The sequence below is a fragment of the Zingiber officinale genome, unplaced genomic scaffold (assembly GCF_018446385.1).
Source record: "Zingiber officinale cultivar Zhangliang unplaced genomic scaffold, Zo_v1.1 ctg68, whole genome shotgun sequence".
Classification (NCBI taxonomy): Eukaryota; Viridiplantae; Streptophyta; class Magnoliopsida; order Zingiberales; family Zingiberaceae; genus Zingiber; species Zingiber officinale.
In genome coordinates, this window is record NW_024589964.1 from 81,736 (window position 1) to 153,824 (window position 72,089).

Genomic DNA, 72,089 nt, shown 5'->3' on the forward strand with positions numbered 1-72,089 from the left:
AGCCAGCCTTCACTCTCTTATCTTAGTTGCTTCTTTGTCCATCTCTTCTTTCCCATATCCGGTAAGCCATCATTCTTCCATCCATCTAGGCTTCTTCACCTCAACTTAACGGTACGTAGTCTGATCTTTCCCGCTTCAAGGGAGTGGGTACAGTCCAAGTGTTCTCTCCTGCTTCTACTTCTACTGTTGGGAAAGGAGTCCACATCTTTTAAAAGAAGCAGCACGTGATTTATATTTCTTTCAAGCGCTTTAATTCATTTACACCCGATAACAACTGACCGGACTCAACGTAAAGCTCACTTAAGCTAACATTCGCACCCGGAACATCTTCAACTCTAAAACCTACTGGAATTCTCGGAGTTAGACCTTAAGGATAGGAGCCAGGAGCAGCTTCAGAATAAGGGACGACTGACAAGGGTAGGGCCCCTGAAACCAAAAAAACATCAGCAGAATTTTCTTGCCTTTCCAATCAAAAAAGTAGTCTTTTCTTTCGTAATTTGAGTTTTGAACTCTACCCATTCACGTAATACTAGAATTTGCTTGGGCCGAATGCAACAATATTTGAGGGATCGAAATTCCCATTAGGGGTAGATCTTTCGTAGTTTTGAATGCCATGAACTCGTATAATTAAGTTGCTGATTGCAGACGCAAGGATGGCTCGTTTGGGTATCCCCACTCGTTTGGGTAGGGCCGTCAATATTTCTAGATCTTTCTACGTGTGTTTTTTGAATCACTATAGTGAATGGCCCACGACGTAGGTATGCAACTACTATAATAAAATAAGTAGTTGTAAATGGAAGGAGGGCCCCCCTTATAATATTTAGCCACTATACTATATTCTATTTGAGTATAGAATTCAATATCAATATTCAATATTAAGTTAATATTTGAATATTGAATTTAGTAATTTATTAGAAGTCAGTTCTAAATAATTTATTAGAAGATAAGAGACTACTCAAGTATTATAGTAAGTAGATAGAGGGGCCATTTATACTACTTTGTAGTTCTATCCGACATTCAGAGATTCGCATTTGATAGTATTTAAGTAGCGGTTGAGTTGGAGTGAATGGCACAATTAATGTTAGCTGCAGTGTTTGGTTGTCCTGACCCGGTAGAGTCCATATAAGTAGGCTCCGCGGATTTCATTTCCGCTACACCTTGATCCGACCATAGGGAAAAGAATTTTGAGATGTTGTTTAATACGCCGGTAGCAGCTCCTGTTCAAGTAAGAGGGGAAAAGCCGCTCAGTAGTTGAATCAAGCTTAGGTGCATACTATTAACTTCTATTTCAAGCTGGTACCCTTTATTTCAAGCAGGTGCCCGGGGTACTGGTAGGGCCCGGAACGAGTCAAGTCTGTCAGCAAGTCAGTCGGTTCAAGTCTTTCAGCACGAGCAAGTCAGTCGGTAGGGACAGAATTCAACCAAACTGCCGGAAAGCACATATTTAATTGTGTTGCTGGTCCCAGTTCTTAAGAGGGATTGACTTTGGGCAAATACGCAAAAAGAAGAATAAAGAAGAAAACCATTAAGCTTCAGAATCCGAACTCAGTGTTTTCTCTAAATGGCGTTGCGCTCCGAACAGCTGCCGAGAATTCCAAGAAGGCAAAATACGCAACAGGGACGGGAATCAAATCCCCCTCTAATGTAGTATAAGTATAAGCTCCTCCTTTTGTCTGAGTCCCCAGATGAATGTTGAGTCCCGTAAGAGTCCAGAGACAGTTGGCGTAGCGTAAGGTACGAGCGACAGCGACGTCTAGACGAGCAGTTCCCGTAGCTTAGTGAGTCTAATTTGTTCCGGTTGCAATGTGAGTTGATTCTGTCCTTTCGAATGTTAGCTGTCAGTGAGCTGTCCACTCCATTTCATTCATCCCTCTCTTTTCCTGTAGTTAGTGGTGCCTGGGGAGAAAAGGGAAGGGCAGCGGCAGTTAGGGCACCAGTGGAACCAGAACACCTGGTCGGGCAGCTTAAGATTGAATCTTTTCCCGAGAAAGCCTACTTATATATGATATGTTTGAAGTGCCTTACGAGGCTTATAAAAGAGTAGTTCACGGAAGCTATATGCATCTTCTGACTTGGTAACAGTCCCTATCTACCTCTTGCTCTTCATCTTGGACTGACGGGAGGAATTAGGGAAGGGGAGCGTACATTCAAGGAGAATAAGAGCAGCTACAGAAGGTCATTCCTTCTCATCCCAATACTGCTGATGGGTTTTTAGGCTCAGTCGGCCCCATCCCTTTCGCTATAGTTGAAGAGATCTCCTGAACTCGTTCCGGGCCCTTACCTTTAAAAGAAGTATGCAACTCCATATACCAATTAATGCAACTGAGCCGGGCCACTCAGCGTAACTCAAATCAGGAAAAGGTTTTATATAAGTATGATTCATTCCTCTCGTTCCTCTTTGAAGAGTTAGGAGTTATTGAGTTCCTTTCCTTATGTGCCTGGGGAGCCTCCTAAATAACTGGAATGGGCTGAGAAGAGTCTTTTGTAACTTATTGCGAGTTACTCGCAATACTACTATATGAGTAGTGGATTATCTTCTTTCTAAGGAAGCAGACATAAGAGTGATAGGTGAAAGTTCATTTAAATATGCCATTCACGAGGCAGACGAAAGCAGTCTCCTACCTCTACCGGGAATCATGTCATTAATAAGCGCCCGTGGTGTAGCTCCTTATATCTGTAGCTTCTAAGTCCTTCTTGTCTGATTCTTGTCTGAGGTATGCACAAGATACTAATTATTTCAAGCTGGTGCCGGGGGTTCAGCTGCCCGTGCCCTTTGCAGCCCTTGCGCTTCCGAGTTCTTCAGAGTTCATGGTGCGGTTAGATTCCTTCTGTGATCAGGCGGCGGCACCCTCCTGGCGTAGCTCCAGTTTCAAGAGTGTTGTAGTAGCTTTTCTTGCCTACGGGCAGATCTTTCTACGTTTTGAATATTCACGCAATACTGTAATCTGCTGCGGTACGAGCGACAGCGACGTCGACGGGAGAGATCGAGTTTTTGTAAAGAGTAGGCCCATTCTTTCGATAAAAACTCACACCATTAACGTTATCTGCCCTCTCCTGAGTCAGTCGAGCCTATCGGTTCTACAATCGACCAAAAAAAGTAAATGATGGTATGGCGCTGCCTCAACTATATCTTTCCGTCGGCCCAGACAGTGAAGAAAATAGGTGCTAGCCCTTCTCTTCCGGTTTCCCTGTCAGCGTTTCTGCTTTCATTAAGGATGAAGATCTGACAGCAGATACAAAGAAATTGCACTTAAAAAGGTCTTTCTTTCGCGGGGGCCGCAGCCCCACTCAAGGCGAATCACTCTTGTAGGTGCCTTTTCTCATCCAAAGATTCAAGCAAGCAAGACGGAAGATGAAGAGATACCTGTCGCGGGAGGGGCAGGGGCGAAGAGCTGAACGAAGGGAAGGATTATCATATAACGTGAGACGATAGTCGACTGGCGAAGAGCTGAACGAAAGGGAAGGGGAAGATCTTTCTACGTTTTTCATCACTATCAAAATCAAAGAAATTGTATAAAGACGATTATATTTACGACTCAAGATTGCTGACGTTTTTTAGAGGGAGCCATTTTAGCAATACTGTAATCCGCTGAGGGCCGACTGAGTTGGGCAGATCTTTCTAGGTTCAATTCTTTTGAGGGAGGACGGGAAAAGACAGCAGCAACAGACTCATACGTGCGTATTTAAGACAGGATGCTCTAGTAGTAGCATCTCTTGTAGTAGCATCTCTCGTCTCGTCTTGCCAGGCGATCCGAACCGACGGAAGTTGTCGATCAAGGTGCGGAGCGAAGCGAAGCTCATGCCATGGAAAGAGGAGAGATCCCCAACGGAAGGAACTCAAAAAATCTTGTTATAATTCAGATCCCTTCTCGCATTCAAGAAAGGTCAGTGGCCCTAGCCTAGCGAATGCCATGATTGTAAGTAAGGAAGAGGTCTCTCTTGATGGTCAAAGAAAGCGCCCCCGCGAACGAGACTCTTATTCGGGATAGCTCGCCCGGGGAGTTTCTTGAATCTTCCGTTTTAGGTTCAGTGCAAGGTTATTCGTATGCTATCGTGAGAAAAGAGGGAAAGACGATTCTCTCCTTGAAGAAGCATGAACTGAACCTCTCCCGTGCCCTAGTCATATCATAGGTCAAATGAATGAGAGGTAAGGGCCAGTGTGTTACAAGTCAGAGTTGCCCTTACTCTAAGAACTCAGTCTCGCTCACGTGAACTCTTGTAATTCTGATATTCCGGAAATTCCATTAAGAGATTGAGTTCAGAGATGGCTAGGAAAGAACTTATAGGAAGCGGGGGCTCTCCCCTAAGCCCTGCCTGCCAGCCAGCCACCAATGGGAGCATAACAAGAAGAAGCTTCAACTCACTTGGACAAGGGCTAGGAGTTCGACATCCCCTCCCATTGGGGACCTGGCACCTAAAGAGGAGGAAAGGGACCAAGGGCCAGACCCACAAGGAGAGGACTTATTGGACTTCTTTTCTTGCTTTTTGTACCACGAGTTCAAAAGATTGGACCATATTAGTAGTATCAGAGCTAGTTCTTGTGCGCCCAGCCCTCCTTCCCCTACTAGGCTTTGAGTAAGCCCAGTTCTCGACTGTCTACTTATACAATTCTGTGCAAAAGCAACCATAGCATAGCTCTCCCGCATGCTCTTTCTTTCACCAGATAGCCCCTCATTTTCTGCAGTTTGGGATACCGTAGCATGAAAGAGCTTAAAGGAGTCTTTGATCCATTCCCCACTGGAACAGAAGAAGAAGTAGAGGGCTCATGCTCATATTCAGTAGAGGGCGAAGAATAAGATATAAATGGTTCTCGCCTTGTGGTAGCGGAATAAAACGTTTCTAGATCTAGCTTAGCTCGGCTCCTAACCTTGTGTTGAGGCAGTGCTGCTTCTAGCAAGATGAGAGCTCCTACATTTGATAGTGAAGCTTCTCCTTCCCGTACAAGAGCCCTTTTCCCTTTAGTCTACTTCTACTTTCTATAAAAGAAAGAATCGGAGGCTCACAGCTGCGGAAGGAAGGCTGAGTCGTGGATGCCATTTTCTATCTATTTAGGCAGATAGGTCCCTAAGGCCTCTTTCTTAGCACACACCCTCTAGAAAAGTTCAATTCATTTCTTTTCATCTGTCATCTTCTAATCTTTTCAATTCAATGTAACGAGAAAGATTGTTCAAAAGAAGATCGCCAGACAAAGGGGAGCAGGGGAGTGAAGTTCATTCCTTAAATCGGCTCCGGGAACCATGGCGCAGAGGAAAAGAAGAGACATAAGATAGGGCTCACTGCATACTAGGAGTCTCCCACCCATCCACGAGGGACTACTCACTTGCTATGCCCATCTCTCTTTCCATTCTTATATTCAACTAGAACTGGCCGGTAGCGAATCTTCCTTCCATGCCTTGAGAGTGCTACTTCTCATTCCCAGCTGCTATTGATTATGAGCCTCATAGGTAGAGGGGGAGAGCAGACACTCGTGGGAGACCGGCTCACATTGCTAAGGAGGAGAGGGACCATCAAAAGTGTTTTGTTCAGACTCTGCTCGTGAACTCCTAAGGGTGATAGCTCAGAGCTTAGGTCAGAGTGGAATTTAAAAGAAAAAAAAACGTTTTATTAAAAAATTCTCTTTGATTCCACAGTAGTGAGAGAAGCATGATTCTAGCTTCTCTTCCTCTTCAATACCATTCAAGTAGTCGACTTCAAGATGAGCACTCGGGAAGAGAAGAGAGTGAGCCAGTCATCATCCTAGGCCGAAAGAGCTGCTATTTCAAGTGTCAAAGCAAGGGTTGCCCTAATTCTTGATTCCGGAAGAGCGACTGGAGATCCCTCTCTTACATTTCACAAGGGAAAGCGGAGGAATGCTAAAATCCAAGAAAATCTTCCTAATCTCATCCGGGCAGCGGTCAGATCCATCTATTCTATAAAGAGAGGCCCTCAGTTAAAGATTGGGGAAAGACAGAAAAGAGTCCGGACTGGACTACTTGAATCGCATACTTGATTGAGGGTTCTGATCCTGCTGCTCTAAATGCCATACGCGGAACTGAGCGAATTCAGTTCTATTATTAAATCAAATCCTTAGTTCCTTAGGGTTACTGAAGAAGAACCAGACCATGATGACTGATTGCGCACCAAGGAGTAGCCCTTTCAATAAGCATGAACCCCACTACGCGGTGCGAAGCGAGACTCGACCCGAGTGTTTAGTCTGAGTCTTCCCCTCTCGTCCGCTTTCCCTACACCTGCTTCCATAAAGTCTTAAACTCTGCTAAGTGGGACACAGAAAGAAGACATGAGTGCTACCCCGCTTCAATCATGAGAAGAGCGCCTAGCCACCTGCCCGGATCACAGGCAAGTCCAGTGGTTGAAAGTTCTATTCTCACCAAAAGCTTATACTGAGTAAGGTCACTCCCTGGATCTTGACCGACCACATCCATTATAAACGTAGCTTTGAGCCGGCTCCCATGCGGTAGACGGAGACCCATTGAAAAAAGAAAGAAAGAGAATGCCCGGATCCTTGTCAAGTTGGTGACCTCTCTCTTCTTGAATAAGAAAGAGACTCCCGACCGCTACCAGCTCGCTAGCCCCTTGTACGGATATTTTACAAGAACGTGCGGCTAAATGAACCCGACCTACTAGTTCTTTCATTTAGGGAGAAGTGACTCGAGCTCAAGTGCTGCATGTAAGTGAATGGACGCAGCTAATGGCATTCAGACCAGTGATCCGAGGAAAGGTAGCGGCATTCTAGTGCCTAGCTAAGACTCCCATTCGCCTTTCTGCCCTCCATTGCGCTCCTCTGCTCCTATTGGCGGACTGAGTTCCCGGCTCCCAGGGTTTCATCTTTCATTTCTTATAGGATCAGCTGAGAAGCTCTTGTTCAAAGATCTGATCTGACAAAACTACGAAAGATCTTCAGAAGCGGAGTAAGCTAGACGAAGGCGAATCCCAGCTCTTGTTGCAAGGGTTCGTGTTCTCTTCCCAGGAAAGGGAGAGCAGGGCGAGTCAGACCTCTGGCTTAATGGACAGGCCAAAAAGAGGGGAAGGGGAAGAGGAGGAGAAAGGACTCGAAAAAGAGATTCTTTTCTGGAAAGAAGCTGCACCGGCTCCTTATCTCTGTCTGGGACCTTTGCGAAGGAGAATAGAAAGATTCTTCCTGGGAAGGGGGGGCGACCTAACAAAGTCCAACGGACCGGGAAGGAGACTGAAGCTAGCCCCATAAGAGCATCATACTAAATGAGTTTGATTTCTCTCTCGGGTAAGAATCCAATCCGCACACATTGCTTGCCGGTCATAAGTCACTACGGGCTCTGCTACCTTGTCATTCCTACAGTTAAGATTCATTTTAGAATCCTCGGCTCCGCTACGTTCACCTGGGACTCTGCCCTTATGCGTAAGAAGAATAGGTGTCTAGGAGAGAATGGAAAGTGGATAGTGCCCTGCCCTTAAATTGACATAATTCCCGCTTGCCTAGCCAGGCCAGCTTCAGCTTCAATCCCCCATCCCATCTCGCGGATTAGGTTCAATGGGGTGTGGGGACCGTTCAATGAAAAGTGTCTCGCCGTCCTCACCCATTTCTCTGACTTGCCCCCTCCGCCCCTTCCCTTCGTTCAGCTCTCCGCCCCTTCCCTTCGTTCAGCTCTCCGCCCCTTCCCTTCGTTCAGCTCTCCGCCCCTTCCCTTCGTTCAGCTCTCCGCCCCTTCCCTTCGTTCAGCTCTCCGCCCCTTCCCTTCGTTCAGCTCTCCGCCCCTTCCCTTCGTTCAGCTCTCCGCCCCTTATCTGCCGCTTGAGCTTACATGTCTTGGTCCATTCATTACTCTTCCCCTGGTCGCTTGGCACTCTTGACATAGAGGTCTGAGAAAGGCGCGGTTAAATATCACTCAAGAGAAGGAAAGGGATCTCGCTTCTTGCCCTATATCAGCGGGCTAGAGTATGTTAGCGCTCTAACACGTTCCAATAAGATCCGTAGGTACAGAGCGAGAGGGGTGCCATAGCGGAGGCAAGGGAATGTGAATTAGACAGAAGAGATGGCAAGAGGCAGCACGACTCAAAAGCTCTATGGGCTATGCACATCGTGAGGAGCGGTGAAATGGTCAAGGTAGATATGCCCTTATCTAAGTAAGAGGTTGGTTCTGCCTGCTACTGACTTAGAAGATTGTAGTTCTAGGATTTCTTCTCATAGGGAAGAGTCTGCTAAAGAGGCTAAGCGGCTTTCTCATTGGTTGAAGAGGAAAGTCGGTTTAGAGCAGCCTTTTCTCATTTTTGGCGCAGTTTGCGGTAGCGAACTTCCTTTCAAAAGCATGCCTACCTAATCCTCCTCTACTCCATTTCTCTTTCTTTATCAATCAAGGAGCTCATGGCAAAGCAAAGTGTGAAGATCAATGGTCAGATCTGAATTCTTGTCAGGAGTGTCTAGCAGCGGGGGAGAAGAAGGATAAGCAGCTCGCAGACAAGTCCGGTCTAGAATCAATCTAACCACGGATAAGCACGGTAGCCTCATCTAGCGAGGTGCGGCACGGTAGTCTAATCTAACCACGGTGCAATCTCATCAGCCTCTGGTCCAATTGGAGAAGTTCTAATCTCAGCGCGTTCTAATCGTTCTAATCTAGCTACGGTCTAATCTCGCTACGGTCCAAGAAATAGTAGCCACGGTTTCATTCTTTCTGCTTGGATGCCTCAGAGCCAGAGCGCCTTCATTGTGTTATAGGCTGAGCTAAGCACGTTGTACTCGTTGTACTCTTCACGGTCGCACGGTCATGGATTGGCTAAGCACGGTGCGGTGGGCGACGCAGCTAAATCAAAGGTGGGCTCTTCAATAGCGGTGGGCTCGCTTCACTTTATACGGCTAGGCTCACAGCGGTGGTAGCTAATAGTCGAGTTCGTTAGCTGCTTTCCTTTTCTTCTTCTATAAAGCCTCTCTTTTCTGGCTTCCTGGGGAGAACTTTCCATCTTCTCTGGATCGGAGCTATGATCGGAGCTATGAAGTCGCCTACTGACTAGATATCGCTACGAATGCAATCAAGCCTACTCTTCCCTCCTTATGAAGCTCTCCGGTTCTTTGCTCTCTGGTTCTATGTTCTTTTCTTTGTTTTTCGATCTGGTTCTCTGTTCAAATCTGTGTTAGATTCGTTTGTGTTAAGCATCTAGTTCTGTGAGAGTTTCTTGTTTGATCATTGATCGTTTGAACAGCGTCGTTTAAACCGAACTTGGACGAGTCGAGCGCTAAGCTCCGTGACTCATAGCGCCAAGCCCCTGGTACCCGCTCTTACTCGATCACTAATCAAATCCCATTCTCTCTAAACTATACCACAGAACACATTCTATCTATCCAGACAAAACAAACACTGAAAAAGAAACTGAGAAGAGAGACAAGATCACTATTGAATTATAGCTCTTATCTTTTATCTTATATAGCTGAACTCTCTTCCGGACGATTTTGCGCTCTTAGAAGCCGCTTGACTCTTGATTGCAGAGATCTAACGTTTGCAGTTTGCTTCGATTTCGCACTTGCTGATTTGTCTAAGGATTGCTTCGATGGTCTAGCGGCTTTCGGATCGCAGAGATTACGCATAGCTTACTCTGCCGCGCATAGCTCTTATCTTCTCTTCTTCTCTTTTTGCCCCTATAGCTCTCTTCCCAGGTAGAGGAGTAGAACTACGTCCCCACACCCACTGATTCTCCGAGGTGCGATAGCGAAAGCGACTGATCGGATTGCAGAGCTCTGCCCACGCCCACCTTGACTCTGCCGCTCAACTCGTCCCTCACCGAGTCTGGTCTTTCCTGCCCAAGAAGAGGGAATTGAACCTCACTCTTCTATTGATGGTAGAAGAAGGACAGAGAGAAAGAATGGCTCAGAAGCGGGGTTCCGTAATGGGTAAACTCATCAGGCTCATGACCTGAAGACAAGACTGCGGGTTCGATTCCGGTCCGAAAGCCCACCGCTTGACGAAGAACTATTATAAGCACTTCTGACTCCCAGGGAAGCAGATAGAATGAGGACCTCCACCTCCTCCTCAAAGAGCTTGATGAATGAAAGGTGCGACTGAGAAGGCCCCAGTAGTGGTGCTCTTATGCCACGTCTATTCGGATAAAGACTTGACTTTATATTAATAGAATAAGAAGGTCACTATAACTACCGTTCTGAGAAGAAAGATGCTAGGGGAGCGACTGGAGCCGGTCCAATAGAAGCTCGGCCGGGGAGTTCTAGTCAAATGCATGCCAATCTGACCTTAGCATGCCAATGATCATTCTAGTCTTAGGAGAGTTGAGGAAAGACGAGTCGGTGACGAGGCTAAGGAATGTGGAGAAAAGAAAAGCAGCTATGCCGGAGAAGCTCTCCCAGTATAGGGAGAAGCTCAAGCTCTGTCACGCGCCTATAACCTGGAGAGGGAGACAACCTCTTGTTCAACTAGAGAGGAAGAGAAGTGGGGAACGGAGCGAATTTCATTCCATTCCTGAAATTCCATTCTATAATTAGAGTAGTAGCGCTCGCGAGGGGCTGCAAGCAATGACCTCTCTGAATGGCATGCGAGTGAGCTGACCAGAATGATGATTCTCCTCGCACCGCTACGTGGGCCTATTCTATGGCTATCCTATTCGCTCCGCACCTGCACCTCGCTCTCTGCACCTCTCATTTGCCCTTAGCCGAGTCTTCTTTCTGATCTTTCTGATGAGTGGGCGAGCATAGCTTCGTAGGCGCATCACAGAGCATAGTGGGCATAGGTTTTGTTTTGCATGACTGAGCTTCGTAGCGTCGGAGCAGAGGCACACTATTATAGTAAGTAGGCTCTTCCGTCCTATTAGAGTCGGCGATTATAATATATGGTTTTTGGGCGAGCGTAACTTCAAGAATCGTCTGTCTACCCCAATAAATCGAAAGGGTCGGCCCGGGAAAGCTCAGTCGAATCAGCGAAGGTTCGGGCATGCAACTATTCATCTGAGGACCGCCTATTCTATTCATATCAGTGTCAGTGAGTGACCCCATCTCTAGCCTACTGAAGCACTATAGAATGCAAACTAATCTAACTCGGACGATCCGAATGCAAGCACCCGACGTTTGAGGATCAGTTAGAAGAGTGAGAAGATAGACCTCGGTGCTCCGCGAACGAGAAAGAACCGCCTACCCTCATTTCGAGCTTCCGGGCTTGCTTTGAAGCCGCTTCTCTTTGCAATCACTAACTGAAAGAGATGAGTTCAAGAAGAGTTCAAGTCATGCCTGGAAGAGATTCGTTCGTAGGCTTTCCTTTACTTAAATGAATGCCAATGACCGATTCATTATAATAGAAGTGGAGTTGCGGGCGGACCTAAGCCTAGCCATTAAAACTCACTCGCTTCAGAAGTTCCCATTCATTTTCTTCTTAGTGATATTTCTTTTTCAAATTCATGTTGCTGTTGTCAATTCAATTAATCAAATAGTAGCACGATGAAAGAGGAGCGAAGGAGCAAGTGAAACGTCGCAAAGAGTGAATGGACCGGACCGGGCCGAAGCTCACTATTCTTTTCATGCCCACCTTAGAGCGGGGCAAATAAGAGCTAAGAAGTTGAGCGCAGCGAAATCTTTGCAATCCCCGACCGCCATGGATTTGAGTGACGCGCTAAGACAAGACCCGTGACTATGGGGGCGTAGCTTATCACTTTCTCTCCGGGCAGAAAGGTGCTACGCGGGCTCTGCTTCCTTTTCGAATTAAGGAAGGAGTCTCTCTATTAGAAAGCAAAGAGTTCATGTCGAAAGAGTCAATGTCCCTCAGACCCAAGCGGAGTCTTATTTGGGGGTCGTGCTTTGGGGTCGCCAGACTGAGTCTACAGTTGCGTCGAGTTTGGGGATCAGACCCATCTGCCGCACCGGATGCTGTGCTAAGGCTCCGACCGCACGTACTGGCCATAATAGCTGGAGTGCGCGCAGGCAAGGCAGGATTTGATAACACTCATGACGCGGAGGGCAGGCCCGGAGTGAGAGTGAGGTTGTAGCTGCCTATTAGTTATATCACAAGAGGTGTATATGAAGTCTCAGGCTTAGAAGAAGGAGATGGAGCCATGGAAGTCCACTCGTACGTGAAACTCGCCCGCCTTTTCTTCATTTCTATATAATGTCTAAACCTCCCTATGAGGAAGGAAGGCACCTAAGTAGAGTAGGCACCTCTATAGCCAAGAGTAGGAATATGTCCCGTCTGCAGAAGAATGATGTCAGCTCGGAGTCTGATGCACTCGAAGCTAGGTCTGAGCCAAGAAACTCTCCTTAAGTGGCGAGATTCCTTATTAGTGAGGTGCGTACGATTCTAATGATTATAACGTATCACTGGCCCTACATTAGAAAGAAGAATAAGTTGAAGTAGCGCAGGGTGATAGCCAATGAAGTCTCGAACACTGCAATATGTACGCTACTTGGGCACAGATCAGATGTCAACTCGTTGGGCTGGGGATGTAGTCCTTTCTCCTCGGGAGCTAGAGGAAGGTTCAATTCTTCCCTTTTATCCCACAGGAGACCCTTCATTCGTAGTAGCTGTAGGACTTGAATGTGAATCCTCTACATAAAGGGGAGGGAAAGTGGGAAGAAGAGGAGCTGGAGTGAGGTCAAAGTCAAGTAGTACGGGCGAAGGTAGAATCGGAGTGGGAGGTTCCTGAGCTCCTTTTTTCTGGATGGTGAGCTCCAAATAAGTAAGTGCTTTTTGTGGATTCCTTTTCATCAAGAGCTGGCCAATACTTAACTTAACCTAGCGCTAGGAACCAGTTATTGCAGGTGCAGCTTCGGGTGGAGGGTGAAGAAGAAGCTAGTGCCCGCTCAAGGGCTTCTAGGAGCTACTTACAGAGGGAAGGCTAGGAGAGAAAGTTGAACCAAAGAAGGGTAAGTGCAGGAGGCAACCTTTTAAGCATTCGGTGCGCGGACTTGATACTCTGTGGAAAGGCAGAGAAATTTCTTGAATCCAGGCTAGGCTGAACCCGAAGTCAAGGTTGAAGTGAGGCAGAGGGAAAACCTAAACCCACTGACATTCAATCGACCGTATTGAATTTCTTCGCCAAGCCATCTGATGACTTTCACTTTCACTTTTTTTTTAAGAAAAGAAAAAGCTATTCATCGACGAGCAGAACTTAGGAGAGACAGTGGAGAGTGCCTATAATATTCAACGCTTACGATTGTAATTACTCAATTCTAACTTGAATCTCTGACCTTGCAATTACTACCAAGAAAGATGGAGACTGCTACGAGAAAGAAACTATCAAGCGTTACTCTCATTATCCCTCTTCCACTCTCCTCACCCTTGCTCGGTCGCTCTTCTCCCCATGGCTTGCTTCTGCCTAACTGAATCTCTCGCTAACAGACTTGAATGAAAGGGAGAATGGAATGGGCCCGGCCGGCTCATAGGCATACATTAAAGAAGGGGCGACCAACTCACACTCTTCGGTAACAGACCTAGGAACTGACTGACCAAGAAGCAAGGTTAGGTGCAGACTCAATAATAGGGGAAAGCAAAGATTCCCATTCGGATAAAGAAAGCGGATAAAGCGGGCACGGAAATGAGTTGAACGAAGCCAAGTCTTCTCCATATGCTAGATTGGCTCTGAGTCAAAGGTAGCAGAGAAGGTGGACTATACCCCATGCACCTTCTTTGCTTATAATAGAAGTCTCAGTCTCCGTTGACTTCCCTCTTGCCCGGCTCACTGGAAGATAGCTAGTTTCTCTCACTTATTGAGAGGCTTGCTAATCTTAACTTGATCGCCTGAGGGAAAGACTTGAATTGCAATTGCTGTCCATCAGAGCTTGGTTCGCCCATCTGTGATCCACTGACTTTCACTCCAGCTCAGGATTTTTTGACACGAACTCATAGGAAGGGGCTGGCAAACTGAATTGCAGCTACTAGTCCATTCTTAGCCAGAGACTCCTGAAGGGCATATGATCCGCTATCTTGCGATCTAGATGTATGTGTGCGCGGGATCGGTTCCACCAACAGAACTCGGAAAAGAACTGAATAGGAGGAGGACGCGTCACGAGCTCGCACCTTCCGTTCGCAGGCACTTTGATTGAAAGCAGGGGAGAAGCTCAGTCTGAGTCTTGCTAGTAGAGCAGAGCCTCTCGTCATCAGTACATTCACTCACCATGAAAAAAGGACTACGCACGCGCTGCTTTTGCTTGGTTCTGGTTTTTGAGTTCACTTCTTGCTCCAGCATCATTCAATGGTCATGAGCACCGCCGGCCTATCTTCGCGCTTGCCTATTAAATAAAGGTATGGTTTGGCTGGTCTGGTATGCGGGAACTATGCGCTCCTTGGTGATGATATCGTCATGGGGGAGGTAGACTAAACTAAATCCTGGGAAAGAGTCAAAAAAAGGGAATGCTTGAAAGCACTAGAAGTCAGTAGTTCAAGGAACCGAGGAGTGAACTCGGAAGTCAGACCTACTTCTATGAATGGGATTTGATCTTAAGGAGAAGGCTATGAATCAGTGCTCACTCGTCCGCTAAACTTGATTGAGCCCGAGTCCGAGTGTCCTTCGCAGTCCTTCTTTCCTAACCCGCTCAGTCTGCTCTCTTGAAACTAGAGCGCCTCCTCGACCCAGTTGTTAAGTTCTCTCGCCGCACCGGAACCCGAAGCCCCTCTTAGTGTAAGTATCAGAGGTAGACTTAAAGGTCTTTAGCCGGTCTTCTATACTCTCTCTTTGAGACCGAATCTTTCTCATTCACTTCCAGGCCCAAGGCGAAAAAGAAAGAGACCAGGCTCAGGGCAAAAGGCATAATAGATCGACTCCTCCTACCTTTTCTAGTATTTCCCCTGCAGTTGAAGCTCTTCTCTTAAGGTTTAGTAAGGGCATTCTCTTTCTGAAAGAACTTCGAGTGAAGAAGAGTGATTCTAGTGCGCTGCTCTAAGAGTTGATGGAAGTAGAGTTCTTTTTTGATTGTTGATAGAGCTCGTGCATCTTCTTATGACGAGTCTTCCCTCCTTGCCGCAGACCTTACTCGGGAATGAACGCCTTGTGAACCGGGTTCAGACTACGATGAGTATACCTCGACAGGAAGACCCTCTTCCCGTGGGACTGAGTCACTCTGGTCTTCATGACTTCTTTCCACCGATAGCCCCTCCTTTAGGCTCGCTCTCTTTATTCCGCTCGCTCGGTCTTCGCCCTCCGGTCCTGGTGTGGCGGCCTAAATTCTAGCAAAAAAAACCCAACGAGCGTAGGCACAAAGAAGCGAGAAGAAAGAAGACCAACTTCTATTGATTGAATCCCATCCCCCACACGCTATGTGTGGATAGAATACGCCCGACTTGAGCAGTTGCTAAGAGAATGTATAAAGATCAACACCGATCATATGACACAAAAAGCTTCGCTACATTAACGGGCGGAGGGATCGAATTCCCATTTTCCAGGTTCTTATATATATGTGACTTCGTACCAGGGATCTCACTCTCACTCTTTTCTTTGGTGACATGAAGCAGTGGCATTCGGCCTTGCCATTGAGTAAGCGCTTGAAGTCAGCTCTTTTCATTGACCGGTCTAAGCTAGGCTGCAAGATAGGCTAGAGTCAGAGTTCAAACCACTTCTTTCTATTAATCAAATAAGGTCAGGCATTGACTAATTAGTAAGTCAGCTCGAAGGAAGTCCAAGCGGAATAAAGAAGGACACCCCTATTCCGGGCCGTACCTACGTTATGGTATGAGCTCACATCGTTCGCACCTTCTTCCTGTCTGTCTGATTCCCTTTCCTCCCCATCAGCAGTATTTTGTTGTGGACTTGACTCCTTCCTCCAGAAGGGGAATCCGAGAACCGAGCTAAGGGAAGAGGAAAGCGCAATAATCCGACTCGCGGAGCTCGAAACTCTCGATTCAAGGAGGCATAAAGTGCAGCTTGGAGATCTCTCAACAAAGAATGGCCAGTGCACAAACGGGTCAGACGGAAGAAGGTACACTAATAAAGAGTGGTACGCCTCCTATTCCGACGGACCAGGGGAAAGTGAGAGCCTAAATGGGGCCCTACGTGTCATCGAAAAAGTGTACTCAAATGGAGCATACCTGCTCATCACCATGGACGACGAACAAATCATTCCTCCTACACTCGATTCCTGAAAAAGAACTACCCTTTCAGAAAAACGCTCCCTGATACGAGCCTAAACTATCCCCCGTAAGACTCCTGTCCCGACAACAAAGGAAAGAAAGATTCATACCCGCTTAGGACCTGTCCGCGAAAACACATATTCCGACACTGACCGAGGAGGCGCAAAGCTGGTCGAGCCACTGGAATGGAATGAGAGAATATATTGAATGAGAGAACGAAGTTCAGTGTCCCTTCGTACGGGAGACAATCAACATGTAATTCGAACAACACATGTGAAATCAATAGATCAGCTAGCTTCTTTGTTTACCAAGGGGGTTCAAAGGTGAGTTATAGATGTAACGGGAACATAGCATATATATATGCTCCAGCTTGAGGGGGAGTTTGAAAGGGTATAATTCTCAATGTGTTTGTGTTATTATATAAAGAAAGAGTTGAAAACGGAGATTCCTTATCCGCATAGGCGACTCAAAGGCATAGGCTGCGAGAGAGGTAGTGTCCCAGTCTTCAGAGCTCGTTCAAGGACTATGACCAGGAGTGCCAATCGGTAGGACCAAGAGTGGGGAAAAAGGGTACCGAGTTTAGTGTCATAAAACCCTCTCTCGTTCGGTGCTCGGCTCGTACAAGCGAAGCGGCCAAAACCCATCAGCAGTCTTTTTCCGGTCACGACTGTCCCGGAGCGTAGCGATAGCCATGGTGTTTGGAGCTCTATAGTTTTTCTAGGGTATAGCTTTCGGTCGTTTCGGTCGGTCAGGTACGGCAGGGATGCACTTGTTTGGTTGGTCGTGCGGTCCCGGAACGAGCCAACCCACCAGCTACGGTGTATTCTCGTTCCATCACTGCCTTAGGTCCGCTGTACTGGAAGCCGTTTTTGCGGCACTGTGTTTCTTTCCAACAGGTGGTCCACGCGTTAGCGTATCATTCTGTCTGCCCCCGGTGGGTCTGTTTAATGGAGGTTCGTTGGACAGTCCAGGCTTTGTTGTATGTGGTCCAAGCATATCTCCCGGCCGAGCGTACCAATAGCCCGGTCGCAATTCGTAGCTAGCGAATGTCAATCCGTCAGTGTATGGGGGATTGAGGAGTCTTAGTACAGCATTTCTGTGATTACGATACTTGTCATTTCGGTACGATTTCTTCTTCTTAATTAATCGGAATTGCTGTTGTTGATGTTCGGTACCTGTTGTGTGTTTTAGTGTCTTGTAGCTCGTGTTGTGGCTGTCTGTGTTGGAGTTATGTCCGTTTGTCCGGTGTAGCTCTTGTCCTGGTGTTTCCGGTGTAGCTCTTGTCCGGTTGTCCTGGTGTTTCCGTTGTAGCTCTGTAGCTCTTGTCCGGTTGTGCTTGTGTTGCTCTTGTCCGTTCCGTTGTAGCTCGTGATGGGTATAGATGGGTGCATAAAACTAATGACATTCAAAACTTGATTCCCCGAACGAGTACAAAGAAACAACTCTCTAAATTCAAAACTAATTCAAATCTCTCGTCAGTGAACTTCTTCTTCTATTAGTAGTCTAGTGGATCAAGAAAGCTCCGCCAAAAGGTGTTTTATTAAATCCGGTCACCGCTAGTTCAAGATTGGTCTCTGACAGAAGAAGTCGAGTCAAGGTAAAGTTAGAAAGTGAACGAAGTAAGGATAGACATTCTCGGATATAGAAAGTGTTCAATGCTTATTAGGAGATCAGGGGAGGAAAGAACATATAAGATAGATCGATTTTAGTCCACCCAAGCGAAGGCTAAGGGGAGTGAGTCAAAGCAGTAGGACGTTCTCGGTTCAGTGTGCCAGTACCAATTCCTTTCTTTTCTGTTATAGGGAGGATTGATGTGTTACATAATAACAGTGAAGTTCTTCTTCTTTTCTACTTTACTTGAAGTACAGAGAAGAAGAACTTCCGAATAGCACATTCTCTTAGGAGTCCCGCTCGCCGGCGAAGCAAGAGTCAATCCACTTTTAAGGCAGATCACTTCTTTTAACGGGAAAAACCACTTCTAATCCAGCAGGTGCATGAAAGCGGACTTCTTCCCTTTTTATGAGTGACTGACTTGGCAGACAAGACATAAGGGCGTTTTGGAGTCTGAAAGAAGGAGCGGGGACTCAACTTCAACTGAATTCAGTATCTAAGATATAGGAAATTGGATTTCTCGTATATTGACTATCTAATCAGCGGAACGCGGCTTAAAACGATGATTTAAGGGCCCTTTCTCGATTTATACAGACGAAGATGGGCTTCTCGCCCCGGAAGAACTCAAATCAAAGTCCCAAACCACTCTAAAGAAAAAAAATCCCAAGTCAAGCGCTAGAAGAAAGGAAATGAGAGAACCGTCAGCAGCCGCATCAGCAGTTGAGGGAAGCCAGGTTGAAGTAGAAGATCTTTTACAGCCGGCTTCTTCCGGCAATTAGTGGAGGAAGCAGTCAGGCCAAGCTCCAAGCTACGGACTTCCTGTTCTATTTGTATTGGAAGAGAGATGATCTTCCTTCTTTAATGGAATCGGGGAAGTCCTATGACACCTCTATTCCAGCAAACAAACTCACATAAGGTATGGCTGTGTCCGATGATTCAGGGAATGAGCTAGCAGCAGCTTAACTGACAGATGAAGGAGCGGCTAACAAAGCGGGATCAGCCTTCTATATTGTACGATGCTAGTCAGTCCGTCTTCTCGGCTCATTTCCGAGTCAGTCAATGAAGATGAGCTTCATGCCGCTTGAACGAAAGAGGAAGCAGCGATAGCAACTCGCCCTGAGGGAGATCAACCAGCAATGAGATTTACTGGCACGGAGCCTGATTCACTCGCCCCCGGAATGTCTTCTTTTCGCCCATTTAGTCTTCCCCCGGTTCTAGGAGCAGCAGAGCAGCGATTGACGGCGAGAGATAGGATTCATTCAGATAAGTGCATCCCTTCGAATGGAAGACGGGAAAGAGTCGGAATATTTTAGAAAGGAATCCAAGTCTTGATCATCTTATCTGTATAGATTCATAGTCTCGTCAAAAGACAGAAATGAAGCCAAAGGCAAATGAGTTTGAGTTGAAAGACTCCGCCGGTTATGACTACGCCAATTCAACGGCAAGGGGATTAGCCAGTTCCACGGTCGGGAAGAACCTGAGATCAGATCATGGAATGGATGAGGGAGTCCGGTAAAAGCAAGTCTGAGTTTTCACCCGATCTCTTCTATTGTCTATTGTAAGTTCCATCTAAGTAAGGTGCCAATGTCTCTGGAACTGAAGAAAGCTGAGCGGGGTCATCACTCTTTTATACTATACGAGAAAAAACGATCTTTCTTTGTCACATACCGAAGATGAGAATGAGAGTGCCAAGCAACTATTGAAGTTTAAGGCAAGTCAGGGTCTCCTCAGGAGCTTGACCTAGGCGTAGCAGCGCCAAGCCAATCGATAAGAGAGAGAGAAGCGGTCAGGCCAAGCTACTTCCTTTCGCTTTAGACTTTGATATATATATATATATATATATTAGGGTGGAACAGCGCCTACTATACTTGAGTTAAAAGCCCCAGTACTCTCACTCAAAGAAAGAGGCCAGCTGGGAGAACGAGTACTTATTCCCCAAACCCTGAAGCTTAGGAAAGAGCAACTAGAGCACTTGGGGAACAAGCGGGTGAAGAGCTAAAGGGATAGCCCCATTCAAGGGTTCTCGAGCATTGATTCAATTTCCGATCTTTCTTTTACGACCGGTCCGGTTGAAGAAAGCAATGAGAGACCACTCTCAATTAATAGAATTGAGGGAAACCCCGGGAAGAAAGGGTCGACTCAGTTGACATTATCTGACTACGAAGACCGCAAGCAGACAGAGGAGTGAGACTATCATCATTGGTTAACGTTAACCAGTCCCAAGAGAATAAAAAGGATAAGCCTTCGCGCCCCACACGGGAAGGACGAGCTACTTTCTTTCGACTTCCTGATGTCTCGCCCAGGTCAAAGACTGAATCAAGCTACAGGTGACGGGTGAATATCAGAGGTTAAAGATATGAGAGAATTAAGAATACCTACCAGAAAGACTCATCGAATCCAAGTACCAGAAAAGAAAAGATTTTTCTTACTCGACCAAACATCAGGAGAAGCAAATACAAGGGGGTACACTAATAAGTAAGATTGATGAAGTAGCAATTAATGCAAAAGAGAGAAAATTCACTCATAACAGAAGCCTAGAGGACAGTTCTTCGTGGGGGGATGAGCGATTGGACCGCCTACGGGACAGATGCGACCCTTACCAGTTGACAGATGACAGACAGAAGAGCGGGAAGTCGCTCTATTTAAATAGAGGAATCAATTCTATTTCGTCCTTTGTTCCACATACCAACCTGGTACTCATTCCAAAAGTGTTCTTTCTTTCGGAAGTGGTTTTTCCATTGATCCTTGTAATTATGTCTACAAGAGAGTTTATAAAGTCGTCCTAGTCAACAGAATGAGGTTTTTCCCGCCATTCCTCTCATAACTCGAACAACTTCTTTAATTTCACATGTTTTAATTCCTCGAGATCAAATACATCAGGAATTGGATAATCTCTTATTTACTGCATCCCCAGCGATTCTGGATGTCCTGTTGAACAGAAAGACGGAATGAAATCAGAGATTCTGGCAGAAGATGCCATTCCCTAAATTAGTCTAATCATCGGCTTGGCTTTACACCCTTTCCTTTTGGCTTGTCGAAATCCCGTTGATCAATTAATCTCATTTTCAGTTAAAGCCTCAATAGGCTTTGTGGTCCATTACTAGTGTTCCCCTCCTGGACAAAGGGCAAATTACTGCTATTTGGCAAGCTTCTTCAAGTCTCATCTAGGGCTCTCAAGGAGCACCACCTGCTTATGGTTATCTCAAAAAAACTAATTTCTCCGTAAGTGGGCTCTACTTATACACCTTTCAAGGGCCTCTTTTTCCATCTATTTTAAATCCTGTCTTGTGTACCCTTGTACCGTCTTGTTAAGATAATGAGACCTTCTACGCGCCTCACCTCCCCTCTCACAAGGAAAAAACTTCTTCTCGTTGGTCATATCATGCAATTCCCCCTCTCTACCAACCTATCTATAGATTTTGAGTAAGACATGCGAATTGGACTTCGTTCCTGGCGATTAGTGAAATGGGGTTCTCACTAAAATCAGATTCCCCTTGGCCCTTGGTGTACTTAAAAAGAGAAAGAAAGAGAATTGATTGATTGATGCTTTCTTAATCCTAGCACTATGAGATGAGATTGATCCCCTCTTTCTTTGTAAAGTGCCATTCTTTTCTCAGCCTGGTCCTATCTTATGAGATAGTATCGTCATCAGCGCAGCCTTTCTTTATGCCTTGCTAAAGAAAGATCAAATAAAAGAAGGTTAATTACGTACGAAAAAAGGTCCACTTCTTCTTCCCCGGATCCAATTTGCGAGAGCTAATCCTTCCCTGGTGGTGCTGACTGGTTTCAACATAGAGGGCGAGGTCAACATTTGCCGTTTGCGTCGCTCCTAGGGAAATTCTCTTCATTTGTTTTCCAGGTAAGGTCAAATAAAATATATTTCCAGTCTTGTAATGAAGGAAGGTGCTTCAAATTAGTCTTTCTAGTTGCAATATTCCCGTCAATGAAGGCTCATGAGAAATGAAAAAACGGTTTATGCTCTTCCTGACCAGGGAAAGATATCCGTTTGATCACATCCTCGTATACAATTTGATCAGATGGGTCAGCCCAAAACCAATAGCAATCGCGCACCTAAACAACAACATAGAAAGAATGGGTTTTATCCGTCTGGGGCAAATCCCCTTTTCGGTAGGTCGAATAGGCTCACTCAGCCTGGGAACAATCTCTTTCAGTAAGAGAAATTTCTTTAACACCTTTGAAGTCAAGCTTATTGTCAGGCTCGACGCCCTGTCTGATCTTCCAAGAAAACATGGTTCATTCTCTATTCACATAGAAATTCTGTTTGAAATAGAAAGTTCTACCCTCATCTTCTTTTAGAAGACTACCTCAAGCCCTCAGTGGAATGATTTAGCTATGTTGATCCTTAAGAAAAGGGAGTATATGACTCTTTCAAAGGTACCCCAAAATCCAGTCTCGATGAAAGGGATGGGGGCCGTCCACTCCCCTTCCCATGGGGAAGCTCATCCTTCAGTTAATGCTTCGCCCATGGCCTCATCTTCCCATTTTTTGAGTCTTTAGTCACCGGGAAGACTACTTCTGAATTCTAGAAAACGAACAAGTAATGGAAGAAAGATCCCTCCGCCTTTATTAGCTTTCAATGTATCTCTCTATCTCCCGCCAGATCTGACTTCGCGGGTTTCCCACACAGTCCAAGACGGTTTTTTATATGGAAAAATCGTTGTTGATTAGACTCGAAGCGGTGCATGTCGGAGAAGTAGACATCAATACCTCTTCGTATAGATCTTTTTATAAGATCTATTCTATCCCCTATTGTTGTCCAACACGAAGATGTGAATGTATCCAATCTTATGACACGAAAGGCAGAATATCACATTTATCTTAAACAAGATATCCTTCTTTTAGGTGGTGTGATGTTAAAGGCACAAGGGATCTATTGGAGAAAGTTTCATTTAGATATGGTGGAAACAATGACATTGTCATCGCTAGCTATGAAGATTTTTCGTCAGAACTTCTGAATTGAGGATCCATATTCAAAATCGTAACGAAGACACTTTCATAAGGCGTGGCTACTATGGCGGACATTCTGATGTCTACAAGCCTTATGGCGTGGACCTATACTACTACGATGTCAACTCTCTCTATCCTTTTATAATTAAAGAATTCGATATGCCAGGTGGTGTCCCAGTCTGGAGAAAGAACCTGGAAGAGGTGGATTTGGAAACATTGTTCGGTTTTTTTGAAGCCTATGTCGTATGTCCGACTAAAATTGATCGCCCATTCTTGCCATACAAACAAAAGAAAATCCTTGTCTACCCGACGGGTAAATGGATAGGAGTCTTCTTTAGCGAGGAGTTCAAATATGCGGGTTAGAAAATGACACCTCTCCGGGGTTACCAGTATGAGAGGATGAGCAGTCCTTTCAAATCCTTTATATTAGTCCTTTATGATAGCCGACAAGAAGCTAGGAGTTCTGGTGATGAAGCTATGGCCTATGTTTTCAAGATAATAATGAATTCGCTCTATGGGCGATTCGGAATGAATCCAGAGAGTACGGTTACTGTGGTGTGCAGTGAATCAAAAGAAATATAATATTTGAGGAAGGAATTCGCTGAAAAGCTTTCAGAGGATTACTATTTAGTTTCTTATACTACGAATAGAAGCTGTGTTAACGACGAAGACTGGATTCCACCTAGGTTCACTGCTGTTCAACTCTCAGCTGCAATTACTGCTTACGCTCGTATCTTTATGTTTCAATTTCTTTCCAGATCTGACTGCTTGTATACAGATACGGACTCCATTGTCATTAGAAAACCTCTTCCGGTTTCATCCACTGAAATAGGAAAGTTTAAACTCGTGAGTCAAGTCCGTAAAGGAATATTCATGGCTCCGAAAAGCTATGACTTAGAGCTGGAAGACGATACCCATCTTTTAAAGCACAAGGGACCAGCCAAAGATTTGGTCACTTCTGATTGGTTTGTTAGTCAATTAAAAAATCTATCTCAAACAAAAGTGATTCAGACTGAAGCAAACTTCAGAATTGATTGGGGAAAGATGGATGTCTTAAAAAAGAACATGTCTATCACTCTTGGGCCCCAAACGAGTACCAAAAGGCAAAAAATCTTTAACAAGAAGAATGTTTGGGTGGATACAAGGCCAATCGAAGTCATTGACTTGGGGACAAAAGATGCTACTATGATCTTCAAGAAAGAATTGATCAAAGTGAATGATGAGAAAGCCAATGAGGAGATCAAATCCTCCTCAGAGGTAGGGACCACGACTCTGAACAAGAGCAAGAGAGTGAAAAATAAGGATCAAAAGGTGGGGGAGAAGAAGCAAGGAAAGGCTCACCCCCACACATCTGCAGACCGAAACCGGATTCATAGGTGATCAATTGGTGCGAGGTTCTTAACTGATTTGGGTGCAATTACGAGCCAGGCTATAGCCTTTCCCGTACGAGAACTCTGCTATTCTTATATTAGATCAGATCTGGAACGTATTTATCCCGGCTTGAAAGAAGCCCCCACTTTCTTCTGTCTCCTGATGGGCTGGGAGCCTTGTCCTATTATGAATTCTTGAGCTAATTCCGGTACTCATTTTGATCCTCCTCTTCTTTGAGGAAAGCATCACGATAAGCATATGTTTAACACCACGATCAGTACTACATCGTAGCCTACTAACATCGTAGCCTACTACCATAGCACCAGACGAGAGAGAGAGGGGATGGGATTCACCCACCGGTCCGCGATCACTGCCTCTGCTAGGATGGATGTACCATTTACTGGCTCGGCTAGGCCCTTTCCAGACAAGAGTGCTACTACAATACAAGAGATAACTGCTACTACATACACGGACTCAGACTCCTGGTCAGCCACTATCTAAAGAAGAGATTGATCCGGGTGTAATATAATATAAATTGATCCGGTAAGGGAAGCGGAATCGTGATAAGGGCTTATACGGAATTTCGTGATAAGGGCTTATACATCGTACCAATAGACTGACTTATCCATAGACTGGAGACTAGACTGACTTCCATGTATTGTGCGAGTCTTAGAGTTCATGGTTATAGTGAATATGGACTTCAAGTAAAGACCCGTCGAAAGAGTCCCTTCCTTAAGTGCGAACGATTGTGCTTCACTTGAAGACAAAAGAGCACTCAATTCATTTGGGACTCGTAAGTGGCTGAAAAGCCATATTATCGAAAGGCACGAAAAAAGAGCCCTATTTTATACCAATACCCTGAGAGAAGTGTTACCAATACCCGACCCTGAGAGAAGTGTTACCAATACCCGTGTATTTTGCCACTTTCCAAGTCCATTTCAAGAGTGAAGAGCGAAGTTCGCGGATTTGCTTTCGTTGGGAAGTCTTATGAACTCGTAGGCGCTTCCTTTTTCCCTCTTTCCACTCAGAATCTCTTAAGGAATTCACTAGCTCCGCGTATGCGTAAAAGAGACTCCTTCTTTTCTCCCTCACTACCTTCGAACTCTTCACTGCCTATGTCCCTTCACTGCCTATGTCCCTTCACTGCCTTTGTCCCTCTTGATAAGCTTTTGGTGTCCGGGTAAGGATGATGTCCCGATCGATCTGCTCTTGAGGAATCGAACCCTTCATTAGAGTGGACCCCGACTAGAGGGAGGTACGTCAAGAGATAGAGTAGGGAGGTACGTCAAGAGATAGAGTTTCAAGGTAGGCACGAAGGGATAGAAAGGGTAAGGATGCTGCTATTGTGTGATTCTGACCCGCGTCATAGTTCTTTCTCTCCTTATCACAGAAGGAACTTGTCTTATAGGAACTTGTCTTCTAGTTATAGAAGGATTCTTTAATCCTAAAAACCATCTCTTTACCAATTGCTCTTACACCTAAGCTTTACCAATTGCTCTTACACCTAAGAAGGAAGGAGGAGAGCTAGGGAAGCTCGCAAAGGCAGTCACTGCACTCTTAACTAAGAAGGAGGGATAGGATTGAACTGAAGGAATGAACTCTGCTTCCGAAGGAAGAGCTGCTCTCTCTCTTTTTCTCTCCCGAGTGCGATTCCGATAGAGCTTTCTAGGCAGGCATCTTACCTTTCTCCGGATGATTCAAAAGTGCCTGCTCGAGCCTATGTCAAATACCCATCTTCTGAGCCTATGTCAAATACCCATCTTCTGTGAACCTGTTGATATGTTATCAGTGCCTACCGAGTCAATGAGAATGATCCCTCTTTCCATTCAATGTAATCTAAGAGAATTCGGGGAAAACCATTCAATGTAATCTAAGAGAATGAAATCTGTAAGGGAGGGCCGGCGACGGGCAAGAGTGAATTTATGGAAAGGGCACCATTCTGGGTATGCAAGTCGGGGCGATGAAGGACTGTATCGGAAGTGTGAGAGACTGGGCGATGAAGGAAGTGTGAGACTCTGACCCTCCCGAGATCGTGAGAGTGGAATTGGAGCAGAGTTCAGGACAATAAGAAAAGATCCTGCAGAAGGCATCCCTTTCCGGCCCTCATGGCACCTTCCGGAGTCTTCCCTTCCGACTGAGTGAATAGGCATAAAGAACTACCGAAGCGGCAGTTGAAAGTACCATTAGAGTCCGGTCCGGCAGTTGAAAGTACCATTAGAGTCCGGTCCGTAGAAGCCCTTTGCGAATGTCAGCTGTCAGTGAGCTTTCCACGTCGCTATCGCAAGGTCTACTATTACTTGTACACCATTGTAGACCTGATGCGGAACCATTGACTCTTTACATTGAGTCTTCCCTTCCAGAAAACTACTTGTAATTGACTCACGTCGCTGTCGCTCGTACCTTCCGATCTGCTCTTCGCTACGCCCCTTTCATTCTGGTTGCTAGACGAGTCTCATCTTGACTTCTTGATTATATAAGAACACTCTTTTCCTGGGATAGGGATAGAAGGTTAAGAAGCGGCGAGCAGGTTCAGCAGCGGTCCGAGCAGATTCTGACTTCGGCGGGTCCGACTCCTTACACTTTGATAGCTGAGTAGCTCGACTGAAGGAGAGGAACGGTAGAGTAAATGACTATAGTCAAAGTAGACCATGTTAGACCAGTTGCTGTGATAACGGTAGATCTTGAGGAATGCCAATCACGACTACTTACTGCGTAGCATTTACGACCTCTTGGCGTAGCATTTACGACCTCTTGCTGTGATAACGGTAGATTAGGGGTAGGGCTTTTTGAATGCCATACTCTTGCTCGCGGTAGTTTCGTAGCCATGAACTACTCTTGCTATAGAACAAACTACAAAGAAAGCTTCACGGGAATTATAAGAGACTGAGCCCTCAGCTGAATTCGAGTTACTGTCAAAGTCCCAAAGAGTCTGAGTTGTCATCGGGTTTCATCTGTCGGTAGGCACTAGAAAGATGCGCTGGTTCCCTTTATTGCTTATTGAAAGCTCCCGTCTCTTTTTTCTCCACTTACTATTACAAGGAGATAAGAAGGAAAGAGTCAATGCTACATGCTACATACTTAATTAAAGACCTGATCTACTTTACCGTAGTCGGGCCCAAAGCCATTTACTCACGTCGCTGTCGCAGCAACCGGTCGTCATCCGGTCTACAATGGTACCATTTACTCTTTCCATTGGTACCTATCTTTCGTCAGCAACGAGTTCAGTCGTGTTGCAGTCTATCGGTTGCTTTCCTCTTTCCCTTTCTCTCTGTCTAATCCAGCATTTAAGCTAAGCTGACCTTTGAGTACTTTGAGATTATGAACACATTCTTTCTTTTTTCTCTGGCAATTCTGTTCTATCTGGGGAGGCGAACTGATCAACGAGAAAGAGGCCCTACTCAAACTGCACTCATGCCTCTCCTGCATCAAGTTGACCGCCCCCCTTACGTAGTGATTCTATCAATCATGTACGTAGGTAGGACGGTATATCATGAAAAGACAAAAAGCCATTTGCACGAGGCGCACTGCGCTCCCCCTTGCCCAGATCTTCGCTTTTTCTAAGTCAAGTAATGGTGACCCGCCGAAGACTGGAGCCTCGTAACATGTTGACGAAGACCTCCTTTCTTAGGGTTCGGTCAGTAGAGAGGACGACTTTGCCTCCCTTCATAGCCCCACTCTCTAGCCGACTGATCCCGTTGATCACATATAAGTGGGAGGGAACGAGAGGTGAACGATCAGAGATTTCCTATAATAACCACGATGAAGCTGGTCCCTCTTTTAGTAGACTCAAAATAGTAGACTCCTTATTCAGGAAGAAATGAATGCCGGGCTCTCCTTATTCATTCTATGCTATGGGGCACTGCTAACCCCCAAGAAAGATCTTCATGCTGATCACTTCTTTGACGGCATCACCCTTCCCTTCGTTTCTTCTCAGCTCTTCGCCCCACAGCAACAGTCGTAAATGGCTCAACGGCCATTTACTCTTACCTTATCAATATTAGTCGAGCATATCTGTCTCTACAATCCCCCTTCCCTTCGTTCAGCTCTTCGCCCCTCGCCCTTCGGGCGAGCTCAATCGGTTGATTCCCAAAAGTAATGATGGTATTGCGCTGCCTCTATTCCCCGTCGGCCCACAGCAACAGTCGTAAATGGCTTTAGGCCATTTACTCTTACCTTATCAGTCGAGCATATCTGTCTCTACAATCGACCTATCGGTCGCTGCCTCTATTCCCCTTGTGTCGCCCCTCTCGCATACGCTCGAGCTCTATCTGTCGATACCCTTCCCTTCGTTCAGCTCTTTCGCCCCTTCCCTTCTAGTCCTCCTTTGAGTCTAGGTAAAATTGGATGAATCTGTCAAGTCAAGGTCAACGTACGTAGCAGCGGTGCATCGAAGGCCGCCCGTGATACAGGAGGTCACAGAAGAGTTAAAGGATGTCATGCCTCCTGAGCTACTCATTCCTCCAATCCGGGAACCATTAAAGAAGAGGAGCGGACCAGAAAAACAATCCCGACACTAAGCTAAGGGGAAGGTCTCAGAATCCGGGGAAAGGTATAGTTACGTGTGAGAACTTCTATACGAGAATGTATTAACATACCAAAAGGGACCGGAATGTCTGTCATCAATTGAACTCCATACTGACCAGAGACCAATCTGTGCTCTCGCCTAGCTCTGAACGAGGAGAAGAGAATGCATTAACTCTCTCCATACTGACCAGAGATGTGCTCTCGCCTAGCTCTGAACGAGGAGAAGCGGTTCACGTATGAAAGAAAGGTACACGTACGACTCAATTACAAGAGTCAGTCAATGGTGACCTTTGACTCTTGTAATTTACTCTTTCCAAGATCTTTCGTAGTTTTGAATGTCTAGTCGTAAATGGAATCCGTATAAATGGCCCCAAAGGAAAGACCATTGTATACTTGTGCTCCACATTTGAATTGAGAAACTGAGTGAATTCAGTCAAATACCCTTTGTTCTCGGATGCTAGCCTGGCAGATACTCTTTGATGCTCCGTACTCCGTATACGCTTCCTTTTCCTCGTATGATAGCAGCGTACTGACAAATCTCGGATGGGGGGTCTGTCTTCCTCAGTACCTAAGTGGATATCCGAACATTCATCAACAGTGGCCTAGCCTCCATGTTCTAGTTCGCGGTGCAACCCATTTGATAACAAGTGTCTATCACACCCTTCCTCTCCCTCTCCCTAACTCTGATGTAGAATGTCCATGTGGTCGAGCCCTCCTTATCTTCATATTTCGTCTCTCTCTCAACCGCAACTCTCACTTATCTGAATGGACTTGCACTTGCATACCGTAGTTGTGAATGGCATTGCATACCGATAAAGAATAACCGTACTTTCTTGCCAGTCGGTCCTCAACAAGATGATCAAGTCTGATCTACAATGACCTGTGCTTCGTGCTTTTCTCCCTACTCTTTGTTCTCTCCTTGCTTTCTGAACCTCCATTTTCGGCAAAGGGATTGATCGTTGTTCTTATCTTATTATAAGATGAGAAGATCGTGATTTGATCCCTTTCCCTGATCGGAAAGTGTTCAATTGGAACATGAAAACGTGACGTCTTAGTTACTCTTCGATAGGGGGTGGAGGAGGAGATTCTCGAACGTATCCAATTCTTTCGAAAGAATGGAAGGAGGAGCCGTATGAGGCCTCATTTACGGTTCTGTAGAGTGAGAGGTGACTTCTCTGTCGACTTATCCCCCAAGAAAGCAAACTCTGCCTTGCCAGAGTACGATGATTTGAAATCACTGCTCTTATACCTTTTTACAATAACATTCAGTAGTCTTAGTAAGAGGGACCATCCGGGGATTTTCATTCCTCGGCTGGGGAGAAGGATGACTTCCCTCCAGGCACTGAGAGCGCAAAGCAGTGTACTCTTAGCTGCTTGCCAAGAGCACCTTGGGTGGTTGATGATAGAAATATCACCTCAAGACAACTCGAAACTGACGACCGGCCTTAAAAGGGTCGAGATCTGAAGAAGATCTGGCTAGTAAGCAGACGCCGTCCCCGACAAGTTCCGGTGGGTCAAGGAGAGGTCTTGTCCCGAGTAAAGGGATATTTGAGGGTATCTGAGTGTAGCATCTCTTTCCAAAATATTATGTTAGGATTAAGATGACTACGCTTTTCAAAGGATTTCTTGAATATCTGCCTCAGGCTTCATGGCGCCGCGTGTTTGAACATGCGGGATCATTAAGGGGATTTCAGATTAAGATCTTCTTAATGGTTACTGGTAATCTATCTACAGAGGGAGCTCTTTGCTCTTTGATCTTTGCACGAAAAGTTATGGCACTTGTCCGGAAATCGGGTCTGCTTTTTGCAGCACTCTATTTAAAACAGTGTAGTGTTCATCTCCAACATATGGAGGAGGTGAGCGAGCCCGCCCACCGGTATATGTGTCATTGAGCCGAGCAGGGATACCAACGATTATCCCATCTCACCACCGGCATATTATAGCTGGGAGAGGAGAGAGGGCAGATCGGTTGGTCCGTCTATCTTGATCGTGGTTTAGTATCTGTCGAATTCTGAGGCTTGCTAAGCCAATTGGCAAAAGCACTTTGAGTTCGGTTGTGACTGACCCAACCAATATAGATGGGATAAAGCAGGTGTTAGGTTTTATAAAAAGTGCATTTTCAACCTTACAACCACTTGACCTTCCTTGGATCAGGGGAGTTCCCTTGAATAAAGGGTTCTCCTGGGTTCCGACTTGGAAGTCCACACCTAATGATGATCGAGAGTTTTCCGGACCAAAGGCTGTACCGTCCATATTTACAGCAATGAAATATGAGGTGGCATCTTTTGCAAGGGATCTTCGATTGATTCATTCAAAGGAGGGCGTCTTTTCCCCGGGTATTCTATGGGTTAAGAGGGTCTTATGGCCCTTAGATAACTCCTGGAATACTCGGATGGTAAATAAGGATCTGAGGTTCTACGAGACTCAAGTAGGGCCGATCTTTGATGAGCTGGCAACAGCCTTTGAAGGGTATCCTCTGAGACCAGGTCGGTTGGCTTGCTCCTTAGAGGGAGCCGGGAAGAGACGACTGTTCGCTATAGGAAACTATATACGACAGCGTCTCCTCCATCCCGTACATGATTGGGGAATGCGGGTCTTATCCCGTCTTCCTTGTGATGGTACGTTTCAACAAGAACGTCCCATACATCGATTAGCTCTTTTGAGACCGTCGGAGGTTGACTCTTTCGACCTATCATCTGCAACTGATCGATGGCCAGTGTCCGTGATACATGATTTAATGGCATGTATCTTTGGGCCTAGTCTGGCTTCATGTATTGTTAATGGTTCTCTAGCACTGTCAGCATTCTGGGTCGGGCCCCCGTTAGTAGGGAGTTCTCGATTTCTTTGTTTTCGTACTGGGCAACCATTGGGCTATTATGGCTCTTGGGCGCTTTTGAGTCTATCCCATCATTATTTGGTGTGGTTGGCAGCATTGATAGTAGGTTGGGGACACACCCCATTTACGAGATATGCCTTACTTGGTGATGACATTGTCATTGCTGATAGGGCTGTGGCTGAACAGTATCGTAAACTGTTAGGTCTTCTGGATGTCTCTATTTCGGAGAGCAAGTCATTATGCTCAAAGAGTGGAGCTCTGGAGTTTCCCAAGCAGGGTTGACAGAGTTTCTAAAAACTTCTCTCCAGTTTCTGCGAAAGCAGTCCTTTCAGCTACGACACTGATCGGTCTCTGCCAGGTGGCTGATAAGTATAACCTTTCGACGGGTGAGCTTATTCCGCCTTGCCGGAGCAGGGTCTCGAGTCAGGGGCCGCCTACTTTCGAACCACCTTAGTCGTAGGTGGAAGCGATTGAGGATTGTTTCTGAGAAGTCTCTATCGTATCTTCGGCTACCTTTATCTTTATGGTTAGGACGGGGGAAACCCCTTAATCCGTATCTGAAGGGAATCATAGTCGAGGAGGTGCTACGGTGTTGCCAACCCAAGCAATTGGATCTGGTGTCCTCCGACATCCTGTGGAGCGAAGGGGCGAAGAGCTGAACGAAGGGAAGTATTAGAATATAAGGTGAGACGATAGTCGCCTAAAAAACCATCATATGTATTTGAAGAGCTGAACGAAGGGAAGTATTAGAATATAAGGTGAGACGATAGTCGCCTAAAAAACCATCAGCAGTATTTGAAGAGCTGAACAAAAGACAAAAGTTTCATTCTTTGAACTTTTGGGGCCATCGGACCGGAATCAAGATTCGGAGCGAGTGAGGCCAGAAAGAGGATAGTGTCCTGAGTAGATAGCATGGTCGGACCACTTCTCGTCCATGATCGGTCTAGGCGCCTCCATCAGTTTGGTCAAGTGAGGAAAGGAACGAACGCTAGTGACTAGGAGCCAAGGTAGAAGTACTAAGGGGAATGGAGCCAGTGCAAGACCAGAAGACCAGAAGAGGGAGCTCTTTATGGAATGTCCAACTTCGCTGTCCTCTCTTTGAATCCAACTACTCTCTTTATTCAACTACTCTCCTTCTTAATTAATAATAAAGAAGAGAGATGAGAACGACAAGACCAGACGAAAGAGACCAAGACAAGATAGGAAGAGCAGGAATAGACTCGGAAAGGAGATGTCGAAGTTCAGGGTCTCTTTGTGAATGGGACGAGGTGCTCCGCAGTGGTGGACCAAGACAGTGGGAAAGAGGCGAGCAAGGAAGGAGCGAGTGAGTGGAAGAGCCGACCATTTAGACGCAGGTCAAAGGATTCACTCCAATTGTCGATAGTAGGAATGTCTCGAATTCCGGAGCCAATAATCCGACCTTTTCAAGGGAAGCGGGCCCGACCGAGCCGCCTTATCTTGGTCAGTCTCAAAAGGATCATGAACTAGAAACTATAAAGACGATGCGGTCAATCAATTCTTGCTCTCCCTCCAGCGTACCGGGATCGAGTGAAACGAATGCCGCGCCTCACAGGGCTTCGTCAACTTCCCCGAAGACAAGTGCAATGCAATGCAATGCTTATATTATACTAGTATACTAGTCCCTCTGGCGAGCTAATATGAATAAGCATTTGTCTATCTGCACAGAAAGAAAGAGTGTCTTGCTTGCGGCCTAGGAAGCGGGGCTCCTTAATCATTTTTCTCTATAGGAGCTGTGCGAAAGGTACGGAGTGTGAATGCGACAGGAGGCAATCTCTATCTTTAGTTGGTTGAACCGAGGGAGAACATTTACTACAGGCACCTGAGAAAACACAAGAGGAATTATGGGAACTATGTCTACTGACTCGTATGCAAAGGTTGCGAAATGGTAGGGAAGGCGAGTGGGACAACGAGAACTGGGAAGGAGATATCCCGATGATCCGGAATCGGTCCACAACCCACTGCTTGTCCCGAACCTCTTGTCCCACTTCTCCGGCTGGCCCACCCTAGACTATTTTACTAGAGCGTGCGGATTCGGCCCTTGTCCCTGCTTCTACTCATGCTTCCCGCTGCTCCGGCATTCAATGAATAGTGAAGAAGAGGGCTAGTAGAGGGAACCAATGAAAGAGCTTCTACTGGTTGAACATAGATATCCCGGCCTCGGACTAGACGGAAGCATAGGTAGGCTACAACTACTTCTGAATTCGTTGCTGAATGAGTAATATTATAGTAGTCGCCGTCTACACGTCGCTCTTGCTCGTACCTTACGATCCCATACAGACAAGTGAGGGGCGAGTGATAACGACGCGGGAGAAAGGAGTCAACTTAGAATTAATATATTAAGTCTTTCCCCTCTCTAATAAATATAGTCCGCTCTTATAATAAGAAATTCTAGTATTAGCACTTACAATAGAGCTAAATTCGAGCGATAGCGACGTGGACTTCACTTATCTTCTGCTGGCTCCACGTATTTCTTTTATGAAGCCCAAGATCCCTTAGCTGCTTCGCTTCATTTGTTGCTTCACCTCGTTGCTTCGCGGGTCCGGCTCATTTTCTCTACTTCGCTTTCTTGCCATGAGGATTCAGACTTCGACTTTCGCTTCTCTTTCGCTCTCTAACATCGAGAGTAGTTATAGTTAAGTGATCTGAGCTCATTCTTTATTGACAGTGGTTCTCATGAGTGAGACTTCTCCTAATATGAATTGGTGGGCTCGCTCATCCCGCTCGCTGGCTTGCAATAGTGACTCGTTAATAGCATCTCCGATGATAGGGCAGAGGCTTCAATTTAATAGAAGTGGCATGGCATGGCGGACAAGTGGATCAAGTGCTTCAGTTCTTTGGTTCCGAGTTCGGAGCTCGTGAAAGGACGCAAAGAGTTCAAGTAAGGTCAGCGGAGGTGGCCAAGACCCGATTCATCAAGTAGTGACTTTGCCCGCGATAGCTTACTTAGTAGAAGAGGCATAGAATCAGGCTCCTTTCCAATGAACCAGAGATCCAGTCCGGGGCTAGTAGTCCGGGAGCGGCTCGGACTCATCAGCGGAAAGTGCCTAGTAACTACGTCAGCTAAAAGAATGAACTCTTTACTGCTCCGGTAGCCAGTTTGACTAAAGCATTGGACAAGGAGTGTCTCTTTCTTTTGCGACCTTGCTGCTCCTCATCTTTCTCTTTCTGTGGCACGTACTCTGAATCTTGATCTTTCTCTCTCTTCCCGCCCTGCCAGGAATCTCTGCCTAACAAGAATGACGTGCCCTCCTTCCTTACAGTAAGATAGGAAGATACGCCTAGCCTCAGAAGAATGACTTCCTTCCTCTCAATCAAGTGCCCGAAAGAAACCATGCATTCCTATCAGACCTCCCCCACTAGGACCTCCACTCGCAGGGTCTAAAATCAGTCCTTACTAAGAGGGCTTTCTTATCACTCTTTCGGGGAAAAGGAAGCATAATCAGGTTCGGTTCGGTGAGCGAGGGCTGAAGATCAGAGGTGCGAGTTAGATCCGGTGACAGTGGGAACTCCTATAGTACGATATAGAGTGTGAACGCAAGAACGAGAGAAAAAGGAGACTGATTGAAGAATGATGCGCTGATTGAAGTGAAGAGATATTGAAGTCGGAGAGAGATTGAAGAGATATTGAAGTCGGAGATAGTTGCGAAGGATCTTAGCCCCGGTCTCTTTCCCCTGACTCCAACATTTACTCAATCGAGTTCTCTCTCTCAATCGAGTTGAAGAAGCGAAGTCGAATAAAAAGTGAAGTCGGGGAAGAATCAAGAATGCGTACTCACAAATAATGATCAAGACCGTGGCCGTTCCGCTGCCGCACAGAGTTTGGCCCGTAGACAAAGATCACGAAGCAATCATCTTATGTAAGAGAAGATCAAGTTCTACGAAAGAAACGAAGAATGAATGAGATAGGTGCGAGTTTGATGACGTAGTTGCGAAAGAATCAGTCTAAGGTTGGCTCGCTCGTCGCTCGCTGGGTTCGAATCCCCAAAGACGCCTAAGAAGATGAGGAGCGAGTGAAACGAGCGAAAGAAAGAGGGGTGCTATGCGAGTGAATGGAGATGGAGCACTGCCATGGAGAAGGCTCGAAGTAGCGCGTAGAAGAGCGAGTGAGAACTAAGCAGAAGAGGTGAACCATATTGTAATTTAAGGAGCGCGGCCACATATAAAGCGAAGTCGAGGAAAGAGAGGAGCGGGGGAGGATCTATCTCTATCCCCACGACTGAAACAACCAGTAGATGCAGATACCAGAGAGAGCCCATCGCTTCCTAGTTATGCTGCGGTTGCCTAGGCCGGGGAAGAGTGGGCCTCCGGAGTTTGCTTTCTTCCAAGTCCAGTCGCTCATGATATGAGTAGGCTTTCCTGAAAAAGATCCTGAGCTTCGGCACCTACTACTTACTAAGCGAAGTCGAATGAGACTTGAGTTCATGCGAAGTGGAGTGCGGCAGCAAAGTTCATCCGCCTGTTCTCCACTGAGGGCAAGAGAGCAGAGATGTCGAATGCATCAATCAAGATCAAGAAGCAAAGATCAAGAGACAATTGAAGCTTTGCAAGCACGATTGCACGATCAAAGCAATTGAAGGGGAGAATTCAGCAAAGTCGAATCAAGCAAGCAAGAGAGCAAATAGAGATAGAAGATCAACACTTCCTGTTTGCTTTGTCGAATGAATCATCAGCGAAGTCGAGATTGGGTTCATTACTTAATAGTCAGATTCAGTGTGAAGCGAGGGATTGTCCGGAGACCTACGAGTCAGTGGGGAGCAAGCCTCATCTCATGCGGAGTCAGGATTGGATTCATCCGGCTACTCATCTGGCTAAGCCTTCAGAATGCAGTCGGTAGGTAAGCAGATCCGGCTACTCATCTGGCTAAGCCTTCAGAATGCAGTCGGTAGGTAAGCAGATCCGGCTTTCTTTCCCCGTCCCATTCACTAGGAAGCTTCAGTAGTCCCTTCCTCGTACGCCTCATCTCATTAATCTAAATAAGTGAAGCGAGCCGGAATTTCACCCTCCACATTTGCCATAGTCCTCGCAGCACACACACTCTAGCAAAGAGTAGCTCCAATGACTCCGAGTTGCTTACCTTTCACTCAGAAAGAATAAAGCACTCCTCCACCCATATATAAATAGAAAGAAGGAGGATCAGAACGAATGCACTAACCGCCCTAGGATAAGAATGATCACACCAGCAAAAGCACACGCCCCAAAAAAAATGAGATAGAAGCAAAAGTACACGTCCCACTCAGAACTAGACATAGCCACACTTCCTTCTACACCATAGCAACTTCCCTCTACAATTTAGAGAACTTCTTTCTATACCAGATGCCCGGGACAATGAACTCCTCCTTAGCTTGAATCTCTTCTAGACAGATTGGGCCGAATGTAGACTAATGAGCATTCCTCGCTTCTCAAATCACTACTTGAACTTTGACCACATCCTTACCAATTCGCCAGCCTCTCCTTGGATGTGCATGCCTCATTCCTATTTTAATGAGAATTCCGAGTTCTGCTCTCCAGACTGATTCTCTCCTTCTTGACCCGTCCTATCTGAATAGACTGAACTTGTACCAGCAACTCTCAGTCTTCAGCCCACTATCACATCGATCCACATAACCTGGAAACCCACAGAACAAGAGAGTGTCTAAACTATTCGCACCAACTCTGTAAGCCAAGCGAGACACCCTTGCACCAAACTCAATTTGCACCAGGCCAAATGAAAAGATGCTTCCTTACCTCATTCTCCACGGTTCACCACCACCCAAGAAAACCGAGTACCCACTTCCTTCCATTCAGAACGAAGAAAGGTGAACACAGATCCCTAGTCACTATCTAAACAAGGAGCGAAGAACTGCTTCTTGGGGATCGTACCGCTTACTCTGTGATTGGATCACCATTGTCACTTAAGCACCACGGTGTCTCCTTCTTTCCGACTCTCTGCCATCTACTCTTCCCGACTCATAGAATACTGAACTACCTGACCTTCCTTCAATAGATTCGTGTCAATCAAACCTCTCTTCAAACCATTCCCTTTTACAGTATGTAGATCAGTGCCATACCACTAGCAACTCAATTACCAAGTTAGATACTAGAGCAAGAGCGGAGACGTCAAATGAACTTTCTATAGTCGTCCCCCAAGACCAGGAGGGCATCCCCTGACTCATGGTAAGGCATATCTGAGCACTCAGATTCGACCCTCAGCCCTTCCCACACTGGTTGACATATCGGAGTTGCCTAACTCTACCCCTTACATAGCTCTATACTATAGAAGAAGCTTCTCACACAAGTGTCGCTCACTGCCCAATCACCATCCAATTAGATGAGTATCGCATAGCTGTCCACACTACCCTGATTAGTCGTCCCACCAATTCTTACATGTGAGAACTCCTTCTCCTCGCAGATCAGGACAGTCAGGAAGCTGATGAGCTCCGAGTCATCTAAAGGAGTCCGGGAGGTGCATTGCTAGGGCATCGCAGGTCCGCCCAAGAGAAAGAGGGACGGCATTCTATAGCACTGCCTAATGGGCATAGGTCCTTGCACTATCTTGCCTCTATTCCTGGACTCTAGGAACTGGGCAAGTTCCCTCTTGTGGAGTGCTTCCAATCATCTTTCTTGCGCTGCACTGCATATCTTAAGAAAGAAGTGCGCAGCTGTCAGGTAGGTGGACGGAAGGCTATTCGGCGTCTGCTTCGTCTGGCTATGGAGTCTGAGCTATCTTATAGAGAGCTTCCTTCCGGAAGAGGTGCGAACGGGCGACACAACAACTACGTGCGCAGAGCAGTTTAGCCGACGCAGAACGGTGACCATTTTCTTATAAATATTATATGAGCGAGAACTGACCCGTTCCGCACCTCCTTTGAGTCGGCTTTCCTTTCTTCGCTCCTCGGTCCCCTAACAGAGAGCATCCCGTCTGAATTCGCTTGAGCACTCTTTGGTTCTCGCATAGGTTCGCGTCACTGTGGACCTTTGTTCGCTCCGGACCCCATCCCATGATCGACCGAACGGAAGTCCCCCCTCCTTGAATAGAACGGTAGATCTCTCCATTATGTATGATGAATCATCCGTTCGCTACTCTTATCTTCCTATCTCTTCTCACTTGGGAACTCAACAGCTATCTAACTCAATGACCAGGGCACCATCACTCTATACCAGATGGATCTGAATTCGCCCAGCCATTGCCTCCCAGGTTCTCTTTGCCGGGATTGGCCGCTTCGACCGGTGAGCACTTCGACGGGGCCACGTAAGACGGGTCAGTTCTCGCTCCTCTACTTGACCACTCCAAAGAACACACAGAGCTATTCCGCAGGTCCACGTACAGAAGACTCCTGCCCCTATAGCCAGATCATAGAATTTCCATCATTGAAAGAAGTTCACAAGGCTCACTCCACCTATTGATAGAGCCTAGCCAGATCTTTAGCCGGATCCCATAGCTATTAGCCAGATCAAGAACCATAGCCCGCACGAGAACCAGCCCAAGAGAGGTGTTCCGAGACTAGGACCAAGAGAGCTAATCTTCCCTTCCCCGTCCCGGATCGAATAGTAGAGCTCCTTTCTCCCTCCCTCACTTCGGACTCTAGCCGCCCATTCATCGACTTACGAGACTGAGCGCTCTAGCTTCTCCGCTACCTTCGATCTTTCATCCCATTCAGAGTGAAGCATAGAATAGACCGAGAAGGCGCCACTCTGACTAGTTATTTCATGCGAGACTAGAAGACTGAGGCACTCTCCGAGAACTTGAATCTCTTCCCGCCTCCTTGCACGATATCATCTGAGAATTCCAGCTAAGCGACCTCATTGGCCTTCCCACTTGCAGTTAGCCGCCTCTCGTTCTGGTCTCCTTCCTTTACTTGTAAAAGCACTCTGGTCTCTGGAAGAAATTGAAATGATTACTTTGTTCTTCTCCTTTCCTTTACTTGATGCTAGGGGAGCTTTCTTTTTCTTGCTTTCCAATCCACTTTCTTATTAGCTATCGTGGTGATCGCTTGCTTTTTCTTGCTTTCCAATTCCTATTGTCTAGTGGATGATTAGTGGATGATTGTTCGAATTTGATCTTGCTGGATGATGCTAGGGGAGCTTTCTTTTTCCTATGTTTATGGCTCGCTTGCTTTTTTCTTTCGACTTCGCTTCCAATGGGGAAAGAGTGGAGCTTGCCCTCTGGGGAAAGAGTGGAGCTTGCTTTGATGGCTCGCTTGCTTTTCTCTATGTCACATGGCTTTTCATTGCTTGCTTTCTTTCTCGGCCTTGCTTCCTTGCTTGATTGAATCTTTCTTTCTCGGTTTACTTGTTTTGTTCATTCTTTGGATTTAGCTTTCGCTCGGTTGCTTGGAGCACTTTCGGTTGCTTTTTTTCCTATCTTTCGTTTCGCTCGGTTTTTTCCTCTGTGGAAGAGAGCATAGGAGTGGGTGGTGAAGACTTGCTCTTCAGTGCCTCGGTTTACTTCTATTCTTGCTCAAGAGTGTGAAGTGGAATGCAATAAGGGCTCTTCAGTGCCGTGGAATGCAATAAGGGCTCTTCAGTGCCTCGGTTTACTTCGAGTCTTGCTTTCTCTTCTTTTCTCTTCTCGGTTTACGCGATAGCTGGTCCTGCACTGGAAAGAGGAATGCTCGAGCTCAACCACGTAGCACTCTTGACTGAAGATTCGATGGAATGCGCTACGTCCTTCTTGCTCCACGTCCTTCAGTCCTGCGCTCCCGTTGCACTGCTACGCACCTCAGTAGTGGATCTGTGCCGATCAATTCTTGATACCAATAGAGCAGGCGAAAGAACAGAGACTACTGAAGAAAGACCTCTATCACCAGCCTTCATATTCGCACAATTTCATGCTTCTCGTGCGATTATGCCTATCGACCTCTCTCTCTGGCTTCTGCTCTGTAGCAAGCTTTCCCCTCATCCCACGTGAGCCTAGCGCCCATCTGCCCGGAAGTCCTCTGCAGAAGAATCATCCTCCTGCCTGCTAATAGCGCGGAGGGAGATCAGAGCCCTTTCGCTCTCCACGATCTACTGTGGCTTGCTTTAACGAATCAATATCCATCTCAGAGAACAGAAGGGTTAGGGCTTATTGGTAGAGGGGCATATAAGATTCGGCAAAAGGATCTACCTTCTCACTGGACTCAATGGAGCAAGAGGGAGAGTTTAGCCAGGCGCTCCGATCAGAATAAAGAAAGAGCCTTTTATCCGACCAGGTCCCATCCCTTTCGTGGTTGAGTTGAAGTGGCTTCTCGTCAATAGTACAAGCAAGTTCAAGATCATGGCACCGAAAGAAGATCCGCGAAGATGCGGAGCGCTTGAAAGCAATAGAGAGCGAAGATCATACAACGACCGCTGTAACTATGGGTCTCGAGCTCCAGTTCTCGCTGTCCGGTCTTCACCTATCACTAATGCTTTTCGTCCCCTATCAGTAGTGGTAGCTCGCGGGCAAGAAGAAAGAGGGTCTCCCATTCTAGCTAGGCCTTAAGCCATTGAGTCTTCCCAGTGATCCCGTGCATCGTTCATGGCACCCTTCTCAACTCTCACTCGCAAACAGACTGATAGCTGCATAATTGAACCCGTGACTCTGACCTAAGATTGATTGTCCAAACGCTCCGCTCCGACTTCGCTTCCTATTCATCTCATTCCTCACTCGAAAAGCGAAGTGCGGAAGATTCATGGTCTGAAGTGAAGGCAAAGTCTCTACGATGGAATGAGGAAGGTCGAAGCCGGGACAGAATCCAGTTCAGATGGCCAGACTCCCTTACCCGAAGCGAAGTCGAGAGGAGCGAGCAAAAAGACAATAACAGAAGGGACGCAGACTTCGTCCAGTTAGCGATAAAGGTAGAGAGTGCGGGGAATGATCTTTGATTCGGAATCGTCGCTTACTGAATCTCGACTTCGCATATCAAGCCTCACGGGTCAGTTGTCGCGGAGACGGGGTGCCTCAGACCGGCGTCCAGCCCGAGACCTCACTCTCAGCTCAAATGAGGTTGTGAAGTGGAGCAGAACGAGCGAGTGAAACCAAATATAGTTGGTCTTTATCTCCCGCTCGCTTCTTTGTCTGCCTTTGTTCTCATCTCATTCCTTTATATATAGGAGTCCCACCTCCTCTTCTCTCTGACAGTAGATGGATTATCTTCCCATCTTTCATCCACTTACGAGACTCAGGATCCCGGTTCGCACTTACTTTACCCCATCCGAGAATTGCCTTAATTGCCTCTCCTCAACTTCTCTCCCGTCGCACAAGATTTAATTGGTCAGGGCTTCGGTCGGTGCTGACTTGAAATCGCCAGTTCTCCAGGCGAATAGATTCAGACCTCTCGCGGAAATGAGCAGACTCTAATACAACTGAAGCAGAGGGCCCTCTCGTCGGGACATGAATCATGCAGTGCACGGGACCCAGCCCTAATAAGGGAGAGAGTTTAGAGCTCTTATCACATAAATATACGTAGGCCTACATGAGGGACTGGTCTTTCCAAAGAACCATAGCGGATCCTTCTTTGACTGAGAATGGGCTCAGATCCCTGCGCATCCCTACCGACGCTTCAGTTCTCTAACGCTCCTATCGAATGAGAGGGAAAATTCCTCTAACTTCGTCTCTCACTTTTCTTTTAATTGAGAGCTCCCGTCAGCGCACCCGACTAATTGAGTGATCCGAGCAAGAGGACAGATGATCGAACGCATCATTCCATTCGATCCTTCACAACTCTTTCTCTTGTCTTGCCTTTGATCCGCCGCCATGCCAGGACTACTACTGAGACTGATAAGATATGTAATTCCTATTCTTTCTTCTGCTAAACTGACTTCGCTACTCGCAGATTCAGATTCAATCACTTGAGCCAGCCCTCCTCGGTGCTTCAGTTCTATACATCCTCGGTCCGGTCTTAACTTCTATCTAGTCCTGTAGTTCCCAGCCCTGCTTGAGTAGAGCTAGATACTCTCTCCATCTCTCTCCCTTCCAGTCCATCGATAGGTACTCCCTCAGTTCCAGCTGCCCGCCCTGCCTTCTCCTTTTCCCTCCTCCTATCCATAGGCCCGGCATGAGAGGACAAGCCAATCATCATCCGGGAGGCCTGAAATGGAGTTCAAGCCCCGCCACTGAGTACAGGCCTTATAGGTGGTGCAGGAATGGCTGGCTACGAGTCTTTATCCGTCCCACGGCCCATCCCTTTCATCACTCATGCCGTCCCCGCTTGCTCTTACCCGGTCTAATGTCAGCACTGGCCCTAGGAAGGAGACCTGCCCCCGAGAAAAGACTATGACAATCACAATCAGAAGACGGGCATAGAGAGAGAGGAGAGAGCTCAGAGGTCTGGGGTTAGGAAGGAGATTAGGATTTAGGCGAGAACGACATTCGATCAGGCATGGCATGATTCACTATGAATTTCATGCCCTAGTTCGGAAGCTAGAGCAGAGCGGGCCATAGATATTCTGTGAGGCGGGAAAGACTAAACCAACTGCTCTCAATGGTTCGCGGTAGTAGGTTCGCGGGGACACTTTCAAGACCAAGACTTTAGAAGCGAAGTCGAATTCGATCTGAGATGAGATGATGCGTACGAGGGACGAACGATAGTGACGTGGGCGGACCAAGTGGATGCAGTGGATTCTGAATCGACTATGCACGGGTGAAATGGAATGCCTACTTCGGGGCGAGGAGCGGTGAGAGTTCTGTTCCGTAGATGCACATCCTCTCTTTTCTTCCTGCGCATGATCCAAGACTTGTTATATATAAAGTCAGTCATTCGATCACTAAGACCCACGGAGCGGTGACTATGAGGAGGTGGACGAAGCTATCTCCGCCATCAGATTCCGAGTGAAACCAACGGACGTACAACTATCATTCCAGGAACTGCTATACCGCTACCATAGCCTTGCGCATATCCATACGCTCCCGATCATGAGCCCTTATTTGGGGCCTACTTACTACTGAAGACTCCCCATACAATCCAGGACAACTAGAGTGGCATACTACTTGAATAGCGGGACAAAAAGAATGGCAGGAAGGCAGGACTACAGGCTTCGACTGTCAGGACTACTGGCAGGAAATCGACTACCTTGGGAGCGCCTTCCCCAAGAGTCTTTCCCGAGCTAGCTCCTTGCTTGTAGTTGACCTCTGACTAATTGATCTCGGGTTCTTTTCTCCCACCTCGTTCGCTCCTTCCCGCTCCTTCCCAGCTCCCTACTCATTCATTACTTAGGTGCCCTCGCCTACTCCTGATCTTCGACCGACTTGACTGTCTTTCCCCGAGCTCCGAGGCATTGACTCGTCGGAATTGACTCTTTCCTAAATTACGGTAAAGCGAGCTATCGTTGGATACAATCGTACTTTAGGTCGATCCCAGCAACCACGTCGCTATCTTCCCCTTGTAGTTCGTCCCACAGCAACACCCAAAAAACCATCAGCAGTATTTTATGGCTCAACGGCCATTTACTCTTACCTTTACAGTCGAGCCTATCCTTTCGTCTACCGTTCCTTTAGTCACACGTCGCTTCGCTCGTCCGAAAATACTGCTGATGGGTATTGTCACACGTCGCTAAACTATTCTTATAATTTTTTGCGTCCAAAATACTGCTGATGGGTTTTTAGGTATTGTCACACGTCGCTTTCGCTCGTCCCTAACTCTCACTTTAGCTGCCCTAACCATACCATTAATAAGGTTCGCAAATGGTACGAGCGATCCGTATACTTACTAGCGACGTTCACTCTTTATGAACCGAGTCCGAGTTCGTCGAATTGAATTTCTTGCTCTTGAGACTCTTATTCAAGTAGAGAAATCAGTCGACCACCCACTAAATCGACCAAACCAATAGTTCCCACTAAATCGACCAAACCAATAGTTCCGAGTAAAGCGGATGTCTAATAGTACTTGACTCTCTTTATTCTTTATGTTGAAGCTGCTTTTGCTTTGCCCTTAAACTCTTTGCCCTTACGAGCTCACAGGAAGAATTTTCTTTGCCCTTACGAGCTCAGGAACAACTATCAGATACTAATCTTTGGAAACCCATTACTATAAGATAAGACCTGAATTTCGGCCCAAGCAACTTCACTTACGAATATCTGAATGCGAATATTACGAATATCTGAATGCGAATATCTTTTCTTTATAACTTCACTTACGAATATCTTTTAGGATATGATAGATTGGGAAAGTGAGAAGTCATACCTTCCTTTCCTTAACTACACTTGACCTTTCCTTAACTAGACTTGAGTATAGTGAAGTTGGTTGCAACTATCTAGGAAAAACTCAATTCACTCTACCCCGAGAGGCTTTGATTCTGGGTGCAGCAAATGTTGCTTCAATTGTTCTTTATCCGGCTCTTCAGTATCCGGCAGTTCTTGGAATTCACAGCAGGCATGAACGTGTTAACTCGGCTTCCCGAACTCAGTATCAGTATCTTTCTCTTTCTTCCCTCCGGTCTCGGCTTCCCGAACTCAGTATCAGTATCTTTCTCTTTCTTCCCTCCGGTATATCATATGCTTACTAGTAGTTCATATCAATCATATAAATTCAAGTACCAGAAGGATATACGCCTGAAGGCAAGTGCTCGACCCCCACGGGCAGATCGTCGAGTAGTTTTGAATATGAACGACTCTTGCTTGAGGTAGAGGGCCGAGTGAAACGACGGGGTGGAGTGACATGTGCAATCTTTTAGATGTTCTCGATCCGTATGGCCTGAGAGGCACCTATGAAAGAGATAGGGAATCCGAACTCTAACAAAAGAAGGAACGAGTGTCAACGACGTCTCAGTGAGAGGATCAAAAAAGAGTTCCTACCTCGGGCTCAGTCGGCACATTAGTAATTAATACGCAGGTCCCTTTCTCTTTATCCTAATGTTCTGTGCCAAGCATGAATATCATTTGAGTGAATGGTGTACGCTACAGTCAATGAAAAGAGTCAATTATGCACGACTACAGTTCAGTTTCATTCTGTACCGGTAGAGGGACTTGCAGAGGGACGATGAGTTCTAGGAAAGAAGTACGCTACAGGACGGGATCTAACAGCTGCTACCAACTCTACTGGAACGACGAAAGGATAGAAGACAACTCGAGCGACATAGAGAGGAGAGAAACGAGGGACGGAAGAGTTCACGTCGTTATCACTCGTTCGTCGCTCCGCTCTCTTGCTGCATCATTTTCTCATGATCATTTTTCGCGACGTGAGCGACAGCGACGTGGATCAAATAGAATTCGGGGTGCCCGGTCCTATGCGCAGTTCGGAGCGCAATGAATGCCTAATTCTGAGTCCCTCCCGAGCCCCATAGAATTAGAGAGCCGACGTATACGTGATATGATATTCTACGTGAGATTCAAGAGGTCGGTACAGGACTAGATTAAAGCAAAGGAAGGACTCCGGCAGACTCTTTCTCTGTTAAAGTGAAATCACTCCTCGGGCACCAGTGAGAACATCTCTACTGACGAACCATTTCAATAGTGACGTACGGCTGCTTTTGAAAGGGCCGAGGTAAGGACGGGCTGTACCTTACGCTATCTTCAACTAATATCTTACGCTATCTTCTTATAATATTAATATATTATGCGACTGGTGCAAGACCATGAAGATCAAAGACCCCGGTAGGTAATCTCATGAATATATTCCACGTTGGAAGGTGAAATGCGGCACCAGGCTCAGAAGCGGGGAGAGAAGCGGAGTAGCTCCTCAGCACTAATTCCTTATATAAGTTGTTGCTGGTGCCGTCGCTATCGCTCGTACCGCTCCGTGGGGTGAAGTCGCGCTTTCCATATGTCGCTCGAGCAAATTGACTTATGAATTTGCCTGAAGAGAGTTTAGCTCAGTGGAGTAGGGAAGGTCTTTTCCGGGACTGAAAATCTTCATAGCCTTTGGGGAGGGCCGACCAAAGGGGCGAAAGAGCTGAACGAAGGGAAGGGGCGAAGAGCTGAACGACAGGGAAGGGTAGACGAAAGGATATGCTCGAGCGTATGCGAGAGGGGCGAAGTACAATAAGGGAACGAAAGGGAAGGGTAAGATCAGTATACGTTTTGAATGGCTTCTGACGATGGCTCGCTTTACCGTAATTTAGGGAGTGAGAGAGATGCTGAGCTATGAGCAAGTTAAACGAGGGGATAGATAGCTGGTTTTTGGTCCCGAGCGGGGGCCCCATAGCCAAGGGGAGGGTCGCACGGGACATGAAATAAGCTAGGCCTTCCTTTGCTCTATCTCTTTCTTATGACTCTCTTATGAGTTCTTCTCCTTATGATCTAACCTACTCGCACTCCTTATTTAAATACACGATGTTGCTTGCCCGCTTCATCTCTCAATCTCGCTCGGTAGAAGGAAGATATAAGGATCGGGGATAATAAAGAACGTTCTTGACTTCTTAGCAACTCGGGCTGTCTTAATCACTCGCTACCTAGGTACATGGAGGAATCGGTACAAAGGGGAAGTTTCGACTCAATCGACCGGGGGATCATGCAACGTCAGGGGGGAAGATTAATGTACTTACCTGCTCATTCGATAAGAGAGGGATTGGAAGAAGAAGTCTAAGGTCTTCTTTCTTATATACCTCTTTATGTACCAACTTCATAATATACCAGAAAAGCTCGAACAAAGGGGCGAATGAGAATGACGCGCTTCACGAGAGGATACCGAGCCGAGCCAAGCGAGCAATAAAGCGAGCGAAGACAGAGACAGAGGGAAGTGAGATAGCTTTTCGGGTCTTGCCAGGCCAGGAGTTGAAGGATCGTCTTACTTCAGCACCAGTATTGACTTTACCGAAGGGAAGTGGCGGATTTCTCATTTATAGCGTGAGTTTTTCTAGGTTGGGGGGTTAGGTTGTGTGTTGATGCAACATGCATCAAAGTTCTTTCGTATGCTTCTAGACAGAAAAAAAAACGAATTCAAAAAGCACCCGACTAATGACTGAGAGCTTGCCCTTATATGGTATGGGGAGTGTTCGCATTCCAAATTGAGAGGCATTACCTCTTTGGAGAGCAGTTCGAGGTTGATTTGATATCACAAGTCAAAATAGTCTTCAGTACCTCTTCTCCCAGAAAGACCTGAACATGCGGCAGAGGCTTTTTTAGAATAGGGTGGAATTCCTTAAAGACTATGATTGAACTATTTCATACCATCCTGGCAAGGCTTTAAGTGAGAGGGGCTAGGCAGATGCATTGAGTCGAAAGTCTGCAGGAGTTATAGCTAATAGGATGGCGTCATTATCATTCGCAGTCGTGAATGGCCCGAACTGAATATTTAGTCGTAAATAGCCCCAAAGGCTTCAAAAAAGAAACTACGAAAGATCTAGAAATATTGACGGCCCCACCCTTAGCGATAGAGTGCCCTCCGAAGATCAAAGCAGAGGCAGTGGTGGTCAACTTTTCCATTCAGTCTAGCATTGTTGCCAAGGTAATAGATTACTATTCCATGGGAAACCGCAGAAAAACAGGGAAAGGTATAAGCCTACCTTACTGCTGGAAAACTTCCTACAACTACAAGTTCCAGAACTACAGCTTACAGGTAAACTACTGACTCGCTGGCCCTCTAGAAACTCTATTCACTCAGATAAGAGTAAGAGTAACATAGACACTTACCTGAAAGGAAAGGTACGAGTGATAACGACGTGGAGGGATCGCTTTAAAGTCAGGGGCGAAGAGCTGAACGAAGGGAAGGATTATCATATAACGTGAGACGATAGTCGACTGGCGAAGAGCTGAACAAAAGTTTCATTCTTTGAACTTTTAAGTTGGGAAGGGTCTCTCAACTATATAATGGAAAGTCAATCTAATACAAGAGCTAGAACTAGACGGTCAAGCACCATCCCCCCGGGGCTGGACTCACTAAACTCAAAGTAGGATCTTCGGTGTTCAGACTATATTGTGATATGTGTGCGAAGCGGCTCAGCTTTTTCAGTGTAGGATTCTTTTCCCTATGAAGGTGAAGGACTAGTCTCACCATTTCGTTGGCTTCGCACGAGAGAGATTCCGCCCCTCTACCCTTATAGCTTAGGGATCCCCAGAAGGAGGAGAATTTATAAGAGTTTTGAATCCATTCAGCGCCTAGAATTACGAATGTGCGTATGCGGCTGCTAACGAATGAATGACTTCTATAAAGTCTAGCCAGCCGACCAAGACCTATCAAAAGGGAGACCGACCTCCTTATCTCTTTCAAGGTCGCTTTCGCATGGAATCTGACACTAGTCAAAAGGAGCTTGACCGTCTTATAGTAAGCACGATGATTACACGAGTCAAGTAAGGCGGCCGTGCTTCAGTTCTTTCTGGTCAAGAAATCGATCGACCTCGTTCACATAGCTTTTAAAAAGCATCCCGGAGCGAGCGCCCCCTATGGTCTTTCTTGCTGAGTCAAGCTCTCCATTTTTGATATCTAAATTCCCACGCATTTCGGATGTCGGTTATTGGATTTGGTTTTCCTCGTCTGACTGACCGTTGAAAAGCTCCCTCTGACCGACCGCTCACGCTCCGCGTCTATCTCACTCGAGTTCAGTTCTGGTCTTGCTCCCTTTGTCTACTAGTTCTGGTCTTTCGTCGTTGCACTCGTCCCTCGCTCTCTGATTCGGATGAGTATGCCGCTTAACTAAACTGTTATTGATTTCGCTTTGTTTGCTCAACTTTGCCGTCCCTTGGTTGGAGTACTAGAACCGCGTAGTGGGGAGCAGTAGGATTGCTTTGGATCGCGCATAGCTTGACGAAGCCCTTCCACTAGTCCTGTCCTTTCCTTTCCATTCTCTCATTGATTGGGTTGATTGGGTGCAGTTTAAGCGGATTGCAAAGATCGATCACTGCCAGTAAGGTGCCTTGGTCCGAGCCAGACTAATGGTCCCCGAAGCTCATCTAATTGGCACTTCGAACGCATACATTTCTTGCTTGAAAAAGAACTTTCTAATATTGTTTTGTCGGATAACCTCTTTATTGGCTCACCGTAGCCTGCCCTCATTCATCTACTTAGCTTAGCTGGGCCGGACGGAGCACTCGCTGCTATTGCTATTGAATGATTCGTGCCTTCGCATTCGCATTCATGAGCGGCTGCCCTTCTGACTAGCGGTTCAGGAGAGCAAAAACTACTTCACCTGAATCGTCAATGTGGCTTCCAAGTTCAACTAAACCTAGATGAGAGCCGAAGAGAGCAACCTATCAGACTCATATAGAAAGATGAAAGAACTGCCTCGGTACCCACACCCAGACAATGCATGCCGACCGATTGCTGACTGCCCGATTGCTTACTGCCCTAGCAACGATAGCTTACTTACCTGGCGAGAGACTGCCCTAGCTCCGATAGCTTCTGGCATGGCAGAGATAGCTGACTGCCCGCTTCCGAACTTCCCCCCGAACTCTAACTCTCTTATGAAGACTTATGAATCCATTTTCAGACTTATAAAGATATGATCTCTGCCTTCTTTGAACTCTTAGTGAGCGGTATTATAATTGACATCATGGCCCCCACCACGGGCCTATAACCGACTGACAGAAAGTAGCCTTATAACCGACTGACAGATAGCTAGCTCAGCCTCTTGTCCGGCATCTGGGCAGGCCAACCGAGAGCTTGTCCCTCTTGTAGAGAGATGGAAAGTCTTGCACTACCACTACCACGCCGAGAGCTTGTCCCTCGCACATACATACGATGTCCCTCAAGTTGAGATAGAAAGTCTTGCACTACAACAGAGATAGAAAGTCTTGCACTACGACGATTCTATGTCCGCCTTGTCCCACTTTTGTCTGCCCCGCTCGCTGGTACTTTCAATTATAATTAGAATTATGAATCGACAACAGCCCGTTAAGTGCTAAGACCCATTAAGTAAAGAACGACACGCGGGGGACAGAAGCGATAAGGAAGCTATGCTCTTTCAAGTCAGAGTACGGCTCTGTCTGGGACTGGAGTGAGACTGTAGACACCCTCCTTATTCCTACTATGGAGTGTGAGCAGGGAAAGGCCTATCAATTGATGCTTCGTGGCGAGCAAGGAATCGGCTATGGCGGCGGTTCCCGGTAGTCTCGTCAGGTGCGAGTGAGACGAGCGACTACTGAATGCTTCCTCGATAGGGTCTCCTTTTGCTCCATCAATCCATTGCATCCCCTCGGGCCATCGTGAACTGGAGGGCGGTCCTTATTAGATAATAGGTGCTGAGCCGATCCCGGATATCCCTCTATCTCTCTTTCTATCTATTTAGAGTTTGAGCCGGTTGAATTCTTTGAATTCCCTTCCCTTATAAGAATGAACTCAAAAGCCGATGGCTGGCCTCATTCAGTGTCCCGGATCGCAATAAAGTAGACCTCTGGGGACCGTCTCCTTCTCTTATCTTATCTTATTCCAGTCAATCATCATATAGAGAAAGTGTGGCATTCAAATATCCAAGAGACTCTGACGACTATGGAAAGAGCTCCGCCCCTTCCCTTCGTTCAGCTCTTCGCCAGTCGACTATCGTCTCACGTTATATGATAATCCTTCCCTTCGTTCAGCTCTTTCGCCCCTTGCTTTCCGTTCTCTCATCTTCCTGACTCGTGAAGAGTGTCTCTATCATCCCAGGCGCGTTAGCCTTTGCGGACTCCTTCGTTCCCCTCCCTACTAAATAATTAAGCCCACCCCTACTAATAAAGCTCATCATGCTGACTCGGAAAGCCGTCCTGTTGTCCCTTTACTATACTGCACCTGTGTCACTAGAATCCTTCCAACTCATTCCTTTGTCCATCTACCCGAATACTGAGAAAAGGAGCCCCTTCTCACATAGCTTCTCGACACCATTATATAGGCAATTCGAAATGTTTCCCATATTAGTCTTTGACCTTCAATAGACGATTCGGGTCGAAGAGCAGTATATAGAGCATAGTAGGCTCCTTTCATTAGGTTGGAATACAAGAAAGCGGACACCGATCTTATTAAAGACAGGTCCTGTCGGTTACAATGCTTAAGAACTCATAGCAACGGGCCCCTAAGAGTACCGAAAGTGATATTGAGATTGGAGAGCATTAATGAAGAGCTTTATTATCCGGGGTGGGCCGCATTAATGAATCAAAGTCGGGGAGTAGAGTAGGGGATTCGAATAACGTGAAGAAGAGCTTAAATAGACTGGGGCCGCTAGACGGGCCTTGGATGACTATCAGACGTCCAACATGTATCGACTCGGTCTATCGTTGTGCTTTAGTGACAACTCTGTCCTTCATCCCGTAAGACCAAACTAATATGGCCCTTCTCGTCCGTCTATAGTCTCTCGCTTTGCTTACCTCTGTATTGATTGAACTATTAGCTTGCGCTACGCCCTCTTACTATAGGGCCAGACGTCACTCTATCCATAGCGGAATCTCCACTGGCAACTCTCGCTTGTATAATAAGCTTTGTCCTTCCACCTGAGAAACTATCAGGAACCCCTGTCAGTTAGCAAGCCGGGGCTTATTCATGAGCCGCGGTTGAGGGCGTTCTCTCTAGTTGAGTGGCTCTATTGTTAGGTCTATTTTCCCCCCCCTTATTAATGTGCCCCTACTAAATAAGGCTTAATGCGTCCCTTTGTTGTTAGCTCTTCGAACCTGTCAGCTACTCTCGCATAGTATCAAAATGGCCCGCCACTGCAATCGTCTGCTCTTCCCTCTAGTCTCTTTCTCTTCCGCCAGAATTATAGATCAAGTCTCTTTTCCGTATCATTCATTCGCTTTCTTCACCCCTACTATACTCAATTAAGGCCCTACTAAACTCAACTAATTATTGCTAATAAGGCTACCCTCTTATTCTATTATATTCATCGTATGATTCAGTACGGCGGCTTTCGACGAATGGCTTTCACGCTAATAAATCGAGTCCCCTATCTAATGTTGTGCTTCGTTCGGGAAGGTTGTCTACGCCTTCTGTCCCTTGCTTACTCTACATGCGACCCTTCCAAAGAACTGGTCTTGACTTGGGGCCCCTAAGAAGTGCGAGATCATAAGGGCGCAGCAAGACCCAATAGCTTTCGATTTCGTGACCCGTGTCGATTTCAATGATTGAGTTCTTCTTTCCTGTTGTATTCTTGTAAGGGTGTATAAGAATGCATGGTCTAAAGATCGATTAGTACGGGTTGTAAGGGCGTAGCGGGTAGCATAGTGCGTTAGGAAAATAGCTATGACTTCGCCTCTCCCTCCTTATTAATGTGCTCTTCATTAAAGCGCCCCTTTTCTTCTCCCCGACTTATTAATTAGGTAGCAACTTAATTAAAGCCCTAAGGTTTGTCCCATAAAGGCAACTTGTTAATTAAGCTCGCTAAGCTTCGCTTCCTCCACTTCCTCGAAATAGATAGATCTGGACAGCCCAGGTTCCGAACCTCACTTCAAGGAGCGCGTTGCTGGCATAGTCAAGGTAAAGATCTGTAAAGCATAGTCCCCTCATTCAATCCACAGTAATGAAGAGTTGTTAATGCTTACGGATAGTTATGAGCCATTAAGAATGGTAAGAGACGATTGATACTGATCTGGACCCCGAATTGATCATAAGTGACATCAATCGCGGGAATCGCTTCCGAATTCATTGTATATAGCCTTCAAGGAAAGCAACTTAATGATTGGGCTCCGTTAGCTCATAGTATCAACCTCGTCCTCATTCTGCAGCTTGCTTCCAGGTTAGTCGTTGATCAGTGTTAGATGTAGTCCCCTATTGCACGAGTACAATGAGTTGTTCTTCCGTTTGCTCTTATTATGTAAGCCCGATTCAATGCAACTAAAGAAGGTTGTGGGCAACACCGCTCCATAACAGAGAAGTAATTCGTTCCGAAGGGACTAATTAGATAGTCGTTTAGGTATATTAGACTACGAGGCTAGAGTCCTCGTGATAGGGGCGTAGCGGTAATTATCCAGTCTGTCCCTGCAGCACGCAAATATAGGTACGGAGGGGGAGGGTTGCAAGATAGTCACTCTAAGAATTCCGTTTCGTAGCTCATAGGTAATATTATTAACTCGTTCCAGAATGTTAGTATCGACCTCGAACCGATCCTCTCAATAAGTATACGTTGAATGGTAGTGAAGGGCCTTATTGTTAGGTAAGGGCGGCCCCCCATTAATATAGTCAAGAGCTTTCAGTGCTTTGATAGACTTGGATAGCCTCTTTCATTAGTTCGATGCTTCTGATCAGGAATACCGAGTCAAAACAACAATATGATATAGACAGAGCTATAGTCAAGAAAAGAGAGAACCGCGTTCTCATGAATGGCCAAAGATAGCAGTGGAGGAAAGACTACATTCAATAGGGGATGCACAATGCTAAGTGGGTATTCAAGGTAAGGGGTAACCCCCTCCAACTAAGTAGCCCCTCTTGATGCCGCCCCGAATGAGAGTAACTTGAATATCATATAGTCCTGTTTTGACCCTCCTGAAACAACCTGTATAATGCTTTCCTATTGATGCCGCCCGCAACCATGAATCAAAGAGAGAATGGTCAAAGGTCCATTTCAGTGATTAGGGCATTCCGAAAGTCGCCTAGCGGTCATGAGTTCCCCTTCCTTGTCTCTTATCAGTGTAGGAACGAGAAGAGGATTGATGTGCCTGCCGCGAAAGGGTAAGTCAAAGACCTCTCTTTTCCCGATGGCTTCATACCCCCCTCCTTCCTTACAGTGTCCCCAGTTCTCTGAAAGGGATGAAGACTCTTACCTCCCTTGTTTAATGTGCCCCAGCGCTAAAAGAAGGCTACGCCCTTACTTTGAGTGTGGTAGGAGCGTTACGTTAGCTGTATCAATAGGTTCTTTCAGTTATCTGAAAAACCAGCGTGATCACTGAAAGATACGAAGGACTGAAGAATTGAAAACCCCAAACAAAAGGCCTTTTCAAAGCGAAGAGAGGCCGAAGGGCTCATAAGACCCGAATAGGGTTCATCCGGAACACACCTCGCACTTGTCTGAGAGAGGTTCACTCTCTCGATAAGAGGGAACCGAACGAGTCAGCTATCAGTCAATCAGTCAGGTGCCAAAGTCAGAGCGAGGCTCGAAGAGTTCTCTTTCAGTTAGGTAATTAATAGAGTAGGGGAGATTGCGCCATTATCTATCCGGGGTTAGGTAGGCGGGAAAGCTTCAGTTGGAGGGCCTCATTAGATAGTAAGTTGTTTCCGGGGAGTAGGATGAACTTTCTGTTGGTCGAGAAGTGAAAGATCGAGAAGAACCGGTTGGTCTAGTTGTTCCCATACCGGATCGGCCTTACGCTTACGGGGAGAACCAATGAAGAAGCATCGAACTAATGAATGAAGAAGACACTCGAGGGCGTATGTATGGAGCAGCCGGAGAGGCAGTAGTATATATTCCCATTAACATCCCTTTTTGACGGGATTGAATCAGCCAAACCCCAGATTAGAAGTAGGCACGAGGACTTATGACTCAAATGACGGGGAAACTCTTCCATTGGAGGGGTTCGCCTTAGGAGGGGAAAGCGTTAACATTCTAGTAGGGGGGCGCCATTATTAGTAGGGGTTAGCGAAGGAAAAAGTGCCTCGAAGATACGCATATAATGACCCAATTCCAGACGTCAAACATCATGAGACGGTCGACTCCTCGCCATGGGAGAGGTTGTAGTGGGCAGGCGTTTGATAGTGTTGACCAAGCGCGTATGTGAGCCTAGAAGCCAGCCAAGTGGAACCACCAAAGTGGTGAAATAGGTCTGGAAACCCGTTTGGTATTCAAGGTGGAGGTGGTCGAACTCCATCCCATAGTGCCTGAGTTGACCCGCTTGAGAAAGGGTGCTCTCCTCTCCCTCTCTATCATAACGCGCCCCTTGAAAAACGGTTCCTTAGCTTAGAAAAGTACCGATGAATTTCGTTCCGGATAAGGGACCGGTCAATTCAGGGTAGAATAATGAAGAGGTCTTTCTGTCTTCCCAAATAAGGAAGTGTCTAAGAGCGAGGGGCGACCAGGGAATATTACGGGAGAGCGGAGTTTGCTACGAGGGAGAGAAGAGCAGAAGAAAAGTCTAACTGATCCTTTTCCATCAGAGAAGACGATTCGATGAAAACTATAGTCTTCGTCTGCTGTCAAATGGTCTTCTGCTATTGAATAGAAGCTAGTTACGGGAAGAGCTATAACTGAAAGACCGAGGCGTTCCAATGAAATAGTTGTTATTACTCTTGAAGGGAAGAGCTCGAACCTCTTCCAGGGGCAAGTCAGGGGCGTAGAGCTGAACGTAAGGGAAGGGGCGGAGCGAAGAGCGAGGCTCGAAGAGGCCTTGTGCTCGACTTATACTTACTTACATAGTGGAGTTTGCCCTAACAATAAGTCATAAGTTGGGCGCCATTATCACGTTAGGGGTTAGGGCGGGATAGGGCATTCTCTATCTAGTAGAGGTTCACTGAACTGAAATCGATTAGTCTATTTAAGAGGGCCGTTAGGGCTTATGGTTGACGCGGAGAGAAAGCGGTACTATTCCATAATCAATAATGAAGGTAGAGATAGTATGCCTATTTCTTTATTAGTATGATCGTCCCCCCTACTATAAGCTACTGAAATGGAGTACTATTAAGGAATTAGACCATCAGAGACCTCACTGGTCTTCTATTATGAAAGTGTGGATCTATGAGGTCTCTCTCAATAGTATATGGATGTTCCTACAGCATCAAGATGAGCTTTCTATTTCTTCTTTCCGTAGCTTCATCGCTGCCGCCCCGAATCTTGATCCGGTCAGTAAGGGCAAATAGAATAGGGCTTTTGAACAGGATTCTTGAGCTTCTTCCGATTCGGGAAGAGCAAGCAGCGTCAACCATAAGCCCGGCTCTCCTGCTCTCCTCTCCTATTAACTCTCCCTACTATTCACGCCCCTCGACCCGAATGCTTTATCTACGGCCCTGACCTGAAAAGAGGGCTTATGTAATTAGGGCGATCCGGAACGGAAATAGCCCGCCTAACGGCCCTAAGCTTTTCCTTCTGCCTGCAGATATTGTATGGGCTTTAACTTTTCTTCAACTTATTGATAGGGGTCTTCTGGTCAAGGAGAGGTTAGGGCAGCATGAAAGAAGTTGGAGCCCCTATAAATAAAGACCCTTGATATGAAGTTGTTTAGGGAGCCGCATTATCAAGTAGGGCTTAGGAGGGCTGGAGATGGAGACCCCTTAATATTAAGTACCAACCGGAACCCCTACTTAATAATTTGACCCAGTTGCTCTTTCCCCGTCAGCTTTATTAGTGGGGGATGTTCATTCTGATCAAGAATCATCAGTTTGGTTCCGTTCCTAAAGAATCGTCCATTGCAGTTGGCTTGAGAACTACTAGCATTCCGGACCTCCTCGACCCGTAAGGCCCTCTTGATACGGGTTCTGATTCATTCCACTACTTAAAGTAAGGGCGAGAAGCGAAACCCTGATATTACTGACTGGAGGTAAGCCCTTGCCCCTTTCCCCCATCTGGAATGCACTTTTCCCTCCGTACACCCGAAAGAAGAATCAGTGACTACTTAATAATGTGGTCGTCTACTTCAGTTACAAATGCTAGAGAAGAATCAGTTCTCATTCGGTATTCCGGAAGCAGAGAACCAGCAGAAAGAGGGAAGCAGAACTAGATTCATCAGTCTATTAATGGGGCCCCCCACTAGATAAAGTCTCCAGCCTTACAGGGTCGACTTACTTATCCGGGGTTTGGCCGACTTGAACCAGTTGCATATCCTTGACTCATAATGCTTGACTTCTTATCCCCTTCCGAATGACCCCCTATTCAATAAAAATGATAGATCAAGTCGGAACGGAACTTCAACAGCTTGAGTTCACTGATTCTGATCTTGTCCATGAAAAGAACTAATTCAAGACGCAAACCCGAATTCAAGCTTACGGAAAGGGCTTTCTTTAGGAGCCTTATTTAGTAGGGGCGCATTTAATAGGTTGGAGTTTGGTAGACGAGTTGATAGTTCTGTCCTATGATATGCAAAACCTTTCAGCGGTGCGAATACGAGTACTTTCCTTCGCCCCACTGCTGGTTGGCACAAACGATTCTTTAGGGCGCATTAATGGGGCTCTGCTCTTTTTCCGGGGAAAGCCTTAGGAGGGGAAGTGACGAATGCTTTCGAAGAGTCAGTTGTTACGGAATGAAAGAAGAGAGCAGCCAGCATTATCAGTCAAGTTCTTCTCTAGCGACCCTGCAGCAGAAGATGCATCTATCTCATAATCAAGAGAAAAGCAACAAGATCGAGTCATCAAGCAATATCTTGAGTGTTCTGAGCGTCGCTAACGTAGCTCTTTGAATGGTTGAAGCTTAAAGGTCCTTAGTCCTGAGTTAGCGGAGAGAAGGGGGGTTCCAACTTCTTCATCGACTTAATATCAAGGACTCATAATGCTTTCAGAAGTCGGTTCGGAACGGTCTCGGTATTCCGTTTCTTCTCGATCTTGAACTTCTGATGATTGAGGAACTGCTACTCGGTTTGGCCTTCTCTGCAGCGCCCTTGACTCTCCCCTACTCTATTAATTACCTAACTTGAAGCTAACTCTTCGAGCCCGGATAGCAAACCCTTCGACCTTATATAGTAGGGGGATCGGGATTCAAGAACTGACCCTATTCTTTCATGCTTCCGTAACTTCGGGTCTCCTTCAAGGCCCCTTGATATTAAGTTGTCATTTGCTACGTCGTCAGGTGGTTCAGATGAATCTGCTTCTGCAGAAAAGCAACAAGCCAGAAAGTAGGGCTGTGGAGGGTTGGAGGGCATACGGATATGAGGGCCATAAGTAAGGAGAGGGCTCCGAGGTTCGCCTTAGGAGGGGAAGTGACGAATGCTCTCTTTGAGTCGATTTCTGTGGAGGAAGCAGAACCGGATATTGCAGTTCCAGATTCATAGGAAGCAGTGGCTCCTAACGACGCCCAGCAGATGAATTAATGCAACTGATGATCTGGCTTGAATGGCCAAGAATCTTTAATGCCCGAACAACCTAATAAGGCGACCATTCCGGAAGCATCAAATGGAATAGAATAAGATCTCACTGGGGCGGAGCGTAGAGTTATTCCGTAAGTTGTGTTAGGGGTCCATCCACTATTGTGACTGAAGAATGCAATGCCTTCATCCCATCGTATATTTCTACTGGAGAATGCCCCACCGATGTGGAGGACCGAACAGAAAGAGACTATTAGAGAGCATTAATTAGTGTTAGGGGAGCAGTTACGGCCCTTCTTTTCGAGTCTCTTGCGACCCTGAGAACCAGCATCATGCGTACAGAGTTAGCGTAAGTTGGAGAGCTGAGACTACGAGCTGAAGTTGCTGTTTCCCGCTGGGGACCCGAAGTGGATTCAGTTGATGAAGCCGGGCCCCTGAATATTAAGTGTTCATTCCAATAGCCGGGTTCCGTTCCCGAACTCTCAAATAGTCTATTTCAGTAGAACAGAACAGAAATAGGATATTGAGACTGGGCCTAAGAACTTTTCTTCTGATGATCTTTCCCATTCACCATGATTAGTAAGCCCCCAACATATTCAGTTCTAGACCAACATCAACCCTAACCGCGGAAACAGAAGCTCTACCAACAGGAACAGCCCCGGAAACATCAGTAGGCCCGGAATGAGAACCCGAATCTAGTGATGAGCTACCCCTACTATACTAAACCTAACCTAATAATGTATAATAAGGCGACCCCCCTTACTTGACTGCTTCGGTCTAACCTCTCCGCCCCATTAATATAGTCATCGCTACGCCCCTTCCGAATCTTTTACTGGCAGTCGGGCAGACGAAGAGCAAGCCATTACTATAAAGAAATAAGAATGGGCTCTCAATTATCTTCCCTTTCGTCCGGGAGCCCTTGCCCCTCAAGTCTTTCCGGAACTTCAATAGCCAGCTCTTTCTATATTCCTATTTCCTTCTCAAAGAACCGGGCCCTCCTTAAACTATAGAAGAATTAACCTAACGGAGTACGCAATCTCCTAGCCTTAACTAATAGTGGGGCGACCACAAACAACCTAGATAATGGCTAATTAAGCAATCTCCTAACGACGCCCAACTTATGATGAATTAATGCGATCCCTACTATCTAATTAAGCCCTTCCCTCTCCTTTTCCCCTATTAAATAAGGATAATAATGCGACCTGAACAGTAAACCGCCCCCAACTTCTTACTATTCATCTCTCCCAACCCCTAACTTACAAGGAATTAATGCGGCCCCACTTAACCTATAGTTGTCGGCCCTTCTCAAATTACCGGGGTTTATGGAACTCATCTCACGGAACGGGCAAAGAGGGCTGGAACATCAATCTACTAGTCTTCTCGGACTCGTCCCAACTATAGAATCATTACTCGCTAACGCCCCCCTTACTTATTAAAGCCCTCGACGCTCCATACCGAATGCATTCTATCGATTGCCATGACCCGAATGAGAAAAGAGATCGACTATTGGGACTGGAGGGCCTACTGAGTTGTAGGCGTGAGGGGGGTATTTCGACTTCGGAGGAAGAAGAGAACAGTCAGTTCGAACGGGGAAGGAAGCGCTCCAACCTCTCACTACGCTCGACCCGGATATAACGGAGTATGCCCTGGTCTTTGCAAGAAGAATCAGTTCTCATTCGGAACGGCTTTCCGGGCTTTCAGAGAACAGAAAGAGTCTATTGAGAGGAGTAGTATTCTAAGGAACGATCCGCTCATCTCTTCCGCCCTTACCCATTAAAGGCCTTATTCCAGTTCTTTGACCCGGACCCGCCCCTAAGAACAGAAATAGCCTGGACCCGACCTGCTCTTTTCTCTTTTCCTCTCCCTCCTTCTCGTAGCTCCCAACTATAGAATGATTCATTAATGCCCCTCCCTATAGTAAGTAAACCATCGACCCTTGAAGAGAACGGCTCTTGCGACTTGTTGCTTTTCAGCAGACCCAGATTCAGTTGTCCCCCCCCCTACGACATAAGGCTTAATAAGGCCCTGCAATGGTTCTTCCAGTTGATTCAGTTGAAGTCGACCCGGTTGGCAGGATTAATAGGTGCGTTAAGCTTTATTTAGTGGGGGGGCGGACCCGACCGAGTCAAGGAAGGAACACAAGAGCGAGGGTCGAATAGGAGAGGCGGGAAAGAGAGCAACTTCTTCCATTTCCTGATCCATACTGTTTGCTAGGTCCCAGTAGTTTCTATTTGTATTTCCTTCTCAAAGAACCGGGAAAACGCAACTGATTCACTTTCCAGAACCGCTCCAACCCCCAACTCACTTTGCAGTCGAGCCTCAATCAAACTAATATTGCACTCAGGCTTACTTCAGACAGCAAGAACTACTATGAACTACGAATCCTTAATCCGGGATATGACTCAGCACTACTCTGACCCTTATTAGTAGGGGAGGACCAACACCTACCAACTGAGAGTACTAACGGGCGGTATCATCACCTCATCTGGACACTCCTCTATCGGGTATGCCACATCCGGTTACAGAACCTAGCACATTCCGCTACCCCCTCGATAAGAGTTGATAGAGCCTCTCCCTCCCTTATTTCGACTCTCCTAATGAAAAGAACAGCCCCTAACAATAAAGCCCTCCTTACTTACCGCAAATGGTTTATGCCTTGACTTAAGAGCTATGAAAGCGCCCCTGAGGAGGTTCTCCTAGCTAATGGTTTATGCCCTTAGCCGACGAAAGAAAATACACCCCTTTCCTCTCCCCTACTCTATTAATTCCCCTATGAAATAAGGATAATAATGCGAGCCAACCGCAACTGAACTTAACTAATAAATGGGCCAGGCCCCCTTTTCTTCATTAATGCGGCCCCGCTTAATCTATTCCGAACTTCCAAGAACGAACCCCCTTGGAACGACTTTCTATAGAGACGAAGGAGCGGCATGTGCCAGACAACCCTGGGCCAGAAGGGCATCAACAACGCCCTCTGAAAACGGCTTTCCGCATCCTTTCAACTTATAGACCAGCAGGCAGGTTAATCAGAGCAGACAGAGACAAGCACTCCTACTACCATTATACCAGGGGGAGCTCATCCCCGACAGAGAGAAGGCTTACTAATTCCATCTGGTCCTCTTGAACTTCGCTTCCAGGTCATAATGCTACTTCTATCGATCGACGAACTATTGAATATTGGATCAACAGAACCTCTCCATACAGACTGATTGGGGGGGACTTGGATGAGGGGCCAGGGTTTACACTCTATTGTTTACGGGTTTCACTCTTCTATCTATATAGAAATCGAATCAGAGGACATTTGATCTTTTAGGCAGACTTTCTCTATAATTACCGCTACGCCCCTCAATCAATCTCCTTTCCATCACTGACTATACTTACCCAAACGCATCGCTCCCCTCTCCTAATGAAAAGAACAGCCAAGCCCCTATAAATAAGGCCCACTAACCTACTGAGTCTCGCTAATTACAGAAGCACTCCTTCTCACCTGTACTGGAGGGGAAGAGGTACTCTTCATTATGCATCGGATAGGGGAAGAGCGGCTATAGTTGGGAGGACCTATCTATAGGGGTATTTGCTTTCACTCGAGGGTGGCTGTAAGTGTGGAAGTGATGGTGTAGGGTCGCCAAGACACGTCTAGAGAACGAAAAGCAACAAGCATTAAATACGTCCTTTAATAGGTTTTCATAAGTGACGGGCTATTAAGTTAGCGTTTGCTTTAGCCTGATTTAGTAGGGGGGGTTTCATTAAGAGCCCTATTACAAGGAGGACGAAGAGGTGGATTTAGGAAGCGCTGCTAGGGAGGACCTCACTACTCACTCATAGATGAGGAGCTGACTAGAGAAGATGGGCTCTTTTCTACCACCTATATCAAACACACACACATGTGAACTATATAGAGCCTACTTTGTGCTTCCTGTCTTCTAGCAGGGTTGTGACCTTTCCTTATTTGACCGCCCCTAGAAAGAAAAGTAGGCCCTAGGAAAGAGGCAGAACAAACTATCAACTCTCACAACGGCTTCACCCTTAACAACACTAATAGGGCAACTAAAGCTATCCCTACATAGCTATTACCACCAGAACGACTATCAACCCTTAACAACACTAATAGGGCAACGGAACGGTACTAGGCTGCGCTCTCCTTTCGCCCACTAACTAATAGGGCAACCACACTGATAGCAACAACAACCGCAGGGACGAGGGAACTGGAAGAGAAACTAGTACGGAAGATCCCCTAAAGGAATCGGTACTAGGTAGCAGAACAACTAGGCCCTCAGTTGTTGCGTTCTCTTGACCCCGGGCAGTAACAACTACTAAGAAATACCAATCGGAAAGCGCTCCCACCCCTACTAATAAAGCTCAATTAATGCGTACCTCTCCCGCTAACCAATACTGAAAGTCGCCCCCTACTCTATTCATTACCCAACTTGAATAAATACTTAACTAATAAGCCCTAATAATGTATAATAATGCGATCCCCCTACATTAGAATGTATAATGGCTAATGGCGCCCTACTTCTCGCAAACTACGTATGCCCAACCCGCACTACCACCTAGCAATCACTAATACAATGGTACTACTCTTCCGGCTGGAACTAACCCATATGATACACCCATTACTCGATTGCTATCCACCTCATACGCTTGTTGACTGACGTATTTCGACTTCCTTGACTATAGGGGATGAGAAAGAACGGGTATACACATACACATACACAAGTGAGAGCTGGGGCTCCAAGACTAGAACGGAGGGCTTTCTAGGCTGGTACGAGTCACAAGTCTTTCTATTGTCAGGGCTTATGTAATTAGCTAGAAGTTGGACTCTCTTCTCCGATCTCTTACTGTATCGATTAAGGAACCTTGTTGTTAGTTCTTCGACTGCCGGAACTGCAATCTTCTTACACTATAGTGTATCCTTACAGTTCTATTCGATTGGTTACATCTCGTTTTAAGCGCAGAGGACCTGGGCTTTGAATCGAGTTGAGCTATTTGGTTTCGTCTTAGGCTTTCGTTTCTACCTTCGCCCGCTATGGTTCGTAGTAGGTATGCTGCCCAGCAACAGGCGCACAAGCAGGACTAGCAACTCGGTCGACAGGTTATAGCAAGGGCATATGTAATTTGTGTGCGGTAAGGGGCGGGGCTGCTCTTCCTTATTTAGTAGGGGGTCAGGAGAGCTAATGATCAAGCTTACGCTCCGGGTCATCTCGTGGTCCCCACATCTCAATCAATGCAACCTCAAGACTGGCGTGTTGCAACGGGTGCCCCCCCTCCCGAGGCGCACCCTGTGGCTCCCATTCACCAGTCACGTGAACACCCTTGGAAAGCGAAGGGCCGTTAGGCGTAATAAGCTTTGAGTTAGCGACTTCGTAAAGGTCTTTTCTTTCCCGTCGGGAATTATAGAAAGGGGCGGTAGAAAGAGATTCTCAAGTTGCGCTTTGAGTTCCAATTCATCAAAGCCTAATGCTACTCTAACTCGGGTTGACTACTTACAAGCTAGAAAACCATAGAAACGTAGCGCTTTCAAACTTGCACTTCTATTTCGGGCGGAGGTCTATTTCTGATAAGACACCCACCTCGAGACTCATTAAGTTGTTGAGTTGAGGGTCGACCGGTCTTGGAAACGGAAAGCAACAAGCCTAGACTTTCATTAGGGCGAGTTAGGAGAGGGAGACGAAAAGCAACTATAGATTAAGTGGGGCCGCATTAATGAAGAAGGGGTGAGGGGTAGGAGAGGTTTGGGCGAGACGGGTCGATAGAGAAAGCGCGGAGCCCCTAAGAACTAACCTACCTCTTTGAGTGCTTCGATCCTCTCAAGGAACCGGAAGCTCTTCCTCCATTCAGTTGACGGAAAGAGATGATCATGTCCATTTTTGGTATCCAAGCTGGACCCTTTCCATTTCGCTCTGCCCCCCCTATAGTAAAGGCCCTAATCTCTTACAGAAGAAACCTTCGGCCTTCTGTTAAGTTAGTTCTGTCAGGTCACTTTCAGGATGGAAAATGAAAACGCTAACGCGCCTTCAACATAGGTAGGACTACCCTGATCAAAAGCACAAAATCCATTCCCCCTAGCATCCATTAACGTATCTGCTGGTTTTATAGCATCACTAGAGAAACTCTCCAGAGGTTTTCTGTGGTCCTATGAAGGAGGGGGTCTTCACCTAATCAACTGGGCTACTGTGCAGCTCCCTACCACCCAGGGGAAGAAGGAAGTTCGAATTGATTCTGATTGCTAAGTGGAGCCGTGCTCAACAACGTTTAAAAGACCGTGCTTCACCCATGGAATATACCAGAACGACTCCAAGGCTAAGACGTCCTAAGCGCTGCTTTCAAACGGTGGTCTGTGTCGCCATACCGGACCGATGGGCCCCGTTCCTGGTTCAAATGGAAGACGGTCTCAAGAGGGTCGCAAGAGAAAAGAAAGGGGCGCATATCAATAAGTCGGGAGCGGAGCCCTGTTTCATAATGCGACCCGGAATGAATGGAGTAAGAGAGAGTGAGAGAGGAGATGAACTCTTCTAGTCCGGTCTTTGAATGAACTTTCATTATCACTTCCACATTAGCGGCTGTGAATGAACTTTCATTAGGTCCGGTCTTTGAATGAACTTTCATTATCACTTCTGGTCTCATTCACTTTCATTCTCCCCTACTAGATAATTTAGCCCAACCCTATTCAGTAGTAAGCAACCATTCTTATAGTAGAAGTATGAAACGAACATACTTAATGAATGTAGAGTAGCTCGACTTCTATTTCCGTATTGAGCCCCTTCAAGTTCTAGCTAATAGGCTACCCGGATTGAAAGGGAAGGGGGAAGACTTACTTACGGAATGTATAAAGACCCTCTAGTAAGGAATGAAGAAGTTCCCCTTACGGGTTGCTTCCGGTCTTTTCATGAAAGGGCTTATGAAACCCGAACAGTCGAGCCTTTCAGCCGTGCGTCTCAGCTCTATAGTAGAAACGTCAGCCTTCCTCCCTATATATAGTAAGTGACGGACTGACTCTCAATTCTCTTCTACCCTGTCTCGTAAAGGGCTAATAGGCGAGCTTGTATATAATTCATGGACTAAGCATTCAAGGCTCGACTGCAAAGTGAGTTGGGGGTTGGAGGGGGCGGTAACTCGAGTCGATGAGCCCCATTCATTCTTGCCCGAAAGAAGTGGGCTATCGCGTCGCTAACCAATACTGAAAGCTAGCCTTAATTAATAGGGGGCGCCCTCCAACAACAACCTAAATAATGCGGCCCTTGAAGGGAGGGAAGAAACCGCTAACGCCCCTTCCCTTCGTTTCTTCTCAGCTCTTCGCCCCACAGCAACAGTCGTAAATGGCTCAACGGCCATTTACTCTTACCTTATCAATATTAGTCGAGCATATCTAAATCTACAATCCCCCTTCCCTTCGTTCAGCTCTTCGCCCCTCGCCCTTCGGGCGAGCTCAATCGGTTGATTCCCAAAAGTAATGATGGTATTGCGCTGCCTCTATTCCCCTTTTGTCGGCCCACAGCAACAGTCGTAAATGGCTTTAGGCCATTTACTCTTACCTTATCAGTCGAGCATATCTGTCTCCTACTATCGACCTATCGGTCGCTGGCTCAAATACTGCTATTCTTGTAGTCGCCCCTCTCGCATACGCTCGAGCTCTATCAGGGATACCCTCTCCCTTATGGTCGAGCATATCTAAGTCTACGATCTCCCAACTAAATGACGGCGCTGGCTCAACTACTCTTTTAGTCGCCCCTCTCCTTATCAGTCGAGCTCTATCTTAGTCTACAATCTCCCTTACGGTCGCTGCCTCCTTGTAGTCGCCCCTTCCCTTCGTTCAGCTCTTCGCCAGTCGACTATCGTCTCACGTTATATGATAATCCTTCCCTTCGTTCAGCTCTTCGCCCCTTCACATCAATAGGCTCAACACCCCGCCTAGATCTAGGGATTGTTCATATATATTCTGTGTGTATTTAGGCGAGTTTTCGAAAGGGCGCCGACTAAAGAGTTTATACCGGGAAAGGAGAGCGGGTCTTTTCGGGTAGAGGAATGTGAGGGCGTTCTCTCTAGTTCTAGTGGGGTTCCTGACATCTAGGGCCGTAGGCTTGAATGTTGGGTGTATTTGAGGGGCTTTAGGGGCAATCTATGTAGGGTTCCGGGCAGCTTTCTCTCATGTAGGCAGGAAGTCTCTCATGTAGGGTTCCGGAAGCCGAACCGGAGACTTATTTAGGGGGGCTGGGAATCTCTCTAGGTCTATTTTCCCTCATTCAGTATATGAGAGCTGGAAGTCTCTGAGGGTCTACTTTTGAGGGGTGGATAATGTTGGGTGTATTTTTTCCCTTCTTTCGACTTGATGCGACTTAACTGATAGGGCAATGGAATGAAGAAGAAGCCCTCCTGGTCAGCTCTCCCAACTCACCCCTACTCATTAACTATACAGCTCTCTTAACTGACTCTATTGAATGCGAGCCTTGAATACTACTGGAATTGTGAACGGTCTTTGACTTTATTACTCTATAGAGGCCCTTTAGAAATAAGTAGTATAAGATGAGCGTAATGAAATAAGGGGCGTAGCGGCCCTTTCATTCCGGGTCTACTAGAAATAAGGAGAGCGGAATTCAATAAGGTAAGTATTCCCCCCCCCTCCCTTACCTATTAAAGCAACCTCTTACTAGTATTCCTTCATTCAAAGCGGAAGCAGAACCAACGATTCTGAATATCACCGGAAGCAACCCGTAAGGAAAGACCCGGGTCGAAAGGACTATAGATAGGGTCGAGTTGGAGAGCAATAAACTCAAGAGGGCACCCTCTATAGTAAGAGGTTGGAGAGAGGAAAGGACGCGAGAACCTTTGGGCCCGATTGAATCACCTTTTCCGATTGGTAAACCACTTTACTGTACTGCTTCGGTTCTCGCTAATATAATAGGTCGCTAATTACTTACATAAGCCCTTAGGTCGAGCCCCTATAAATAAGGCCCTTTACTTTACGTTGAGCGAAAGAGACAAGGTTGCCTAGACGCTCATACTACTTGGCTTGGGGTTGGAATGAACCTTGGAGAGTCAATCCTGAGTGTTGATACTCTTAGAGCGGGGGAAGGAGAGGCTTATGCTCCTCTTTAGGACCCTTAGCGGTCGACAATACAAAGGCCCTTTAGGGGATAGCGGTCAAGTCCTCTGCAAAGTGAAAGTCAAGCAGGAATGAAAGCCTATTTCTTAGTCAAATAGTATGGACCTAGACTCAAGGAGCGTGGTGTGATGCCGGTTCTCAGACTCTTTGAGCCGGACGCTGCTACATTCAATTCCATTTCAATAAGGACGGGTTGATGACGCAGGACGGACTTTTGGATAGAAAGACAATTCTATTAGGGCCTCATAAATGCAAAGAAAATCTAAGGTAACCCCTATTACCGATCTAGGCTAAGATCAACGCGAACAGAAGTAATCAATGAGAGAGCACCGATGAACGGATTGAAGAACCGAATGAAAGAGACTTGAATATAGAGAGGAACTTACTTAAGCTTAAGGTCTACATGAAAGACCTAATTGAATTCTTTAATTGAATAGTGCGGGTCGACAACTATTAGAGTATAGGGGTTCAACACCTAATTTCATGTAGTAAGGGCGCAGCTAGAGGCTTTATAGACGAGACGGAAGCAAGGAGCACTCCCCGCACTATTAAAGCTCTCTCCTCTTGACTGCTTCGGTCGCCCTTGAATCTCATACGAGAAGTCTTTGAATTATCACTTCGTCCATTCAATGTGTGGCTTTTCATTAGAACTTCGAATACGGGAATGAAAGTCGCAATGAAAGTCGTCTTCCGTCCTCCAAGATTCAGAATCTCACCGGTTCCGGAAAGAAGAATAGAGACATTTCGGTCTCGCATCTACCCGGGTAGAACCGGGGCTAAGGCGGAGGGACCTCTCTAGTTGTAAGTCTTCTGCTACGCCCTTTACCGCTAACGCCCCTGACCTATGAAATAAAGGGACCCTCTATAGAGTTATAAAGTCAAGGACCCTCCAGTGAGAATGAAAGTAGCAATGAGCTCCGGCCCTCCAAGCAAACTCTCAAAGCCCTAACGGAGTACGCACTCTCCCCTAACCCCCCTACTATCTATAATGGCTAATTAAGCCCTAACGTAGCCCTAACCTATAAGGCCTCTCTTACTAATACTATTTGAAAAGAACGGGAAGTACAATAGAAAGAGAAAGTACACTTCTTTATTTAGAGTTACGTAGATTCGGGTCGCCTAGACGCTCCAAGCCCGCGTATAACTCTCTGGATTCCGCTTTCAAGATGGGATACTGAAGACTCTTAATGGGGCTCCGCAGGCCTCACTTACCTCTTCTCAATTCCACTTTCATAGAGGTCGGCTATGCCTGTCAAAATAGCCAGCGATATAGGGAAGGAAAAAGCAATGAGCCAGGGTTGCCATCAGACCAGAGATCCTCTCTTAGACTCGCAATAGGGCTGCTGCTTTGGAACCCCCTCAACTGACTGAGACTAGTGGGCGGTACGCAAGTACTCAATCATAGCTCTTCAACCTCCTCGGCTCAGAACTAAACATCTCCCCATCCCACATCCATGAAAGAAATGGGGACCTTACGAGTTCACTATTTTTAGGAGGGGCACAGGAATGGCGGGATGCTAAAGAACTATGAGACTCACAATCATCATAACAGCCTTTCAAAGCGGCAAAGACTGGACCACTAGTGGAAGAACCCCCCTCAAGTGAGGCACTCTTTCTCTTACTTATGGTTAGTAGCGGCCGCTACGCCCCTCCATCTTATGTGTAAAGACTAGCAGGGCATTTGATTCGAGTCGAGAACATCATGCCGAATCCGGTCCCGGTAGTCAAGTAGGCATTCCGACCACCTACAAATGCTCCTCTGGAATTCGAGAAGGGCTAACGAAGAGTTGACTCTTGCCACGCAGCCGGGGACTAGAGTCATTGCTTTTCTTTTATCGGTCGGCAAGACCTTTTTGGTGTGGCTATGACCTGATGGGCATGAGACTGAATAGAGACCTTGGGCATCAGTCCCGAAAGGTTTTCGCTAGAATAGTTGAAATGAGGCTCGAAGAGTTAGTAATTATTAGGTTATTAAAGTAGGGTAATGAATAGAGTGGGTTTAGTAGGGGAAGTGAACTCTATCATCGTCTATTTCCGTGGAGGAAGCAGAAAAGAGCAGCCACAGAATCGAATTAACCCGGGCATAAACCATTATGGAGGACCCCTCTTCGACCCAACAACCTCTTCATTAATGCTCTCCTAACTCTTAGCCCAAACTATGCTCCCTAACCTATATTGCCCATACTGAAAGCTAGATAATGTGAGCCCCACTTAATAAGGCCGCGAACCCCGGATAAGCACGAACTACTCCGGCCCTGATCTTCACTTATTAATGCGTCCTCCAGCAGAACCGGGTCGCAAGACGCGGTGAACTAACCGTTGTCCAGCATTCCATTTCCGTAGAATCTCACTAACCCGGAAGCACTTCAAAGTATGCCCATCAGAATCATATCCCCTTCGGGAGGCAATCAAGAACACTCTTTTCCTATCTTAGCAACTAGTAGGGGGAGGAAGCAGAGTCCAAATCGAATGAATTGAATGGTCAACTCAAAGCTTCCCCCCCCCACTAAATAAGCTCTTAAAGAAGAGGATAGTGAAGGCTTATAATAGTAGGGGGTCGATTGGTCTAGACTTACTATAGGGCTAGAGATGAAGAAGGAACGGGTCCAGTAATATTAAGGTCTCCAGAAGAAGTGAAAGATCTGGAACTATAGATGGGCTCTCTAATAGTCTATTGAAGTTGCTTTCCGCGTCTTGCGACATCAAGGTACCTATCTTGCTACGCTAAATCAGACCCATTCTTAGGAGGGACCATTCCTATGAACACAAATGGTACCGATCTTGCTACGCTAAATCAGCCCCGTAAAAAAGGTATGTTAATGGAAATAGAAACTACTGGTCAACCCGATCTTTCTGTTCTCTCTTATCGGATATTGAAGTGACGAATGCTTGAGAAGAGGTTACGGAAGTCAAATCTGGTCTATCATCGGATATTTCCGTTCAAGAAGCAGAACCAGTGCCCCCAATTAGCAACTAAGTAGGGGTGGCTCTATCATCGTCTCTTGCGACTTGCTGCTTTGAAGAAGCAGAGGAATAGGAATGAAGAAGAGAACTCACTGAATCTATTGAAGTATATTAATAGGGGGAGAATGCGCCCTCATTAGTCAAGCATTATGAGTCAAGTGTTACGGTTGATGTTGCTCTTGAGGATGCCGGGGCTTCTTCACTTTCTTCAGTTGCTTGAGCCCTAAGCGAAGCCGGCGGGGAAACTCATCCATTGACGCCCCTCCACATCCAATATCCGACCTGACTCCTCCCGCCCTCCGGAAGAGCGGAAACATCAGAACTGAGTCTAGCGTCCCTAACCTCTACTTAGACCCTATTAAATAAGGATAATAGAATAATGCAACCCGAGAATACTACCGGTCGTCCTAACGGATGGAATTCCCCTATCGAAGACTTTGATGCGTTCGCATTAAATAAGTAAGGCCCGCCCATACTGAAAGCCCTAATGAAATGCGCCCCTAACGGCCCCATTAATAGACTTTCGATTCGCTTCCGATTCTTTCTTCTCTTCATTCTGCTTCCACTACTTAAAGTAAGGGCGAGAAGACGCAGAAGATTAGAAGAAAGATCTTCCCCAACTAGGAAAGGTAAACCGCTAACTCTCCTATATGCGAACCCCTCCATAGTAAGTTGGCCCTTTCAGCCTCCACTGCTAGAGAAGAAGAACCGGATGAGGGCTTATGTAGTTAAGGCGAAGGATTATCATATAAGGTGAGACGATAGTCGCCTAAAAAACCATCAGCAGTATTTGAAGAGCTGAGCAAAAGTTTCATTCTTTGAACTTTTAAGTTGGCGAAGGATTATCGTGGATAAGGTGAGACGATAGTCGCCTAAAAAACCATCAGCAGTATTTGAAGAGCTGAAAAGAAAGACGTAAGGGAAGGGGTGTGGGGATAGAGGAGGCGTCTCGTTAGATATGACTAACTATCTATTCGTATGAAGCGGAAGCCTAGGACTAGTGCTTCACTCTTTGCATGCTCTGGAAGTTCACTGAGGTCGAGAAAGGGCCCTATTAGCATAGTAGTCTATTCATGGACAGAGGGAAGTCGGAGCTCCTTTGCTGACGAACCCACTCATTCTTTCTTTCAGTCCGAGATAACCGTTCTACTCAGACTTGAATTGGAAAGAAAGAGCATGAGCCTTGTAGTCGCTGTCGTTCGTCCCTGCCTTTCTCGCATAGCAAGCACCGCATAGTGGGCTAGCTTCTCCTTTTCAGCTGTCTCGAAAATCTCAAATATAGGCATGGAGAGTAGAAGGAAAGAGCCTATCTATAAAGTCAAGTCAAGTAAAGAAAAAGAACTAGGAAGAGCCTAGAGCCTATCTATAAAGTCAAGATAAAGAAGATAAAGAAAGAAAAATCAAACTTCTCAGTTCAGCCGCTCTTTCAGATTAGGGACACGTAGTAGGAAGAAAGATAGAGATAGAGAAAACACAAAGATGTCATGCCGAGCTGCAAGCAAAGAGAAAGATGTCATGCCGAGCTGCAAGCATGGAACGAACGGAACCGCATAACGGAAATGTGTTGTGTTATAAGGAGACAGACCATGCTACCTTTCTTAATGCTAGTTTGGTAGACTCGATACTACTACTTTTTCGGATAAGAAAGATCCTATGTAGCGGATAAGAAAGATAAGAAAGATCCTTTCTTGCCTGACCTTATTTCCGAACTCAAAAAGATCCTATGTTTCCGAACTCAAACTTTAAGGAATGAATGAATGAACCCTTGACTTCAGTTGACCTGTCCCCAACTAGAGCTGCTCCTATTGTAGACCATAGGGAGGCTTTGAAAACTCTTATAGGGAGGGAGGCTTTGAACCTATTATAGGGAGGAACCCATAGTATAGCCCGGATCATCTACTTCATACCAGTAGGGATAGGACTCCGGATCATCATCTTACACCAGTAGAGTAGGAC

General features: G+C 46.4%; 1 pseudogene; it reads left to right on the plus strand.

The window, feature by feature from the left end:
- Positions 1-30,759: 30,759 nt before the first annotated feature.
- LOC122037596 lies at positions 30,760-31,786 on the plus strand (annotated as a pseudogene).
- The last annotated feature ends 40,303 nt before the right edge of the window (positions 31,787-72,089 follow it).